Here is a 72,089-nt window from a genome sequence, read left to right on the forward strand (position 1 = left end):
AGTTTAGGTCGGGAGACGATAAGAAGAAAAAAAAAAAGCCAAAAGCGTAGTCACACACGAAATCTACGCACAAAAATTACAACGTATGCCGAATACATACATCAAGGAAACAACCAAAGATAAAGGAGACAACCAAAGATAGCCAAGTATGTGGACGCGACGCATAAATCAGTTGCGTTGTTTAGAAATACGCATAAAGGAAAAGCACAGGAAATAACGCGGAGCCTAATCACGTGCGTAAAAAAACATTTACACTACGAAAAATATAGTCGGACACAAAGTGCGACACTATAAAGTGAAAGAAACAACCACAAATAAATAAAAAGTGATGAGAAAACAAGAAAACACGTGCCGTACAGAAACGACAGATTCTTTGGTTCTTCAAACAGAAAAAAGTTAAGTACATAACAAAGTTACAGGATATGGCAGAAGAGAAAGAATGAATAAATGAAATAAATGTGAAAACAATTAGTGCGAGAAAATGTCCGAATGCATAGTCGCAACTAAGTAGAGTCCCTTGTCTGAACTCAGCAAGAATTGCATCTCGATGTTGGAGTCACACAGACGAACCCGTTGTTTTCGTCAACACTTCGTTGGCAATGCTGAACAGCCGTTCCACGGAAGAACTTGAGGGTACTGCCGGGTTGTACTTGAAGAAAAGTTGGTTCAGTCCCTCGAACTTCCTCGATCTGCGACAGCGGGTAGTCAACTGGTACCAGCAGGTACCGCAACAGCTCATCCTGTGCCTCGGCTGGAAGGGTGTCATGTGTCATGGCACCCCCGGAGAGGGGATGCACCAAAACCCCCACAAAAATGTAAGAAAAGAACAAAGGAACGGAAATTTGAAGTGCGCGCCAGGAGCGCACCAATGAGCCAACGCCAGCGCCGAAACACCGATGCATCATGGGCAAATATGGCAGCGCACTGAACTGGAAAAATCGAGGAGGCGCCTCGTGGAAAATAGTTTGTGCGAACAAGGAGGGAGCGTTGAACCTGCCGCACGTGACAAGGGGTTTGCAGCCCAAAGGAAAAGAAATCCTCGGGCGCGGACGAGGTGGCAAATTCTGCACTGGGTGGCTCGGTCACTGCAGCCAGCTTTGTTTTTATGTCGTTGGTCGCCTTGTTGCGCATAGAATTGGCTGGGATTCATGATAGTTTAAACCATGGGATTAAGAAACTGGCGACAACGAGCTCGCGCTTTCCTTTGAGGGGTCTAAACCTGCAATCCCGAACAGTCCCCGGTGACCCGGTGACCCTGCAATCCCGGTGACCGTTCGAACGACCTCACAGCGAGAGCTACTCCCTCGACAACAACGCACCCACGGCTTGCACGCACTAAAGCGGTAATTACCCCTCACAATATACGGTGGTTTCTACCACCTAATTCTGTGCCCCTCTGTGCGCAAGACCTCACTGTAGAGGTGGTCTTCACGTAAATCTAAGCGCCTAATAAAAAAAAAAAAAAAACCTGTCGACTTAATTTTGGTCACCCTGTGTATTGACCTAAGAGTCGCACGAAGCAAACTTGACACATGCGGGCCGTGCAACTGCGGATGGAGTTTGCCGCAATCCGCATGTGATTTCTTCAGTGGATGAGGCTTTAGACACAATGGGATAGGGTGTGGAGCACGTTCGGGCAATAGGCTAGCATGAAGGAACGCTTGCCCTTGCTAATTGCGGGGTGGTATGAATGGTTTGTTTGGTACGATGCGGTGCAGATAAGGAAATCGCTAAGGACGGGGCTAAAATAAACGTTACAGCGTTTAAAGGCACGCAGTTACTGCGAATAGTTGTATACCATATCAACGAGAGTCATTATTAGTATCATCATAACCACCACCAGTCTATTTATAGGTCCTTTTTCAAGATAGGTTCGCGCTACCCGACATCTCGAACGTCACCAATCACCATTAACCCCTCTCAAGCCGCTATCTGTCGCAAAACGCACAACTGAATCCGAGACCTGGGCAATTGAATTGTAGTAGCATCGCACGCGGCCCAATAACTACCTAGTCCCGACAAATCCACATTGAAATCACCGGCTACGACCACCGAGGTAGTGTCACCGCAACTCGCTGTCTTGATGACGGTCCGAGGTACACAGGCGTTGACGGTTACCTTTCGCTACTGCTGAGTTAAAGAGCGTGCTATGGAACGCCTCCCGCTCTGAAGCGCTTCTCGCTTCAAAGACGTGGGGCTGGAGAAGTTTTTTTCTGAAAATTTTGACACGGGCAAAGAAGTACAAAAAACTAGGCATTATATTCGTGTTTTTTTTTGTGCCACCTGGGACTTTACGCTGCAGGCCGTGTTTACGAGAAAATTTTGTCCTAGTTTTCGGGAAGTCATGATAATTTGGGCAGTAAACCGACCTTTACCTGCTTTATCCAGCTCCCTCCACCATTTGCACTTTAACTTGTCCAGATAAGGCTGACAAATGCGCTGCAAGGCACTTCCCTACTTTTCCCGGCCGCGGCGGCCACTTTTCTGATGGAGGTTAAAAGCAAAAACGCCCGTGTGTACGAGAATTCGGCGCACGTTAAGGATCCTCAGGTGGTCAAGACTCGAAATTAATCCGGAGCCCTCCACTACGGTGCGCCTCATCGCCTGCGTTGCGTCGGTGCGTTAAACCCTACACTCACTCACTCACTCACTCACTCACTCACTCACTCACTCACTCACTCACTCACTCACTCACTCACTCACTCACTCACTCACTCACTCACTCACTCACTCAATCAATCAATCAATCAATCAATCAATCAATCAATCAATCACTCAATCACTCACTCACTCACTCACTCACTCACTCACTCACTCACTCACTCACTCACTCACTCACTCACTCAATCAATCAATCAATCAATCAATCAATCAATCACTCACTCACTCACTCACTCACTCACTCACTCACTCACTCACTCACTCACTCACTCACTCACTCACTCAATCAATCAATCAATCAATCAATCAATCAATCAATCAATCAATCAATCAATCAATCAATCACTTCCCTACTTAACAACTGAACATTTTGACAAGCAGCGTGAAGGGCCCATCAGATCTACCAGGATGGATGCAGGTGCGCGTGCAAATCCAGCTAGACGCCAATGCGTACGCATACCTCATAGACAGCCCAGTGATGCTTGGAGCATTAAATTAAATTAAACACCGAAATAGCCGAGTAATGCATACTGCGTGAAAATTCGATTGATGCAAGAGGTGTGTCAGAAAGTTCTGTCGCTTTCAACTTCGCACCGCAGCGTGGCCTTGTGCCCACTTTAGCTGCACGTTTCTTTGCAAATGGCTGTTGCGCAGGTTCCGGGGGAATCCGTGCGACTACGGTGCCAAGCCGCTGGCGCGGACGGGGACAAGCCCGACTGGTTCAAGGACGAGCAGCCGCTCCTACCCAACAACGATCGCTTCCTGGCCACCAACAACACGCTGGAGATCCGCAAGGCTCGCGAAGACGACGCTGGCGCGTACGGCTGTTCTCGCGGGAGCCAACGTGACGCCAATGCGTCGCTCGCGATCACACACGTCCTGCAGCTCGTCACACCCGTGCGAGTAGAACCCGTGCACGCGACCGTGGATGCTCCTATGGGTGCGCGCATACACCTCGAGTGCCGGGCGTACGCCCGCCCCGAGCCCCGCGTCAGCTGGCTGTTCAACGGCGGCTTGAGCCACGTGCGGAGCCCGCTGCTCAGCATCGAGAACGTGTCGGCCTCGCAAGCCGGCTCGTACACGTGCTCGGCGTCACACCAGCGCTGCGAGCGACTGGCGGCGGAGAGCGACGTGGCGGTGAATGTGTTCGAGTCCACCATTCGCACCAATGAGCGCTTCCCCGGTTCGGGCATCACGCTCACACCTGGCGACGAACAGCTTCGCCTGAAGTGCGACTACCCGGCCGACCGTAGAGCCAAGATTATTTGGCTGAAGGAGAACGTGAGCGTGTCTGGAGGCAAGTACACAATTGACCGGGAGGACCAGTCGCTGGTGATCAACCAGCCCGCGGCTGGTGATGTCGGCAACTACAGCTGCGTCGCGCTCGGGAAGATAATCAACGAGACCGCCGTCATCGTGGTTGGGCTGAAGGTGGCCATCGTCACAAGTCGCTCGAGGGAGTTTAGAGCGGGCAAGGATGGTTTCCTTTCCTGCACGGTTGACGGCTTCCCCAGGCCGAACGTGCGATGGTTCAGGAACGGACACTTGCTCAACGCTTACGGAAGCACCAAATTCAAGTACGGGGGTCCCCACGGCCATGATTACGGCACCATCGTCATTCGCAGGCTGAACAAGCGCGACGACGCCGTGTTCACGTGTGTCGTGGACAACGGACACAGCCAGGGCCGCGCGGTGTTTGAGATCATTGTCGGCGCCGCCCAGTCACCCCTGTGGCCTTTCATCTTAGTCCTCGCCGAGGTCGCATTCGTCACCGGCGTCGCGTACATGTACGAAAAAGACAATCGCGAAGCGTTCATAGCGGCTTTCACGAAACCCCGGCGAGAAAGCAAGCGCGAAGCCTCTTTCACGAAACCTCGGCGAGAAAGCAAGCGCGAAGCCACGCCCGCAGCTCCGGAGAAAAAAGGCTGCAGCGATTCTGACATCTTCCGGTTCGTACACAGCGTAGAGTCCTCGGGAGGCGTTTTCATGGATGATTTGCGCCATCGGCGTCAATCCGCGAATCTGATACCGCGGGCGGACATAGATAGCGATTCCAAGCAAGAGACGCCGCCTCGTGATGAGCAAGCCACGACAGATATGGACAAAGAACCCCGCGTCGATTTCCGTCCTGCGCAGAAGACACGAAGAGGCACAGAATCTCCCGAGAAAAAGACCAAGGAGAAGCTCATGAGCGAGGAGGAACGTCGGCGGCGTTCGTCCGGTGCGGAGTGGGCTTTAAAGGAAGAGAAAAGCGCGCCGGAGCCACTTAAGGATGCCACCACAGTGTTTCCACCGCCCGAAGAGGAGCCCAGGAAGGAAGCGGCTGGGCAGGTGGTGCCGCAGGCTGAAGAGGCGATGGATCAACCGAGATTTCAAGATTCAGAAACGTCGTCGATGGGCGCACCAATCATGGAGCGAACGAAAGTCGTGAAGAAGCGCCGCAGTCTGCTTCGGCCCGGACATGAAACCGTGTACGAGGAGATTCACAGAGATTCGGTATTAATACCGGTTCGACAGCCCACAGAAGACCCTGGAGTCCCGGGAAAAAAGCGCGCCTCTAGAGACGCGCAAGCATTCGGGACGGGGAATTTTCTGTTGGAGGAAGAGCCGTCAGAATGGGGGCCTCCGGACAAGGGCGCTGCACAGCACGGGAAAGATGCTGAAATTGTTGGGATCGGCTACGATCGACTTTCACTGGGAGGGCGCACGGGTGAGGCCGACATGTTTGGGCCACCGCGAGCTGTGGAGTTTATCTACGATACGATGAGACAAGCGCGGTTAGGGCGTGATAAAGGAAAACCCAAAGCGGAAAGCGAGTATTCTCTTCCCATAGTAGACGAGGAGTTCTTAGCAGAATGGCAGACGACCCGCTTGGTTCCGCCAGGCTTGGCTGAACACATGGTAGAGAGAGACAAACCGCTTGGAAAGAAACAATCAGCCGATCGTCTTGAAGTGGATCAATACGAGGGAGCCTTCCGAATTCCTCCCACCCACGAACCAAAACACATTGAAAGCTCAGAAGCAGGAAAGCGTTTGCCTACAGTCACAAGAATTATATGGCGCGAGAGGGGTGCCCAACCGACAACGCCACGTCACACAGCACCACAAGCGAAGAAAAGCTGCACAGAGTCCGACGTTCTCAAGTCTATAAGCGTCGTAGAGTCTTTGGAAGACGTCCTGGCCGATTTGCGCTACCCGCGTAAATCGGCCGATATGACCCTGCAGGCCGATGAAGAGGCCTCTTACCCCAAACTACCCGGCCTTAAGGAGTATGCATTCCAGAAAAGACCCTCGGACGCATTTCCTATGCCATCTGAGTCAGTCAAACCTGTGTCCGCAAGAACGACTGTAGTAGGGGATTACTCTGACAAAACACGCCCGCACGCATTTCTTGTGACTTCTAGACCGGCCAGCGCAGTTCCAGCAGGAGCAACTATAGTTCCGGAGTACGCCGACAAGAAAAGGCCTTCGGAAGCATTTACTGCACCTTATAAGCCGGTGAGTCCTGTGCACGCAGAAACGGCCGAAGTGCAAGAGCATGCTCGTAAGAAAAGACCTTCGGATGCATTTCCTCTGCCCTATAAGCCGGCTAGACGTGAGCATGCCGGAGAGGTGGTTCAGGAGTATGCTGACAAGAAACGGCCTTCGGACGCATTTCCTGTGTCATCTAAACCGGCCAGACCTGTTCCTGCCGAAATGACTGAAGTACAGGAGCACGCTCGTAAGAAAAGACCCTCGGACGCATTTCCCGCGCCTTATAAACTGGCGAAACCTGTGCCCGTCGAAGAGACTGCTCTTCCGGAGTATGCTGACAAGAAAAGACCTTCGGAAGCTCTTTCTGTGCCTTACAAGCCGGCCAGACCTGTGCCTGCAGAAGCGACTACGATTCAGAAGCATGCTGGTAAGAAAAGACCCTCTGACGCATTTCCCGCGCCGGCAAGGCCTGACCCTACCCGAGAGACTGCGTTTCAGGAGTATGCTGACAAGAAAAGACCTTCAGGTAGATTTCTTGTGCCATATACGCCATCCCCTCTTGTTCTCGCAGAGGTGAATGCAGTTCAAGAGTATTCTGACGAAAGAAGACCTTCGGGTCCATTTTCTCCGCCATCTAAGCCGGCCACACCTCCGCCCGCCGGAGAGACTGCAGTTGAGGAGTACGTCGCTAAACCAATTGTCAAAGACCACAGGCGTTCCAAGCCGAGCTTGACTCTGCCAAGCCCTATTATTAGCCCTCCTTCCGGTCTTTCGCCGTTACCTGAAGAGAGAATCCTTCGCCAAGACAGTACTCCGGGCACCGCTGTGAAACGGAGTATCAATGGCAAAGACGTAGAACCAAAGAAGAGAGGGTCCTCTTCACCAAGATGGGAGCCTGAATCGACCCTTACTAATGTGCTACCAAAGACACCTTTTGCAAAACCATCCGACACACCGAGACGCGGAACACCGGGTTCGTTGAAGGAGGAACGCAAAGACCTCGATGAAATTCCTCCGAACAAAGACACAAGAGACACCCGCCCATCAAAAGCGTTCGACCGAGTCGATTCGTCACGGTCTTACGTCGTGCCCAGTGAACCTTTCAGCAGCGAAGGCACTAACCTACCAGTACAACGGCATGGAAGCCTGTCGCCACGAGGCGGCGCAGTATCTACTGCAGGCGCTCCCGAACCACACAGCGAGCCAAAGGAGTCCTCAGAGGAGCCGATGCCCGTGGTCCTGCATGGAGATGAAAGTCTCGCGGAACCATCAGAACAAACTGTAATAAGAGAAGCCACTTACCCGGTATCAACTGTGACAGAGAGCGAAATTTGCGAGAAATCGGTGCCCCAAAGCTCCCTGTCCGGAAGAACTCCCTCCTCGAGCGGGCCGCCGAAGGAAAGACCGCCGAAGCATGCGACACTTCTGGCTCATGCCCCAGAACGCGCGCTAACGGAGTTATCGGAAGAGAGCCTAGTTGAGGAAAGCGCAGGGTCGGAAATCACGCTTAGCCCAACCGAGCCAGAGTCACCGGACGGAACACTAGCACAAACAGCAGCAGACAGCACTGTCCAGGAGAGCAGCACTCGGCCGGGACCATCAGCGACAGAAAGTTCCCTAGTCGAGAGGCGAAGGACGGAAGTGCAGAAAGTTTTGCCGTTGGAGATGATGCCACTCGTACGGGCATTGGAGCACAGCGTTGACAGTTTTGACGAGAAGAGAATCTTGTACGAAGGCCTTGGTATACCCGATTATTCGACACCAGTATCGGTCCCGTCGCAGTCCGAGCCCCCCCTACCGAGCCAGCTGTTCACCAGTTCATTGTCGCCGGGCTCTGATGGTCAAAGTAAGGGGGAATATTACTACCTCTACTTCCCTCCCTTTCAGTTTGCTATACCAGCCAGAGACGTCGACGGGCAGATGGAAAGCTCGCCGCAGCATCAACAGCGACGGGGCAGCAGGTACAAGCTACCCAAGAAGCCCCGGCGCACTAGTCGTCACCCTCATCACCGTATGCGGGACCGGACGACTTCGCCTACATCGCCCCCGCACGATGTGGCCGACGAAGCAGGCACCAGCAGCGTTGACGAGCCCTCAACGAGCCGGGGTGCGACCCAACGAGTCCACCGTGGGAGGGATCGAGACAGAAGAAGACTCGAGGGGAAACACTCGCCGCCAAAAGAGAGGGGACAATGACGAAAAGGACGCCGACAAGGGTCACAAGAAGAAACGGCATTGAGCTGCACCCGCACCGAACATTGCGTGTTGTGTTTTTTGTCAATATAAAGGTCATATACCGCGCCATGTAATTTGCAAACTCGTTTGCTTTCGGCGGTAACATACATAAGTGATCACAGCAGAAGACCCTCGTAAATGGCACATACCGAGTAATGCTGGAAAACACAAGTAATGTTTGCTGCACAGCAGGTCGACAATCGAAATTTAGAAAGACTAGCTTTCGATCACTTTGCCCGCAGCCGGCAATCCGATTGCAAATGAACTTTTTCGAAATTCCCTTTGAGAGACCAAAGCTATGTTCTCGACTTTTTAACAGCGAAGATGTTTAGCAAATCGTAATTTTTCGCGTCCACAGTTAAAAATCGACAAACACCACTTACCATCTAATATTCTCCTGCCCATACTCACCTAACCCCCTCCCCTCACCCTCCCTGGAGCAGTGGGAGACTGAGCTGACCAGCCCGGACCCAGCCCGCCAGCAGGCCCTGGTCTCCCGGGCTCTCCAGTCAGCGCGGTCACGAGGCCTTCTGGACTAAGGAGGCCTCCCACACCCCTTCCCCTTCCCCTGTTGCTCCAATAAACGTTCACCACCACCACAAACTGCCGAGCGCGCGCACGGGAGTCCGGGTCTCGCGGCGACCGCCCGGCCATTAACAATACCAAGAAAACACCTAGCGCTCGTGTGTGCGTGCCTCGCAACGACCGCCCACCCTACCCTGTGCCCGTTTATCAAGCCAAGCATACCAACTTGGGAAGATTTGCCAATATTGAAAAAAAAAAATAACCTCCAGCGCTCACCGTAATCATGGCAACACTTGCTCGGAACGAGAAAGACAAGTAATAGCGCACGCCCCTCCAAGGTGATGTCCAATGATTACCACTTCCAAAAAAATGAAAGGAGCTCACGCTTATAGCGACAAAGATGGAGCAAAAGTCGTTGGGGTCGCAAAGAAGATGCAAATCGGCTGCATTCGTGGGCTTAAACCTTCGTGATGGCCGTGAGGGCTGCGCGCAGCTTCGCTACCTTCGAGTCTTGCGCTTTAGTGTGATCTTCCTTCATTTTTTTGCCCAGCCGCACTGTCGACGTGCTCATCAGGCTGGGAGCACAACACAAAAGCAACAGGGCCTCGCTGCCGTGTACATGTCTAGGAGCCTTCTTGGACGCGATGTGCAGTGACGAGTAAGGATGAGGAGTTCTTGCGGGGGCGCGATAACGGTTCTTGTGGCACTACTGTGGGCAGCCCCATTGTCAATATAGGACAGAGTAATGCTGAGCTGACTTAGCGCGACAGCCGTGACATTACTTTGTCATCCTTCGCGCAAAGTGCACAGTGGGAAGGTAACATCTCAGGAGGTGATCTCTAACGGCCGTCATGGTATGTCAATCATGTGCAGCGATTCAGACGAAGGAAAATGATCTGTAGCGCAGCTGCATAACCCCTATTGCGGAATTTTCGTGTTGCGTGTCGCCGAGTGCGCAAAACTGGAAGAGCTAAGCGGCAAAGAAACCGCGCCTAAAGTAACCATGGAGTACGCGCACGGAAAGTAACCGCACCCTCAGATGCGGCAAAAAACGAAAGTAACCAACAAGGCCTATACCATTATGTGTCACTCGCCTTCCCGGGTACTTTCCATAAAATGGCCCTTGGCTGTTTGCCTGCGTCAACCACAGAAGGTCGTACGAAAGTAGCAGGCATTCATGCCTACCATTGTAGGCATTAGTGCCTACATTCATGCCTACAATCATACCTACATTCATGTCCAATACCACAGTGCGAGTATGTACTACGCTGTGCGCACGTAGGCTCCAGAGTACCCACACAGGTATTGTTGTGCCAGAGCTCCCAGCCCAAATTCGCTTCATCTGGCGGCGCACGACAGCGGGGCTGATCCGCGCCTTTGCCAAACCGCCCGCGGCAGACGTGCGCGAACTTTCAGGCGCCGCGGAGTCGCCTCTCCTTTTCCATTCTCAACGGCTGGGCGGAATCATGCCGCGGACGAACGGCCCGAGGCAGACACGCAGCTATATGCCTGGAGGTAACGCTTTGGCTGACGCAGTCGCTTCGCCTCCATTCGTCGGATTCAAACTTCGGCCAGCGAGAGTCATGATTCGAATCGCTCGAATCATGACTCTCGGCTGCAACGGACCCGCGGACGGTTGCAACGGACGGCTGCAACGGACCCGCGGGGGTATAAAACCAGCCCGGAAGCACACCGAGCGCGGTACTTTTTGGAAGCACCGAGCGGAGACGTGCTGTCTCCCTTGTGCGAGCCATGTAACGCTTTTGTTGCCCTTGTACATACTGTATATAAATGTTGCTTCAACTTATCGTCGGCTCGAGAACTTCATCGCTCTGCTCTGCGCTGCGTCGAGAGCGGACGGAGCAATGCAACGTCGCAGCACAGGTGACTGCGCTCGGATGGCCAGCCGCAACAGTGGTGGCTGCGGTGACAGCGTCCGGATGGCTGATTCATAACAGTGGTGGCTGCGCTGAAACGGCCCAGTCCCAACAGTATATGGTCGCTTTTTTGCTGTGGTCAGCTCTCCCAGTGTTTTCGCTGTAATTGATTCAATCAATCAATTACAGCGAAATCAATTACAGGCCTTGCTGCAGGCCCAGCAAGACCTGCAGCAGCGCGTACTGCAGCAGCGTACGTTCCTGTTCGTAAACCGTACTCCAGTACCCCACCGCGGCATGTGTAACTTTGTGGGTATATTGCTACTATAGCGGCAGCAAGCTGTCCTGTATACGCCGGCATGGCATTCTCCTTCACGCCATGTATCCCAGTACCTACCCCTCCACCTGCAAATTATTCTCCCTGCCCTGCACTGTCTTCTACCACATGGCTTGGGAGTGCCAACACACCCTAACCCTAACCCTTAATCACCACTGTACATACTAGCAGTGGGCGGGTCAGCTGACCCATAGAGTTTCATACTAATAAACACTAGAGGGAAATGTGGCGCCACCGTCTAGGGGAGCCGCACTTCGGCGAGCGTGCCGTCATGTACCGGGCAGGCACGTTCCACTTGTCCTTGGCATGGCTCACGAACAGGCTGAAAAGTTGGCTTGGGCAGCAAAAATGCAACAATATTACTGCAGAAAATTAATCGAATTTGTTCGGTTATCAAAAAATAAAAGCTCCATAAAGACTGATTTGCCAGGGATTACTTAGAAGCTTCGTGAAAGATGAACAGAAAAACAATGTTACCCTTTTTGGCTTCAAGACGAAAAAGAAGCCATGTGGCTAACCAAGCCAAGGAGGTGAGGAACGTCGCTAGCTGCAATGGCGCCACCCACGGCGGCACGCGAATGCAGCGCCAGATTTCCCTCTAGTATATATTAGTATGAAACTCTATGAGCTGACCAGCTCCGACGTTGCACCCCAACGTCACCTGGTGGTGAGGACCGGGATTACCTGTGAGCTCCGGGCTACCTCGACTAGGAGGCTTCTCACCGGGAGGGCGCCCCAACATCAACGCTTGCTTCAAATAAAAAGTTGTACTCTCTCTCTCTCTCTCTCTACGGAGTGCCGGAGATTAGGCGTAACGTTTTGTTGGAAGGTTGTACTCCGTCAACCGGCGCCCGCAGCTTGAAGCAATGTGCGCAATGAGTATTTTAAATGCGGAGCATTTCTTAGGCTCGCGATGTCACTTGTCGATGTTGTCGGCGCCGTCCACACGCTCACTGCGCATGTGCGTCACGTCGAGGCGCAGGTGCGCGTCTCTCCCCCGTACCCTCCTCGCTCTCAACAACAGGTGCGGCGGTGCGGGAGGCGTGTACCCCGTGCGCTCCGTCGCTCTCAACAACAGCTGCGGCGGTGCGGGGGGAGCGCGTCTGTGCGCGCATGCGCGCATGCGCATGCGCGTTATCACGTGTTATCATGCGCGTTATCACGTGTACATGCGCGCATGCGCGCATGTACACGTGATAACGGCGTGGTGGGTGAGTGGAAAGTTCGTGCGCTTGTGTACGGAAGTGTGCGCATGCGCGTCTCTCCCCCGTACTCCTCTCCCTCGAACGCGGGCGGTGTGTATATAAGCGGCGGAGCGCGCGTTCGGAATTCAGTCAAGGGCGTCTTTGCTTGGCTTTCGCTTGACTTGACGCTTTGCTTGACGGCACCTAGCAATAAAGACAGACTAACTTTACACTCCTTGCCTTCGCTTCTCCTTCATTCAATAAATAAGAATAATAAAGACGAAATAACAATTAAGCATTCCCAAACCATACCCAATTACGCAACATTCACGCGACACGCGATACACTCTGCGTCGCATTTACTCGAGTTCCCCCCGTGGGAAGATGCGGGCGGGTTTTTTTCCCAATGGGGACAGGTTGACGAAATTACCCCTCAAAGCATAGCGTTATGACAAAAGGTCCTATGTTTACACGCAACGTTAGGTAACCTTCAAATTGAATATTATAACATACTAAGCGCGGATAGCAGTTGACGACGTTAGACACCAAAGCGTGACGTTACACCTAATCTCTGGCTCTCACACACATGCCCCTCTACTGTGCACTGCGCAGCAACTTTCACGCAAGTGAGTTATAAACTGGAAAATACATGTGCTTTACCAAGAGTGCGATTTCTACGTCCGCAAAATCGGCCGAGGCAGGCCTAGTGCTCCACGATTAAACAACAACAAAAAGATAGTTTGTGTTTCCTTCAGGTTAAAGTGTCCAAGGCATGTCTGGCGCATATTTGGGCGACATCTGTAACCCCCTTTCACCCTCCTTTCCTGGTCATTCCTCGTACAAACTGCACTCGGAATAACTGTCATGCTTACGATAATGTTTTGCTTTTAACGCAAAGCTTTCTACCTCTACCAGCCAACGGTTCTTTCGCGGCGTGCGGGACAATCAACTCCCAAAGCGGCGGAGGCAGCGGCGGGGGGGGGGGGGGGGGGGGGGGTGGCGTAGGGTTTCACTCACAGAGCACACTATTGTAGATGGCGCGGCGAATTTACCCAGCGTTCCCCGCGCGGACGTGCCTGCTCGCCGGCGGGCGCATAGGCGGTACAGCTTTGTCGTCTGTTTTAGCGCGACGGTTGTTTTGGGCCTGTTTTGGCGCAGCCTCGTGTGCATTGCGCGCTTACTTCGCACGGTTTAACTTGTTCGACAGCACCTCCTGAATCACCTGGATCCGACGGGATTAAGTGGTCGTGCGGCAAAGATACGTTAAGGATTGGTTTGAAGGGCGGGGAAACAAAACGTAGAGACCCACGTACAGACATCTGGCTGCTAGAGAAACGCTCCCTTTTGCGCACTGCATGCCACGAATGGAACAGCGTTTTTAGGGGCGAAGCTCCTTAAGGCGTGGGTCTGTCCATCCTCGACGTATGTATGTAGCCACCTCTAGTTTAGTTCTTGGATTGTTTACTAGATGGCGTGGCTACCTCTAGTTTAGTTCTTGGATTGTTTACTAGATGGCGGTACTTGTATATGATGAAAAGATGCGCTTGGATTGTTTACTAGATGGCGTGGCTACCTCTAGTTTAGTTCTTGGATTGTTTACTAGATGGCGGGGAGCGTTGTAATAAAATCCGTTCGCTGTTGGCGCACGCTCGGAGTCGCCCGATGGATAAGGCTGCAGATGTGCGAGCCCGCGAGGCAGAAGCGCTCCGTGAAGCTGCGCGACGCCGCCGCCAAGATCCTGCCGTACGAGAGCGGGAGGCCGAAGCGTGTCGTCTGGCTGCGCGACGCCGCCGCCAAGATCCCAGCGTTCGAGAACGAGAGGCCCAAGCGTCACGGCAACGGCGCGAGGACCCTGCCGTACGCGAAGCGGCACGGCTGCGGCGCGAAGAGGATCTCCAAAACGTCAGAGAACGGGAAGCGGCGAGAAAGCGGGTGGTGGTAAAAACATTTATTATGTATGTTAATGAAAATACATGAGAGGTATGCAGGGACCACTCCTTAAGGGGGCGACCCTTACAAATACTAGGTGGAGGTCTCTAGTACGGAACCCCATTGGCGTCGGCCGCTGCCTGGGCCCGTCCGACCAGGGCCTTTTGGGCCTGAAGGTCAGAGCATGCAAGCTGGGTCGCCTCCCAGTCCTCCCGTGTTGGGTTAGGGATAGGGGGTATGGCAGGATTGGAGGGGCAGGCCCACACCATGTGGTAGGTGTCCGAAGACTTCTCCCCACAGTGCGTGCAACTGCCGGAAAAGGCGGGATCGAAGTGTTTGAGAGCTGCCGGGCACAGCATGGTGTTTGTGTAAAGTCGGAGTAGAAGCCGCTCCTCCGCTTTACTTAAGCCTTTACACGGGCGTGGATAAAGGCTGTGGCCGGATTGATAATACTGAATGATTTCTCGGAAGGAATATACCGGATTGAATTCGAGGTCTCCCTGTTCGGTGGAGTCGAGTGGGAATGCCCGGTAAGAGAGCGCGCGGGCGGCGGCGTCGGCTGCCTCATTCCCTTCTAGTCCCATGTGAGCAGGAGCCCAGACTATACGGCGGGTTGCGGGGTTCCCTTGATAGTCGGTATGTTTCAACAGTCGGTACGCTAGGTACGCCACACAGCCGTTTTCTATGTTCCGACAGGCCCCTCGTGAGTCGGAGATGATAGTTTGCGATGTGGGGTGGCGAGCTGCCAGTGCAATGGCGACTTCCTCCGCGTGTGTTATGTTCCGGGCTCGGAAAGTGAGCCCGTTAACTATTCGGTTCTCGTGGACGACAGCAGCTGTATACCATCCCCCATGGTGTGGGCCGGAGGCGTCCACGTAAAACACGCCGGTTTTCGATCCATATTGGCGGGCCAGGGCTTCCGCCCGCGCCAGGCGCCGGCCATTATGGTCTTCTTTAGTCATGTTGCTTGGAAGAGGGCGCACATGGAGGGCGCATCTCCACTCGAATGGGAGTTGAACGCGATCTTCCGTGATGGTGGTGTGTTGGATGTGTAAGCGGGCTAATAGGCGGCGACCCGCTACCGTATTTGAGAGACGAGTGTACTGATTTGCGAGGTGGGCCTCCCGGAGCTCACGAAACGTGTTCACCATGCCCAGGCCCAGAAGGCGCTGGTTTGAGGTGTTCACGGGGAGGTCGAGGGCCCGCTTTACAATTTTGCGGAGGATGACTTCAAGTGCATCCTTGTCTTGCTTCCGTAGGTGGAGGTATGGAGTAGAATATAAGATTCTACTGGTTACAAATGCATGTGCCAGCCGCAAGGCATCCTTGCACCGTAGCCCTCCGCGTTTGTTTGAGACCCGGCGGACCATTCGGCCTACCTGGTCTCCCACCTTACGGAGTTTGGTAAGTGTAGTGTCTGACCGTCTGTTTTGATTAATAAAAAGCCCCAGTACCCGGACTTCTTTCTGTTCAGGGATTGGTCCTGTCTCCAGCGAGAGTTCGATTTTGGCCGTGCACTTTGGCGAGGGGCGTATGTGCACGAATTCTGATTTGGAGGAAGAGCATTGGAGGCCGCACTGGCGGGCATAGCGTTCGACTATGCGCGCGGCTTGCTGCAGGCTCGCCTCAATGTCTCCTAGTGAGCCCTGCGTGGCCCAGATGGTGATGTCGTCAGCATACAACGCATGTTGTATACCGGGAACATCAGCCAGCCGAGCCGGCAGGTGCATCATGGCCAGGTTGAATAATAGAGGAGACAGCACTGCACCTTGTGGTGTGCCTCTAGTTCCTAACGGGAAAGGGCCGTGTTCCTTATCCTGTATACGGATGTAAGATTGTCTATCGGTTAAGAACTGCCGAATGTATTCGAACGCTCTCAAGCCGCATCCGGTTTGTGATAAGTGTGTTAGAATTGCCTCATGAGTTACATTATCAAATGCCCCCTTTAAGTCCAAGGCGAGTACGACCTTGTCGTTGTGGGGGCATTCGACGGGGTCTAGGATATCCCGATTAAGTTGAAGCAGAATGTCCTGCGCGGATCCATGTGGGCGGAACCCGTGCATTGATTCTGAAAAAATAGATTTGTTCTCCATGAACTCCGACAACCGATCCCGTACCATGGTCTCCATCAGTTTGCCCACACATGATGTGAGAGAAATGGGGCGAAGGCTGTCCGTGCTCACGGCTTTGCCAGCTTTTGGGATAAATGTGACCAGGGCGGTCTTCCATTCTATGGGGAGTGGCGCTTCCCCTGACCAAACTGAGTTGATGTAAGCTAATAGTGATTCATTAGCCGGGTCAGGAAGGTTAGCTAGCATTTTGACAGTAATTTTGTCCCGACCCGGAGCGGTGCCACGTTTCATTTTAGCCAGGGCCTTCCGCAGCTCGAAAAGCTCGAACGGTCGATCCAGCTCAACGTTCTCCGAACCTGCATAGGAGTACGCCGATCCGCGGGTGTCCTGTGTGGAGCACAAGTATTGGTCCCTTAACTTGTGCGCCAGCTGAGTTGTATTGCCCTGGAAGCTATGAATTGCCCTTTGTAGATGTTTTTGAGTTTCGGTGCGGGTCTGCGTTGGGTCTATGAGCGCGCGAAATAGCCGCCAAGTATTTTTGCCGGACATCTGGCGCGCTGCCGTGTTGCATCTATTCACCCAGTTGGCGTCCGCGAGTTGGGCCGCATATTCGGCCGCCGTCTGGGTGAGCTCGTCGATTCGGGCTTTGAGTTTGCGGTTACGCTTTCGTCGGCGCCATCGACGAACAAGGCGATTCCGCGCTTCCCAGATGTGGAGGAGGTGGTTGTCCACGTCCGAGACCGCGTCTGAGAGCTGAATTTTGGTTTCAGTGGAGTGAAGGTTACTAACCAGGTCTTGGGACCACTTGTCGTAGCCTCGCTCGAGTATTGGTGTTGCGTTGTTGTAATTAAGCCTAAATTTCGGCCAATCTGGTAGCCGGGCCTGCGATATTGATTTTGCAAATGGTTTCGTTCGGATTGTTATGTTCAAAATGCAGTGATCGCTACCGAGGTTTTCCTCGGTGTTGATCCACTCTGCATACTGAATGTTGCGGGTAAAGGTCAAATCTGGACACGTATCTCGTGTCACAGAATTTCCTATCCGAGTTGGGTGGACTGGATCGGTGTGAAGAGTGAGGCCCAGCGTCGACGCAAGTTCCGACAGTTTGCGCCCACGCTTCTCTTCACGATGGTATCCCCAAACCCGACTGGGGGCGTTGAAGTCACCCACAATCAGAAGAGGGTCCTTACCAGCAGCTCTAAGCGCGCGGCTAAAGAGGTCCGAGAATGAAATATTACGCAGTTTTGGGGTACAGTACACGTTAAGGATATGTAACGGTGGATCTGATTTGCGGATGGGGAGGAGAGTCACCATTACGTATGAGTACTCAAGTTGTAGGTCGAGGTTGACCATGGTGGCAGTATAGTTCTTATGAACGCACAGACAAGATGAGGGGTCCTGTTGGAACGTCGTATAATTTGTTAACCTGGCACCCTTTCCTGGCTCCTGAAGGGCTACCACGGCGGGCAATTGCTCAAAAGTTGAAATGTACATTCGGAGTTCGGCCCGCTTGGTACGGGACCGGAGCCCCCGACAGTTCCATTGGGTTATTAGGGTGGGGGAGGTCAATTTAGATTTGAGGGATTGCCTATATGGAGGTTGTCCCGCCATTTTCGATTTTGAGAATTACGACTGAGTGGGCTGTAGCTCCGGAGCCAGCTCACTGGCTTGTACCTCCGTCCCAGAAAGGGAGCTACTGTCCTCTTCGTCATCTAGAATGATCAAACGACGAGAAAATTTGCTTGGGCGGCCAGATATATCCTTCAGGTTACCTTTGCGCCCAGCCCGGGCAAGCATGTTGGGAAGGGCCTCCGCTACTTGAGCGTTAATCTGGGCATGAAATTGTTTAGTGATCTTAGACAAGAGTTGACTTCCCAACTCGCTCATCATGTCTGCAAATTTGGTTTCAAGGCGGGTCTCAAGGGCGTTAATGGAAGATTCCAGAGTCGCCGGCGCCGCCGCGTCGCTCTCCATGACTTCTGCATGCGGGGAAGACTGTGGAGGCGGAGTAGATTGATTTTCAATAGCTTCAATTTTGGCTAAAAGCATCTCGTTTTGTGCCTTGAGAGATGCCACTAGGTTGAGGAGCTCAGAGTCAGCCGCTGAGCGGGAGGGGGAGGAGGGAGGAGAGGTGGAGGTGGAGGCACCCGTGCTCGTGCTGCCCTCCTTGCCATGCTTGACTATGTCTGCCCAGGAGTTTTGCCTTTCGGTTTGCTGCTGCTGGGAGCGGCTTGGGTTCCCTTGGCCGCCGTGTGGGGGCGGTGGTGGTGCCGCTGCTCCTAGAGGTGTGCGCCGTGTCGGTTTTGACCGGCGGCGGCGTGGTGGTCGTTTTTTGTCGGCGGCGGCGGCGTCGGCGGCGGGCGCCGGGTATTCATCGGCGGCGGCGCACGGCCAATTTTTGTTGGCGGCGGCGGCGCCGGCGGCGCCGAAACCGGAACCGCAAATTAAAAAAAAGGCCAGCCATTAAAAAAATCGTTCCGCTACATCCAACGCGATTTGGACAACATTCAGCTGTGGTGTCACAAGCGGCACATGTCATTAAACCTGAAAAAAACCTGTACACATGTGTTTTACGAAGAAAAATGCCTCGAAAAATTTTTACGCTATAGACGGGTACTCGTTGCAAACTGTTGGTGAAAACTGACCAACGACTGTACTGCAGCATTCAGTTCCGAGTCCGCGAGCTCCTCCAGGTCGGAGACCCGGTAGTGCACAGTCTTCACAATGTCATGGCAGTTGACCAGCAAATCGTGGAGTCTTGGGACGCTTCCAAATCCGTCCTTGATGACCAAGTTGTGTAGGCCGTGCCCAACACACAGGAACCACAGGAACCATTCGGAAATAATCTTTGACTGTCGCCGCCTTCTTGCAGTCGTCTTGCAGTTTATGGACATCCATCAAGTGTCTCTGCATGTTCGACGTGCTTACGGTGCTCGCGTAGCGTTTCACGTTGCAGCTGCGGAGGAAACAGGCGATTATTTAAACTCTCACAACTAAACGATTAGGCTGCTCACAACAAACGGTTTGGCAGGCGCCTTGGTAGGCGTTATGAAATTCCGCCCCCCCCCCCCCCCCACCCCCGGCCCCCTCACCCGAACCCGAAACTATGCTAATTCCTGCGAGGTGATATGCGCGCATTTCACCGTCAATTTCAACGTATGTGAACTCTGAACTCTAGACGGGCGTCCTGATGTACGGTCGCGAAAACGGCAGCCGGTCTCGCGAGCACAACAGCTGAGGAGCGCACTGCACGGTATTAAGTCTCACAAATTTCACAATTCCTACGAGGCGCCAGCCAACGGTTCAGTTACTTAGAGAAACAAAGGAGCGCTACTTACGATTCGAAAGGCTTTGAGTCTTCCTTCTTTGAGGAGTTGGTCAAGCAGCTCTTGCAGTAGTAGTCCGTTCCAACTGTCTTCTGCTTTCCCCCCGTGATGTATGCTAGGCGTCCAAAATGTTTCCAAACAAAACTAGACTTCCCCTTCGAATGCAAAGGAACAATACGAAAACTTCCAATCGGCATCTTAAACACATCGGGGCCAGGAATTTCTTCCTCGCAACAAGTTGCAGATATGTCGCCGATTCCATCCGCAACCTCAGTACACGCGACCGTCAAGCCGTCATTCCGGCGTTTCGAGGCCGTGGCTACCGTAGCAGAGGCCGCTGCTTCTCGTTGCGCCATTTTGCGCGCGAAAGAGTAGTTAGGCAATCCCACGTTGCTCTGGCTAGAGACGACACGCATGCGCAGATGAGCGGAGAGCAGGGTTGCTTTTGTTTTCTGTTGCTTCATTATTCTCCTACGTGACATTGAAAAATGCCCGAGGCATGAAAAAAAATTTGAACAAAACACGAAATCTCAAACAAAGCTGGATTAATTTTTAAAAGTCATTTTTATTCTATATACGTAAATGCCGCGCCGATCACGCCGAAACAATACGTCGGCGGCGGCGGCGGCGGCGCGCCGATCAGTAGTGTCGGCGGCGGCGGCGCGGCCAGAACAGTCGGCGGCGGCGCGCCGACGTCTCGGCGCACACCTCTAGCTGCTCCTTGCTTTTCGGCACGCCCGCTGGGTGCCGCCCGCGTCGAGTTGACGTCACTGCGCCGTGGTGAGTCACCGCTGCTGCCAGTGACGTGTGCCGGCTGACGTTTCGCCGGCTTCCCCGCTGGGTTCTTGTTTTTGCCTTTCCGGGCGTCCAGTTTGGTGAGCGTGCGGTATTTCGCCGCACAGTCTCTTGAGTTTGTGGCGTGGCCGCCACCACACACCGCACACTTTGCGTTGCACTCATGAGGGGCCCGCATCCCCTCCACAAAAGGCGCGTGTTGGCCACACAGACCACAACGATCTTGGTTTGGGTTGGGGCATGTGTCCGCCCTGTGTCCCACGGTGCCACACAAGCCGCAGGCAGGGATGGTCCGGAGGTAGGGTCGGACAGTGATTATCTCTGAATTGTATAACACAGTCCGTGGCTTCACCTTCCCGGCGAAGGTGAGTCGGGCCCTGTTGGACGTTCCGAATTTTCGAATATCAAGGATAGTACCCTGCCTCCATTGGATACTACCCTTCAGTGTTTCTGAAGTCTCATGATTAGCTATGGAGACGACGCCATAGCTAACCTCTTCGTCGCCTTGTTTGAGGTGGCCACGGAGGGGCACATCTCCTTTCGCAGATTTGATCACGAAGTCCCCAAGAATGCGGTCGGCCACGTAGGCGTTCTGGGTGCTTGCGAGAATAAGGTTTTGCTCTCGGGAGAGCACAAAGCTAAAGTCTGCAGCTAACTGCGCGCCGAGGTAAGTGCGCAGAGAGAGACCAAGCTCACCAGGTTGGAAAATGGCTCCGAGTTCCACAGCGCTTCGTGGCTTTAAGACAACCACAAAGTCGTCCGGGTGAAATTTCGGAAGAGGCTTGGGTTTCCATGCTGGTTTGGCTGGCTCCTTTTCCCTGCGCGAGGCAGGAGCTTGCTGCTTTGATAGCTGCTTGCCGGGAGCATCTTGGGCAGTGGCCGCCGCCATTTTGTCTTTCCGTCGTTGAGAGCGTCTCTCCACAAGTCGGAACAAATTTTCGTTGCGGAGGGGCTCCGCCGCTGCCGAAACGTCTTCCCCGGCGAGCGAGATGGTCGACCATGCCATTTCCTCGGGGTCGTAGCCGCGTTGAGAGGGAGAGACAGCCGTGTTTACAGGAGCGGTGGTTTCTCCGTGGCCAGGCGTCGGCCTAGCCGTGAGGCTATGCGTTGGCGCCATAGGGCGGGGCGGAACCGTCGCTCGAATTCGATGTCAAGTTGGCCCAACTTGACAAAAGGAGATGTCTTCGTGGTCCGGGTAACTTGCTGGGTCCGGAGGACGCAGTATTGAAAGGGTCCGGTCGAATGGTCCTTGGCTCCTGTCAAAAATTGACGGAGCCGATGTGCCATGCGTCCGCTCGCTGCGCGCGCTCGCAGCGCCCCTCGCGCGAGAAAGCGCGCGTATCGGCAGGCAGACCCCGATGCAGTGAGAGCTCGTGAGGCGTCTGCAAAACGCATCAGGCGAGCTCAGCCCCAAGGTGCCGACGCGCGGTTTAAGCGAGACTTTCTAGACGTTACGTTCGGACACAGATGTAGTGGGCGAACTTTCACTGAAGAGTCACGGTTTTACCGATGATTTCCCCTCAGGAGCTTCGCCCACTCATGATCATTCACCCCGTGGATATGCTGTGAATTTTTTTAAATTGATCAATACCAATTTGATTGAGTTTTAAGATGTATTACAAAAGGTGGAAGGAACAACTGGCGCTGATAAATAGCGTTTATAAAAGTTCCTCCAGCTTTCTCGCAATTCTCAAACTTACTAAACTAGTTTAAATCGGTATAAATGGGAATCACTAAGCTCACATGCCGCATTGTTTCGGTGTCTACGCTTGTGTCGCGCGGTGGTGTAGCACCGAGCTTGCACATCCGGAGTTCGGACACAGATGTAGTGGGCGAACTTTCACTGAAGAGTCACGGTTTTACCGATGATTTCCCCTCAGGAGCTTCGCCCACTCATGATCATTCACCCCGTGGATATGCTGTGAATTTTTTTAAATTGATCAATACCAATTTGATTGAGTTTTAAGATGTATTACAAAAGGTGGAAGGAACAACTGGCGCTGATAAATAGCGTTTATAAAAGTTCCTCCAGCTTTCTCGCAATTCTCAAATTTACTAAACTAGTTTAAATCGGTATAAATGGGAATCACTAAGCTCACATGCCGCATTGTTTCGGTGTCTACGCTTGTGTCGCGCGGTGGTGTAGCACCGAGCTTGCACATCCGGATGGCCAGGTTCCGCTGTCTCACCCTTCGTCCGTTTTCTTTTTGACGACCCTTGGCCGGGCTACAGCGGCGGCGTCCGCCGTTCTAGCCCGGCCGTGGTCGATGCTGCTGCTGCGTTCGGGACGATGCCCCCGCGAATTCCAAGTAACGGCAGGCAGAATCTCTGGTTTACCTCTTTGTAGAGCCAGGTGTGTGAATTCAAGTGACGTCGCATGGGAAATTGTTGTGGGTGTCGTTTAAAGTTTTGCTTTCCAACCACCTTCACAGCGTGGATTGGAGTCACTTTTTTTGGTTCTCGTTGAAGTATGCCATGCAACCCGGATCCGGAGGTTGTCAACCACATGCAGCCACATGCAGGGCTTGTGTTAAAACGATGGTGATTTTACGGCGCGTCCCTTTGGCGGCCGTCTCTGGGCTAAGCCGCGTCGCCGTCGTAACCCAGTGAACGATGGCAAGACCGAATAATGGAAGAAAGCAATGGAGGAGAGTGTCGCGAAATTATGAGGGGAGGGCGATTCGCCGTGCCGGCGCAAGCTCTCTCCGATAGTGTGTGGTGGGGGAGGGGGGGGGGGGGGCAGTATGCTGTGCCCGCACGAGACGCTCGTCTGCGCGACACTGGCGAAAACGTGAGGGGGCGTGCTCGTGACGATGGTGTGCGCTGCCTGCCTAAGACGCGGGCCGAGGTTAAGCAGTTTCGCGTGGACCTTGAAGGGCCGTGCTGCGCAAGCGCGAGGAGCATTGGATTGGATTGGATTGGATTAGATCGGAATAAATTAAATTGTATTAGATTGGATTGGAAATCCAGTCCATTTGGAGTACGGGTGTGTAGAGAATTGGGTCTGCACATTCGCCGGTGTGCGCATTCCAGAGGAGTGACGTCATAGGCACGGCAGACGCACTGGCGCCGGCGCGTACCTAGGTGTGCGCCTCTGTTGCGCAGTAGCAGAGTCCTTCAATGCTTTACGGTGCGCCGGAGCCGCTTGATAGCCGTTTCGCGTGGCTTCTGGAGAGCCGTGCTGCGCATGCGCGAGGAGCAGTGACTGGACTGGACTGGATTGGATTGGATTGGAAATCGTTTTAGCTGCAATAAGCATGATAATCAGCTAATCCTAGACAACCAGTTAACCTAAGAATAACCAGCTGAAGCTTAGCTCACGCTACGTATATCCTGACATAGCCGAGATAAGCCATTGCTGATCTTTATTAATTGAAGTAAGGGTTCTGTTTTTTAAGTAATGCTGGCGTGGTTCCTGCCAGACAAACACTGTTGGCTTAACGTTTATTTTGTTTTCCACATGCGTTTTGTCTTTTATTTCCTCCTTTTTAGCGGGTATAATATATGGTCCTCTTAGCAATAAACATTTGCTGAATGGAAGACAAGGCTGCGTGGGTTTTGTCTGCGTTTTAGTTTCGATCGGGTTTAACAAACCAGCTCAAACCTTTGCACTGCAAGTTGTGGGCGATTTCTCTAGTATATAAAAAAGAACACCCTTGTAAACACGTTGCCAGGCCCTCTTTACCTCTCGAAAAACTGTACAAATTCGAATAAGAATGTGGAATGTTCGAGCCTCCCCCAAGGGAATCTTACAGTGCGCTTATTGTCTCTCGGATACATTAGCAAGAATCCTCTGTGTAGGTAATAAGCTACGGCAGTACGCAGAAGCAGATCCAGTAGCTTAAGTCACTAGCATACGTGGTTGGGAAGGGGGGGGGGGGAACGTTATGAAGCCACAAATTATTGTTACCAGTGAATAACGACGACCGATAATCATTTTTCTGTCGTAAGGTACCCAACAACCTTGCGGGGCCTCGATGCGTGCTCTTAACAAGACGATCAGCCATTTTGCTATGACCCTGAAAAAAAAAAAAAAGATGAAAGAACAAAATATCCGGAAAGTCAAGTGGAGCCCGCTCCTGGCGTTCCGCAGTTTCTTACTTTCAATTCTGAAAAGATCCCTTGTTTTAGTTGTTCTTTCGTTGAGGCTGTTTTCGTCCTGTTTATCGTTTGACGCTCTCACTTTCCCTTTGTTGTGGGGTCGGGTACCTCGCCCCTCCGAAACGATAACAGTCCACCGTTGCCGTCCTCCTGACCTACCGCGCTGGGTACGGGGACTACTTACACCGAGAACTCCTGAGCTTCGTACACGGAGCTAAGCTGTTTGTATATCTGTGAACGCGTTGATCTATTACGCCACAGAGCAAACTTTCAAATTAAAAACAAATTGCTCCCTACTTGGCCCGCATCATGCAGTGCTACCGAGCACAACACTGCGTCCGAAACTCGAGACTACGGCGTAGTGTTGATAATTCCGTCAGACAACATACAACCGTAGGACAGCATATTGCGTAAGACAATGTCCGTTAAGATTCGTCGGTAAGACAACAACCGGCGGCTCCACACCGATCTGCGCTCATTCCGCCCAACGAATGGGCAACTTGGCGAGGTCCTTGGACGTGAGCAGGGGCCAGGCGTAGGTTCCCGCGTAGAGCAGCGCGGCGAGCAGGAACGCGAGCGGAAAGAGCGTCTTGCACGCGTCGTCAGTCTCGTAGGGCGAGAGCCGCACGACCCGAGTCAGTGCCACGGCCGCTCCTATCCCGGCCATGGGCGAAGCGGGCCCCGTCGAGGGCCCCGAGGCAACGGCGCCCGCGCCATCCACGTACGGCGGCGATGACGGCGTAGCGGGGGATGCGCTGCTGGCATTGGAGGTGTCAGCCTTTTGAAAAAACAAGGGGGAGGGGCGAAGACAAAGTTTGGTCAGTAGCGTGTCGTCCCCATTTCCGGCGCTCTCGACAATCCGGATAGCCGCTCTGTTGCCGCCGCACACTGCAGCGGAATGTTTGCATATATACAGTAGACTCGCGGTATGATTCAAACTCGGATAATTCAAACTTTTGGTTCATAAAACAAATTTTCAAAACTTTGGTTGGCCCGCTATACTTCCGATGTATTTTAAAGCTGCTTAATTCGAACTTCTACATTGCGTAAATTCTGTTAATTCGTCCTTTTTGCTTGTCCTTACCGGAAAATATCTGTGGAATTTGGCGCTCCTCGCTGCCCATTTGCATACGTATATCACTAAACGTCACAAATAAACCCGATTACCCGCGTACGCGGGTCAAAAGGAAACCGTGCGCGCCAGCAACGGCTTGTGAATTGAGGAAGAAAGAAAGAAAACTTTGTTTTGAACTCTCATGCAAAGATGTTCAAACCGATTTTGAGTTATCGCGAGTTTACTGCAGAACGGTTAACAGGCTAAGGGCTTTTACACGCGAAGCATAAATTAGCGAACCCTTTCAAGCTTTACAAATATACATACATACATACATGCATACATACATACATACATACATACATACATACATACATACATACATACATACATGCATACATACATACATACATACATACATACATGCATACATGCATGCATGCATACATGCATGCATACATACATACATACATACATACATACATACATACATACATACATACATACATACATACATACATACATTTTATTTCATCTTCAAAACAAACAGATACAAGATACATAAATTAGAGCTTAAGGTTACTCTAACAAATCAACGCTGCATGTAGCTCCGCTTCTCTAACTTATTGCCTTTCTTCAAGTTACAACTTCCTTGCCTTCCTTCAAGTTACAACTGCATTACGCTTTTTTTTTTAATAAGAGCCCGTACTTTCTTCCTTTTGAGCGCACTCACCGTGGCCAGGATGAAGACGTACTGGAGGAGCGCGGCGAGTACGAAGCATCGGCAGACGAGGTACCAGACGTCGATGGAGCGCACGTGGTAGTCCTGTGCCCTGGTGGCCATGTGGCTGGCCTGCTGGTGCTCGAGCAGCACGAGGGCCAGCGCCATTACCGCCGCCCGGGGCACGGGACGCTGGGGGTCCAGCCAGAAGCTGAGCCACGACAGGAACACGGGAAGGACGCTCGGCCCCAGCGGGTCCATCAGCACGGCCAGCAACTGCCGCCTAAAGGCCGCGCGGACCACCAGCCGGGTGCGGCGCTTGCCTGTTGTAAAGTCAGGTCAAGTCAAGTCAAGTCAAGTCAAGTCAAAGATTTTAATTTAATCAGAAGGTATCAGAAGGTTCAGTACATTGTGGGATATACAAAAGGAACTTCCGAAGTCACACACCGTAAGGAGACCTTCTATAAAAATAGATATACGAGCATTGGTTATGTGTAGCAATAAAACAGAAGATTTGAGTAAAATGAAACTTTTAACATAAGCCTGTAGAAAACCATTTGTTTGCTAATAAAATTACTGCAGATGATGTTTCATAAAATGGAAATATATATATATATATATATATATATATATATATATATATATATATATATATATAGGGAGTAGTAGAACTTTGAAGATGGTAGAGAACACAAGAGAAGAAAAACTTCGAACAAGGTAAAAGCACGATTGTGGCCTACGTTTCAGCAAAGAGAACTTGCTTTCCTCAGGCCCTGAGGAAAGCAAGTTCTCTTTGCTGAAACGTAGGCCACAATCGTGCTTTTACCTTGTTCGAAGTTTTTCTTCTCTTATATATATATATATATATATATATATATATATATATATATATATATATATATATATATATATATATATATATATATATATATATATATATATTAAAAGCACCAGAGAAGGTGCATGCCCTGGCGCCAATGCCTAAGCCTCCACGGCATCCGTCCATCTGTCATCTACTAATCAAAACGAGGCTTGTTGGGACTACTACTGCGCATTGCTGTTAGTCCATCTTCACATCTCGCAGATTCAACAGCCCTGCACGCCGTTGGTGAGGCGGAGTATAGTACCGCATAGTTGGAGCCATTTCAGTTAGGGTCGAGGGAAAGAAGTGTGACAGCAATAAGGGGGACAATACAGGAAACACTGATAGGGCATACAAAATCCTGGTTGCGTACTGGGCAGTCCGCGATCAATCTAGGATCGATAATCTGTGGAACTTGGTAAGAGAACTTTCTTTGTAACCATTTCCAATTTGGAGTGTACAGGCCGGAGATCGTGTATAACCGCGATCAATCTAGGATGGATAATCTGTGGAACTTGTTAAGAGACATTTCTTTGCAACCATTTCCAATTTGGAGCGTACAGGCCGCATATCGTGTATAATCGCCTATTTTTGTTTTACCTCTGCCAGAGATGTGTGTGCTAGATCGGAGATCTCACTTATAGCACACTAAGCTCTTCCCACGAGCCACCGCGAAGCATGTGGACGATTGCAGCTGTGCTGCTTAATTTAAGAACGCATTTTTTTAACTTCATTATCACCACTATCCAATAGGGAGCGCCATTCAATGGGCATAGTTTGAGAATTAGATCGAAAACCAACACATCGCACGTTGTAGCAGCTGTACACTAGAATAAATCGTTCACGCAACTGGTGCGGCGACACGGTAAGCCCCCCGTTATTTTCATCCCTTTAAAGTCAACTGTAGCGGCATTACATCAAAGGGTATACACGCAGTGGCTAATGTTTTGTGTGGCTAATGTTGTGTGTTTTGTGGCTTAACAATTATGTGTATTATGACAGTTGAGAGACATTGTTATAGTATATCTTACGGTGCTTTCGCGTTTTCGAGATGAAGGTTTTTTCTTTGGCCTATACACCGACGTGAATACGCGTGTCTTGGGAGACATTGTTATAGTATATCTTACGGTGCTTTCGCGTTCTCGAGATGAAGGTTTTTTTCTTTGGCCTATACACCGACGTGAATACGCGCGTCTTGAGAGACATTGTTATAGTATATCTTACGGTGCCTTCGCGTTTTCGAGATGAAGGTTTTTTTTCTTTGGCCTATGCACCGACGTGAATACGCGCGTCATTCGTTTTGGCAAAGGGAAAATCAAAGCCACTTTCTTAAGAGAAAGGTGGTGCCTCCCAAGAAACCTGAATCAAAGTCAAAGTCCAAAATCCAATATGCTTCGACCTTGGCGGAATGGCGAAAGCGGATAGACGTCGGCTTTATAACTCGAGGAGCTCAGTTTCGATTACGACCACGGGAAGCGTGTTTTTTTCTCTTGAGACGTTTGAGGTGCCTTTGAGAAAAACCCATAGTGTAAGTTGGCTTTCCTGCAGCGCGTTTCGCTCGGACATTGACGCTATCAGTAAGGAAAAGGAGGATTCGCTGTAAAAATCAGTCTCACGGTGTTCTTACGCTATTGTAAACGACGATATTCAAACCGCTTTACATCTACTTCTACACTGTAGGGAAATCCTGGAGTTTAGCTTCACCACAATTCGTTTCATTTCACTTTATTTCCCATTTCAACATTATAGTTAGAAAAAACACTGCTTGGATCCATAGCCAAAGGCTAGTATGGGGTCCAATGTTGCGATACAAGTCATTGTAACAGGATACAGAATACAAGATGCGAAAATATTGCGAACATAGAAGAGAAGATTAGGCCATTGTACAAACATTTATATTCCCAGACTCAGGCTTTGGTAGGATAAGAGAAGTATGCAATTTTTATACACAAACAAAAGGCAATGAAGAACAACAACTACGCAGTAAACTTAAGCTGTACGTAGTGATACTCGTAGACAAGGTATTACCGATTTTGTTACTATTTCGGGAGTGTCTGCTAGTCACGGAGATTCATTAACGAGTGCAAGGAAATATTTTTTTAGAGGGGGAAGTTAACAGCCGATTTTTATGTCACGGGGAAAACTATTCCAGATTTTGGTACAGGTGAATTGTAGTCGTCGTTCTTTATGTACGTTATTGATAGGAGGTAGGTTGAAGTTACCACCAACAGGATTTCTGGTAGGGCGGGGTAAGGAGCACAGAAAGGACGAATGAACAGGGCGGTTATAGCTTAAGATATGATTAATGGCAATGGCTGTTTTCGGTTAACGCAAAGAGTCCATAGGCAAAATTTGAATTTTGCGAAACGGGTGCGTTTGGATTATGATTATCCAAGCGCACCTCTGTTCCGCAAATTGCAAATTTTGAGCTGGTTTGAACGCGTTATTATTCTTAATGAGTGCTTGTGTAATTTTCGTAAATGTTCAAGGTATGCATGCAGTGTAAGTCCAACCCCATGAATCTATGCAGTAGGATAAATGGCAGTGAACGAGTGAAAAGTACAAAATTCGAAATATTTCCGAGTCGAAATAATTTCTTGCTTGCAACAATGCATGACAGCCGGAAGATAACCTTGAGAAAACTGAGTTTATAGTTGCTTGCCAATGAAAATGGTTGTCAATAACTACACATAGGTATTTAAATGAGTTGGTGCTTTCGAGGGAATAATTATTTATCCTTATTTCAATACTATCAAGATTTATGGGATTATATCGTGAATGAGTTATCACGCATTTTTTTTTCGCTTTGATGGTGGTTTTATTTGCTATGAACCAATTTGATATTTGATAGTTCGGTACTTATTCTTGTTTCAATTTCTTACATATTTCCACTCTCGACAATTAAAGCTGCATCGCCCGCTACAATAATAGCTCTGCAGCACTGATAACCAGTGGTAAGTAATTTACATATAACATAAAGAACAAAGGACCCAGGACAGATCCCTGCGGCACCCCTGTGCGTATCTGTTTTTGTGAAGTAGTGCCGCCTAGAGTAACAAGCTGACTACGATGAGTCAAGTAACTGGAGAAGAATTCAAAGTTCTCATTTCAAAAGCCATAGTTATTTAATTTGCTCTGAAGGATGCGGTGGTCGATAGTGTCGAACGCCTTTTGAAGGTCAATAAACACGACGGAGACTAGTTCATTGATTGATTGATTGATAGAGGGGTTTAACGCGCCGACGCAACGCAGGCGATGAGGCGCGCCGTAGTGGAGGGCTCCGGATTAATTTTGACCACCTGGGGATCTTTATCGTGCGCCGAAATCTGGTACACACGGGCGTTTTTGCTTTTCGCCTCCATCAGAAAAGCGGCCGCCGCGGCCGGGAATCGAACCCGCGACCTCGTGCTCAGCAGCGCAACGCCTTAGCCACTGAGCCACCGCGGCGGGTAGACTAGTTCATTGCTAGTTAAAGTTGAGTTGACATTTTGTGTCAATGTTTGAACTGCAGTGTAAGTAGAATATTCCTGCCGGTAACCATGCTGTTGCGGACATAATGTTTGATATTTTTCCAGAAATGTGTTGATTTCTGTAAATGCACTCCTTTGGCCAATTTATGCAACCAACAATGAAATTTCGGCAAATGAAGATGCCGAGCACACGATTTGGCTCAGAAGTTTGGTCTGCGCTGTGGCGTTCTGTAATGCAAGCATGACGTTCGAATTTTTTAAAAGCAAAAATTTATTAGTGAGACGGATGGCGTCCTGTCAGAAAACTAATGCATTCACCCATAGGCCGGTTGGTCGACCGAAAGCTCCGATAAGATCTTTGACACACGGCGCGTGCGTGAAACCGAGTTTCCATTGTGTCAGAACGGTTACTTGAAACACTGTTACGAATCGGCCAACGCCGCCGTATTTTCCCGCATCAGCCATCACGTGGGAATCCACCACGTGCGCCCGCGTGTCGGTGAACCGTACTTTCGTGTCTCGCCATGCCGGGTCAGACACCTCGCTTTGCAACGCGCCTCCGGCGGTAGCCAGTGGCACGCCCAGATTCTTCACGGACGTGCGCCCCACTGCCGTCAGGTGCCAGCCCGTCGGTGAGTCACGCCTTGACATGCCGGCTCAGAAGTTTCGCTATCGGCGCGATCAACATTCGATAGCGCGCCCCGGCACGGTTCAAGGACACTCTCTCCCCTCTCTCGGACGCCACGTGCGGCGAGGCCATCAATAACTCACGAACTGTGGAAAGGGCGTTGTGTGTGTCTGTGATGTTCGTGGCGTGTGGCTACTTGTTCGCGTTTGACCATTGTTGCTTTTGGGTATAAATAGAAGCAGCCCAAACGCTGAAATTCATTCCTGTCTGAGCAGCGAATCCATGCGGTCGCTCTGCTCGAGTCCTGTATTGTAACCTCGCCCGTCGGGGCATTGTATGTTTTTTTGGCTTCGGCTCACCTCTCGCTATGAAGTAAACAGTTACGTTATCCTACTGCTTTGGACTTCTTCACGGCTGCAACAGCGGCTGGCTGCTCGCATCATACACGCTACCCCTCGTATGTCGGAGGCCACGGAACTCGGATCGGGTGTCCCCGCCCGGTCGCAACAATACAAAGAAGGAACGGTTCTAAGTCAGACAGTACACGCATCGATAATGAAGAAGGAGCAAAATAGTATACCTTTATCTTATGAACCACGTATCGGTATACATTTATACCAGTCGTAGATGCGTTTACTTAGAGCGCGAAGAATCGTCGTCTGGGTTCCTTCTTCGTTTGCGATTTGGTTCTTTAAAAGTTTGACGATTGATTGGGCGCACTTCCAGCAAATTCGGTTTAGCTTTCGCGCTTCTGTCGTTTTTCTCGAGGAAGGGATTGTAAATTTGCTTGAGCCAAATGGCATGCACGTTGCTGTAATTCGCCGGAGTTTATTTGTTGTTGCCATGAATTCGTCAACAGAATGCAACGCGGTGAAGTCGAACCACGGGATTGCCTTAGAGTGTAGACTTATGTGACGCGACATTGAATGCAAAGTGTTGTTGCGGTGGGGCGACCCTTTCGAAACCGACGCACCGCTTGGCAAGTCGTCCACGACGAAGAGCGGGAGCAGACCGAAGAAGTGAAAGGTGCCCTCGGTGAAGTGTTTCGCGTGGAAGTGGATGCTGTTCTCAGACACTCGGAACGGGCTCTGGTCGTCTCCGATCCACCGAAGGATCGACTGGTGGTCGTCGCTCTCCACTGCGAGAAACCGAAGAAAAGTCACCAAAGGGTAAAAAGAACAATAAGACAGAAGACCATCGTTTAATCGCGTTCCGAGGAAATTAGCGAGAACGAAGAATACGATGACAGCTCCTGAGGCTTGTTTTACATGCAAACGCACTCACTGGATTTCTAGTCTATCATTCCTTTAGTTGCTTGCGAAAATGCATAGAGAGGAAAAAAAAACAACTGGCTGACAAATCGCGTTGCGACATTTCGATGATGGGAAGAAAGGAGAGCTGGATCAGCTTTCTAATGGGCTTGGCGAAAACGTTTTAGCGGCTGTAAAATTCGCGAATTACAAGGTGTCTGTTTACGCCGGTTATGAATTCTGTTTAAGTAGAAAAGTGCTTGCTTATATTGGTAATAAATAATGGTTATGTACAAATAGGGAACTGAGTAATGCGTAACTCGCTCCTTCGTTTTAAGGAGGAGGATACTAAGAACATTTATGTTTTTTGTCTGCGATTCTGCCGGATCATGCCGTTCATTAGTAGAAACCTGAAAGTTGCGGAAAACCACACAAAAACGGAAATTTAATTGTTCCACTGTTATCAAAAACATTTATTTTATCAATAGCGCCAATGATCAACGCGCGAAAGTTGCGTATTTGTACGCAGAAGGAATATGCAGTGAAGTCACCTACGGTATTCTTTCCCCCATTTTTTCTTCTATCACTAACTGCGGGTCAGAGGTTGACCGCCATCGTGCACACATACGTAACTTTTACCAGTTACTCTGATCGTTGGTTCTCTAGAAATAAGGGCCACGCGGTTGCTATTTCACTTTCTATGCGATGGCTAAAGATTTTTGTTCTAATACTTCTGTAAAAAAACCAAAAGAATGAAATTCGCACGATTTTTTTTTGCTAATTTTTACAACGTGTCTTCATTTGTTACCGATTAAATAAACACTTCTCGCAGCGTTTCTGCTGCCCTTCGTGTACTTCCGCAGTAACAATAAACATCCTCGCTCGAGCCAGGTACGAATCTAATGCGAATTTTTACTCTCTGCCTAACTCACATGAAATCACGGACACCCCCGAGCAATCAAGGGAGTCGCGCTGACGCTAGCGCCAGCTCCATGGATCTGTAGTATTTGTGAGAAACTTCTGCCCATACTCATTAGTCACTGTATTTCTTGCATTGCGGTATCTATATACCGCTCCTCACTACGCTGCTGACGTCAGGAGTGTATCGTGCCGTCGATAGAGACGGCGAGCGGGTAAAACATGCCGATGCTCTGACGTAATGTATGCATAAGCGGACAAATGTTCGTACGAGCCAGGTAGTTATCATATTATACGGTAAAGCTAGGAAACCGCACAGCAACGAAGTGCTCCAACGCTCGAAAGGAACGATGGCCTTTCAACAGCTAATTACTTCCGGCAGCCAATGATCATTCAGTGGCATTTACATTTGATTTGGGCGAAGCACAGACACTGCAACTATGTCGGAATGTAGCGCAGGATGGAACTAACACTGTCACCTTAATGGTCCCTGGTCTAACTCGTTCTCTTATCTCTCACTCGCAAAGGTCATACGCTACAGGATGACGTCTTAACGCAGTATGGCAGGAAGGTTGTTCGATAAAAAAATGTCAAAAGTACACAATAGACACCGTTTTCTAAAAACGATTTGTTTCGTTTCTCAACGTACTCTGCAGTGAAGGCCGCACACCTGTTCCACCGAGCTTCTAGTTCTTTAATCCCGTCGCAAAAACGGAAAAACGTTAGGTGCACCAAAGGCATTGACAATGGAGATATCAGGAATCCTCTCTGGACCAAAATTTTCTCCTGTCTCTCACCTTTCCAGGTTTTCAGCTTTGCAAACAGTAATGAAGTCGGACGGGCCCAAATACGGATATAATAGGGAGGAAAAGCCAGCGGAAAGCCCAGTTTTCGCAATTTAGCCGTTGTGACGGTCGATTTGTGGGATAGTGAAATGTCTTGGTGAAGTAGAACCCTCTTGCGCGCCAGTCTGAACCGTTTTTATTTCAGCCCTTCTTTGAAATAGTGCAATAACATCGCGAAATGAATGCCTGTTATTGTTTGGTCATTCTGCAAGTATTTGATGAGGATTATTCCTTGGCTGTCACAACGAGCTAGCAGTGGCCATCTCCTTCTTAGCTTGCTTTCTTTGGAGCTTTTTTACGTGACGATGTGCACTGCATTGATCCACTCTTTCGACACTAAGGCAACTAAGGTGTCGCAGTGATCCTGTTTCGCCCATGGTCGCGTAGATGCAAAGAAATTTTGTGAATTACAATTATGCATCGCCATGAACACTGGATAGAAACGACCTGTCGCTTGGGCTTTTGGACTAGAGCCAACAATCGCGGAACCAATCCCGCACACTACATTGTTTATGTGAAATGTTTCGTGCAAGATTTTGTGCACTTTTTTAGTTGAGCTGCGTACGCTTTAGGCTATCTCGTGCACCATTTTTCACCGGTCCTGCATCACAATAGTGTGTTTTTGTTTCACAATTTCCGGAGTGATGAGATTAACAGGGTGCAGAGCACGGAATTCTTATTGAGTTGTTATCCGGCCACGTTTGATTTCTATATCGCCGAAATAAACAGCTTTCAGCGCTGCTGCACAGTCCCCGCGAACTTCATTAGCTCGGCTTTGATCTGCGCAGCCGTCTACTTGTTTATAAAAGACTTTGCCACTGAATGGAGTATAGCTATTTCCATTTTCTTGACAAAGGCTTAAATGCTCGCCTCAAACGTATTCCTTACAAACATCACCAGCTTATCGATAATATCTCGCCTGAGCGAGATAATTGCCACACATGACATGATAATACATGACGTGGCGCTATTATTAAAATTTATTTAACTTATCTGGCGACACTAGTATTTATCTAACAACACAAACTCATCACATGGCACCACTCCCTACACTCCAAGTGACTTTGAAGCACGAGGCGTTCCAGTGCATACGCTTTAACTCGGCGCTAGCGAAAGGGAACGGGCAGTGGCACAACGCGCAGAAGACAGATCGAAGCCATTCGAAAGTGTGAGGCGGAAGCAGGTCGCGAAGCAAAGAGTGCCAAGCGACATGGGGACAAACCCCTTCGAGTACGCGGGGCGTAAGCAAAGCGCTTCAGGCGTTCAGTTCGACATTGTTGATCCTGCATTCAGGGCCCTTAAGGATGGCTTAGGTGTCATCGGACCGTGGTTTAGTTGCGATGACACTATTTCCGTGGTCGTATCGGAGGTTTCAATGTGGATGTGTCGCGTTTCGTGTTGAAAGCCCATTGCTTGCCATTCTGAACAAATCCGACACAACAAACCACCCAGCAGAGTAAGTCGGGTGATCTGTTCGACATTATCCAAGAATGTGACTGCAGTTGCAACATGCCTGTCCGTGTATACCATAGCGGCAACAAATGAACTGTGATTGTCGCTACTAAGTAGCAAGGAGTTCACAGCTCCGCTGGTCATCCACACTCGTGGGGCGAAGAGGCATCTAAATTTTTATCCAAGCTGGTTTTTGTCCTTATTCATTCACAAACCTGGTATAATTTTATCTGTCGTCAAACTCGGCTTGATTCTGTGTGCTAAAAAAGAAAGAGATTGAAAAGAGAACAGCGAGGCTCAACGTCTTGAACATGCGTCCATAGGAGCCGTTGCACAGTGCCGCAAAACGGCGGCATGAGCACACCATACCCTTTTGAATGTTGAGAGAACACATAGCAAAAAAAAAAAATCCTTTCGTTCGGTTATGCGGGGATGAGAGTAGTAAGCCCGTGACCATTGTTTTTGGTACTTGGCCTTACCATTCACGATGGACATATCGCAAACGTGCACATCGAAGGGGAAGTAGGTGAAATCCACGTTGCAACAGAGAGCGAACTGCACCCTGCAAGTTTTGAAAGAGTAAGGCAACAATTGAGCTGCTAGAAAATATCATCTAGAGTAAATTTGATGCAATTATAGAGCACAGAACGACGATTGTACAGGTTTATTTGAGACCAAGGTGATGGATGAGAAAAAAACAACCTTTAGCACCGCAATTTTCATGTTCCGTGTGAGTGGAGCACGAAGTCGAGGTTCCGACTTTGTGTAGTGACTCCCCATGCGCTAACATTGATATCACTATGCGCGATATCGACAATGTAATTGATACTTTACGTACACTCCACTCTTGGTACTTTACCTTGCAAGTAGCTGTGTTACAGCACGTAGACGACTACTGCTGTGATATTGCCAGAAGGACTACTTTTTGGTATACTCCGCTGTTCGTTCCTGCGTTGCACATAGCTGTGCTTAATTACTCGATTGGAGACCTGTGGATATCCTGCTATCAACGTACCCCGACGAAATTCCGCGAATGCGTGCACATTTTGGGTGCCCACCGACGCTGTCTTCCCCCTCACTAGCCTCCACTGCCGAGCTCCCAGCTTCCTGGTTTCCCGCTTAGTGTGATCCGCTTCAGTCCATACGCCATCTAACGGCTGCCGGCGCACTTATGTCTTCATTTTGTTAGCGCCCACGCATATATATTCGCTGCCACTCCCGGTGTAGAATCCGCCCCTAAAGTACCCTCTCAGGCACGCCGAGTTCTCGATCAGTAGTCGCGCCATGTCAAAAGCAAACAAACCCGGTCCAATCTCGTCGGCGCCAGTTATATTCGCGCGCAAGGCCAACAGCCTCTTCTGGAGGTCGGCGTACGCTTTTACTTTCGAGGAATTTCGCGCCTGCGTCTGTCGAAGGCTTAGGGAAGAAGGCTTTTATTAGCTAGCGCTGCAAAATGGTCGTGGGAGCGATAGTTTAGTTGGAGCTATTGAACTCCAGATATTTGAAACTAATTCGTACCCGTTCACCACTCATGCCTCTAGGCAGTGATTTGTTTTTGTTCAGCATCTTGGTTGATTACCATATTACTATTTTTCTCTGGATCATTTTATTGAATGGTAACACTAATGCGGCCGCGTTAACTTTTGACTTGCAGTAGCGCTTTCATCACGCTCCAGTGACAATTATTTCCATAAATTTTTGAGGAACAACAATTCGTATATCTCTGTTCGCCTTGTCAGTATCGTGTTCACGGGGAACAATGTTCACATAAGCTACAATGAGTTAAAAAAAATTTAACGCATAGAAATAAGCAATAGATGTTGATATTAAAATTACTAAGCTTTTCGCGGCGTTGGGAGGCATATTGGCGTAGCTTGGGGGACAAGAAAAGGAGATAAAGCGCACATTGATGGCCTAGGTTTAAAAGAGCGACAACATGCTTCAGTGAACTGCGTCGTGCACGGAGGTTATAAGCAGCCACCGTAAGGCTTAAACTGCTTAACGGCCCACGCCCAGCCCGTAACTTCAATACACGTTTACTGCCAGAATTACCCTTATCTTGTCCAGAAATGGACGACGGCGTAAAAATGCGCAGGATAACTCTCAAGATCGGTCGAATCAAAGTTTTGTTCTTTTAATATACTTACTAGAATGAGAGAAGTTTGGGCGTCAAATGTCAAGGTATAAAAAAGGCAGCCCTTTTTGTCGCTCACACAGCTAGAAAGCTATACGCCTCGAGCTTCGCGATCGCTGCGCCGCCTGCCGCCGCTTCTCCGCGGCGTTGACGGGATTTGCGCTGTGTGACTGATAGGGGCTCGTGCAGTGTTTTGGTTCTATTTCGCTTCTTTTCGCCTTTCCGCGCCCTAAAAAAACTTGTTATGGTGACGAATTTAGGCAAAGAGTATGTTTAGGTCACTTAAAAAGTAGCTGCGTCTTCGTAGAGTACGCGATCGCCTGCAAGAGCTACCCGGGGACGCGGTTCTGCGCGCTTCGTCGCCGCTCTTCCGGGCGTCGGCGACGGCAGCAACATATCACCCATGTCACCTCCAAAACATCAGGCACAAATGAATTCTACTGACGCCTCGTTTAGACCTGATACTGAGAGGTTGGCTTCATTTTGCAGCGTGGACAACAAATGCGCCTTCGTTTCGCATACATACGCCGCAGAAAAATATGTTTCGGGGATGTGATTACCCAATCCCGGACAATAACTTATGCTTTTTATAGGAATATAAACCATGCGAAAATGTAATGTATATTCCAAGCCTGTGAGTCATTAAATATGTGCCCACACACGCCATATAGCAAGAACCAAGGAAATGAAACCACAGAAAAATAAATGCTGTGCCAATGCGGAATTTAGAAACGTAATAGCTCTAACGGAAATGAAAAAAACAGTGCAGCTTCTGGCATGCTAAAGACGTTCGTCTAAACTTAAGCCAGGTAGGTTTCACTAGACCACATATACGCGAAATGCACTGCTATTTCGCGAGAATTGGGGGGGGGGGGGGGGGGGTGGGGGGGGGGGGGACGCCGTGTACAAATGCGGAGCGGAATCAAGCAATGAACTTTTAGAAATCCCACACATAAATCTCGCGTTCACTTTCCCTTTGTTTTTCTACTTCAACGAAGAGCTGATCGTTCGGCGGACGCATTTTTGGAAGTATACAGGGTAGGCTGTTCAATAAGCGATGAAATGTGTCGTTGGAAGAGTGTGGTATGTGATAAGGCCCTCTGATTTCAGTTTCTGGTTTATTCTGCAGGCTCCCTGTGCCATATGACGATATTTCGAAGAATAGTCGCGGACGCGGATTATATTGTAAGCCCGTCTCCGCGCTGCTCGCAGAGGATATATGTAGCAGATGAAGGTCTGCGGGCGCGCACCTCACGACAAGACGACTCTGTCGTGTGCTGATCGATCCCCGAGTATAATTATGCATTGTCCATCGTACTTGTGTTCAATATTCCCGAAATTAACACAGACTGGCTTGTAAATGGTGGTGATCAATATCTGAGGTATTATATTGGCAAACGTAACTGGTCTGCTGTCAGGTATGGGTGCTCCGCTGATTATATAAGCGCACAAAACCGATTTAAATCGTAGTGTATAGCCGTAGCATGAACATCTGAGGAACCGGTGGTTACGGAGACACGGCTAGTAATTTCAGGTCAGCGTAACTACAATCGGCTCCATCATACGCCGGTTCCGCGACGCTGGCCTGTGACACACACCTGGCGCTTATACAGACCAAAAATACCACACTAAGATCGCGTCGGAAACATTTACACTCTCGTAAACACACCCCATTTGCGAACAGAATGACTGCTCCACACAAACAGGAATTTCAAACGCCCACAAACGGTAAATCTCAGTCGTGAACGTGCCGCAAAAGCAGCGGCGGCACTGGGGAGCAGGGCGCGGACTCCCGCGCCTGCTTTCGAAACGGGCCGCTAGGGGGACTTCAGTGGCGCCCCTACAGGCCTCGCTCGAGGCGTATAAAAGGTCGATACGGCCGCTGTCCCCTTTTTCCATTTTCAGCGTATTTGTGCCAGCTCATACTGGAGAAAACGTTGAGCCGCATCCGTCCCGCAGATTAGGCGGCTGTCGTGTGCTCAGGGGCGCCTTGGCCACAGGGCTCCTTGTTGTCTGTATACACCAATAAATAGTGAATAATTTATGCAGTTTTCTCCGAGTGAGTGGAAACCGAAAAACCCAAATTTAAGCCGACATTGAAAGGGAAAGTAATAGAATGAGCCCCAGCTTTGCTGTGAAATTTTAGGAGATACTCTGGTGGGCTCTTTTTGGCTGCGGCGACCTGTACAGAAAACTGTCATGCTTCAGGGGAAAACTCATTAAATATTCACTGTGCGTGAATATTCCCTTATTTGTTCTGAGCTTTGCTTCTGAAGATACCGGAGAGCGTACGGGGAGGAAAGACAAATGTTGTTAAAAGCGTACCTTGCTGCGCTTGTCATCTCCATGTCAAGCGCAAATGTCGCTTCAGACTTGTGCTTCCTTAGTTGCAAAGAGCGCGCTCACATGGCGGCCGAATCGCTCGCGGTGTGCGGGTACGTTTTCCTTCACAAGTTCAAATAAACGCGGAATAGGCCGCCACAAATGAGAAGAAAACACAAGCACCGGAGACACAGAACAGAACCATAGTCATGACTCGTGACGCATTCTTAGGCGCAGTTATTTCCTTTTGATCTTGTTGCCCTCTCACCATGCACTCTGTTTTGTTCCAAATTTTGAAAATCTCCAGATGCTCTCGAATACTCGTACTTGCGGGCATAAATACGTAACGCTTGGCAGTTGCGATCGTCTACTAAACGCAGGGCGAGCAAGATCAATGCGTGGATGGGATGATTTTGCGCGCATTTCTCTTGTTTCAGCATTTTGTGTGGGGCAGTTAAAAAAGGATCCATGAAAATTAAGGCCCCACACTATCGAAAAAAATGCGGGAAGGTTGTGAGCCTGATAACCGGACTGATGGTTCTATTGCACACATTTTTGACTTCCCCTACAAAAAATCATGAACCCCTTCGTCTAACGACGGTGATGTTTTAACGCGAAGCTTTCTCGTGATGGATTGGTTGGCCGATCCCACACTGCAAGCATGTGCTGCTCTAGAGGTATGTACCGCTTTTCTAGAGTAACTGCAGCAGCTCTCGGGTATGCACTCCGTAAGATTAACGTTTGGGTTTGGGGCTACGGCGAATCGGTACCGGCTGCTTGGCATGACTACTTTTTCGAGTAAGTGCCGGTTGAAGGTGTTAAACCTCAAAATGTGGCGTTAGTCCTAACGTCCTAGGGATAACATGCAGAACAATGCCAGTCTCATCGTACGTCGAGCTGTGGGTTCCGGCTATCGACGCTAACCTCAGAACATGACGTTATACGCAGCGCATTCGCACTCGTGAGTCGCCTCCTCCCTCTGCTGCACAGCAACATTTAGCGGTGGGGCCTAACCAAGTTCTTACCAAGCTTCACAGGGAAGCGTTTTATGTTGTCTGCACTTCACCCAAGATCATCATCGCCGCCAGAGAAAGTTGGTTTTCCTGCGCTTCGTTTTAATAACTGAATAATAACTGAATATGCAGGAAAGTATGTATACGACCCGTATTTAACAGCCATTACTTGAATTCCTGTTTACTCTTCGTAAAGTACGCTCTATACCAAGAAATTGTAGGTAGCTAACAAATGAAGCTAAACAATTCATGAGAACCCAGAACCAGATTTGTGGTTGTATATGTGCGCACCCAAAATTCAGCTGCAAACACCACAGCACATTATTAGACGCATCTGGCTCCCATGCAACCTAAGCCTGTCCTGTGGTTGCGCTTCACAAAAATGCACTCGGCTGACCATTGATTGATTGATTGTAGGGTTTGACGCGCCGACGCAACGCAGGCGATGAGGCGCGCCGTAGTGGAGGGCTCCGGATTAATTTTGACCACCTGGGGATCTTTAACGTGCGCCGAAATCTCGTACACACGGGCGTTTGTGCTTTTCGCCTCCATCAGAAAAGCGGCCGCCGCGGCCGGGAATCGAACCCGCGACCTCGTGCTCAGCAGCGCAACGCCTTAGCCACTGAGCCACCGCGGCGGGTACTCGGCTGACCAGCACATGTCACCGTCCAAACAAATTCGTTCGTTAACCGCATTGTGCGTACCATGTGGCTCAGAAATGGGTTTTGCGCTGTGCCAGTGCGAATTGCAGAACTTCATGCTCACATTACATAATCTCGCTTGGCGGAGCAAACTTCTAAGTCAAATCTTATGCTCGAAATCATCATGCCCAAATTTTATTTTTGGTTGCATGGATTGGTCTGGTCAACCGAATGAATTGCGATGGAACTTTTCAGCTAAACATCAACAAAACATAGCGGGCACTCGTAAAAACCTCGACAAAATATCGACACGAAATTCACTTGAATCTCCACTGGAACTCAACGGGAATTCGATGTAATAAACTCAACTGAAAATCGGTGAACCCACGGCGGCCACTTTTCCTCGAAAACTCAACAAATCCTCAAAAGAATTACAACAGAACTTCTTTGGGTACCCAATAATATTTGTTGAGTCAATTCAATAAAGTTTCGACTGAAACTCAACTAAAATTTTTGTACGGGCACAGACTTTTGTCTTGGAGGATATGGGCGTTTTTCAAGACTAAAGATTTTATTTTGCGCAGTTTGAGTGGATAGGACAGACGAAGAAAGCTGTGAGCGCAGCTTGACGGTTCCCCAGCCCTTCCAACGCAAGGTTGCAGCATGGGAAAGCGACAACAGAGGCATAATTGCTGAAGTGTGAATACAAAGGTGATATGCATGCACCACAAGCATGGATATCGAAACTGTAATTACCGTGTACAGCCAAAACGAAAAAAAAAACAATATCCAGGTACAGCAAAACACAGAAGGCTTTTTTGTGGATGAAAAAAAAAAGAAAATAAAAACAATAGAAAAGCTAGCAACTTGCTATTAGACGGGCACTAGACAGGTAATACATGGGCGGACAATTGAAGATGGTGCACGTACAGTTAAAAAAAAAGTTTTGTTTACTGAAATATATTTCTTCGACGGTATGACGAAATGCTAAAGCAACGTACGCCGTTAACCTGCAAGGTTCAGAAGGCCTCCACATGGGGCCCTGATTTATTTTCCCAACAGTTTTGATGCCAGTAAGAGCTCGCCGGCTGGGGGCCTTTCTGCATATTCGTACGCCCGCTATCCTGCATGCACAAATACGCGGGAAAAGGAACGCGCGTCTTCAGGAATATGCGCAGGACCATCCAGTTATATTAATGCGAAACACGAACAGCGGCACACGGTTGTGGAGAGTTGTTTACGTAACCAGACGAGTGGCCATCTGCTGGAACGGCCTACCGACGACGGGACGACGCTTATACTTGGCGGGTTCAGGAACCCCGGGCACAAACCGCGCCGTCTAAGAGGTCGGACCAGGGTCACCACACAGGTGAGTGACGCCGTTTGCATATCGCCGCTACCAATTTTTTTTTTTTGCTGCCTTACTCTTCTAGCGCCTTGTTTGCACAGGGGCCATTCCCAGTTTCGTTGGTACGGAGCGGAGATGGAGGGTCACTGACCTTCTCTGAAGGAGTGCCTTGCCTGCGAAATATTTCGCGCGTCTTGCAGTGTAAGAACCTTTTCCAGGGGACACGTTGAGATATGACCTATGACCTACGACCTGTTGGTGTGAACTGTTCGCCTATCCTGTGACCTAGGATGTATGAATACATCAACTTTCACTCTAAGGCAACCGCATGGTCCAGCTTCCTCACAATGCACTCTAGTGAACAATTCATGCCGCCACGAAAATTGGCCGAATGAAAGCAATGACGATACCATTTGACTCAAAAATTAAACCTTTTCCACTCAACGTGAAAGCGGTCGGAAGTGCAGAACAGTGATGCGTCACAAGGGAAGTGGCGCCGTTCTCCACTCTTTGCTACCACCTCTCACTCTCTTCCCATCGCTGTCTCCCTCCTCTCTTGGTGAGGTTTGTTCAATGCAATTTAATTTTCCCGCCTTCTCAGTGCTCGCATGCGTTGTCTTGGGACAGATCGCATCCTTTTCTTTATCTTTTGTTTCTTGTTCTGCCTGTAACAGCACGAGCGGGAGTTCTGTTCTTTCTGGGCTTGTTTTCATCTCGAACGTGCCGCCTTTCACCGCCATTTTGAACGCGTCGACTTTTTTTTTTTTCTTCCGCAGTCACTTGTTTTTCCCTTATTATCGTAAACAGACAACCCAACGAGCATTCCTGACTAAACGAACGCGGGGACTGCCGATTAAGTACACATATTTTGCCTCAAATATACCTGCAGTTTTCTTTACCCAAAAAATGGGGACATGTAGCCTAGTGCAAACGTTTCCAGAAGTGTCGAACGGTCCTGCGTATATAAACCTCTTGTTCAATTACCGTCTTAATTTCCTACCGGAAAGCTAAATCGAGTGTCAAGCGGGTATATTTTCGAAGCCTCGTCTGTTTAAATGCGCGACGCCGCAGGGCTCTATTTTGGGTGCGTAACATCGCATGATTGCGGTGGCTAGGTAGCGTGACATCGGACGGGCTAAAACGACAAGCCGGGCACCTAAAGTGCCCTGCACTTAAAAAGGGATTTGCGCCTTTTCACTGCGCAATGCAGAGTATACGCTTGCAATGCGTGATGCCATATCACAGACCGAACCTTTGAGTAGGCTCGACACCTTCGTTCACCGAACTTTGATTTACTTCATAAAATGGTCATTTGAGTGCATTGTGGTGAAGCGGAACCAAAGGATATTTTTAAAGAGTATGACGGCATTAACTGCCTCTATTACCTACGCGGCCAAAGAGTTCAGCATCCAGTGACACGTGCATTTATATGGCTATCGGTCTCTGAATATTTCATTGCAGGCTCCGCTTTTATCATAGACCTATCCGCGTTGTGGCAGCGCAGTGTGAAGCTGAGGTGTTTTGGCGTTATGTGTTCTGTCTTGGGTTTGATTTCACGCCGCGTTAAATAACAAAACAAAAAATACCCAAAAAAACTCGGCCACCGTCGTAATTTAGATGAGACGGCGTAAAGGTCCCGGGTGGTTCGATTCCCGGGATCGTGTTCGATTCCCCCGCACTCCCAACGAGTTAACGCGTCCACACAAGTCCCGATTAATAGAGTCGTTCGCTTCCCACTGGAACCTGCTTGTTTGCGTCTGTCACTAGACAACACTGAAGCGGTGAAAATTTAAATAGGATTGGTGGAGTTTGTCGGTAATAGCATGCCGGACATTGCGCGGCAGTGAATCTGGCCTTCAAGTAGCCGGTACCTGTATGCTCTGCACATGACATTTGCCTTCCCCTACGACCTTTGAGCGAAGCCTGAAGGCAAAGCCTGTACTGGTGAGTGAACTCATGTTCTTCTACAATTTTTGTGACGTTCGTGGGGTTGCTGTGTCTGTATAGTCATCCGCAGCGTAGTTCTTCTGGGCTCTGCTCCTTAGTGCTGTGCTCCTGCTGCCATGTGGTCAAGCAGCGTGTGCGTTCACGATTTGAAAGTGGTGGTACCGTGCATTTTGGTGGGCACGACAGGATCGGTGGCCCTCTCGTGTTCTAGCGGCATGCTTTAAGGTATTTTAGTATGGTGTACGCTCACGTTCCGTCCGCGTGTGGATGGGCAGGTGGACGTGCGTGGCCGTGCGGGTACGAACTGGCCAAATTGCTATGAACTGGCCGAAGGTGAACCAATATGTAGGGGTATTTAATTTTGCATTCTACAAATTAGCTTTTTCTGCAAAAAGTATGATTTTTGGATTGGTATGAACAGTATGAAAGTATTTTTGGATTGGCTGCAAACCTGCCATACCTTTGCTGGAGCGGGTGTTGTTCCCCAGGTTAGTCTTTTTATTTTTTGGAAGGGGGGGTGGGGGCATGGAAACAGAATTTGAAGAATTGGGCGCCTTGCGACTTAGCATGTTTCCCTCCCTTGGCCTAGCATTTACCCCTCTCCACTTCACTGATCATGGTAGGTTTCTCTTCACGATCCGCATGCTTAAACAGCTCCGCTGTTAAAAAAAATGGGGCTGCTTGCACTAATGGTGCAAGGCTAGAGAGAAAGCACAGCTGGCGTACCCTATCTCTTCGTGGGAGACACGGCTGTTCCCCATGACTAGCAGGCCCGGATCGTTTCATCCGCAGGATTTTACATCTCTCCCAGAGTGGACCACGTTAGCCTGCGCTAGAACCCGCGGCAACCGGCTTCGCGAACTCGTCGGCGTCTGTGCTCCCCACTTCAGGCGCGAACGCACGGGAACAGGCGTGGAGAACAGCAAGCTAGAGATCACGCCACAAGCGCTAGGCAGAGTGTTCTCGAAGGTCGAGCTGGCAGACGCCGGGAGCTCCTCACGAGGCGCACGCTCACGTGCGCTCGGTATTTCTACTTGCTATTTTTTTTCTGGTAATGCCCGACGGTGGAACTAAAAGCTTAAACTGTTAAAAAAAGAGCAAAAGCGCTTACTCCTAACAAGAATTGTCAGCACAAGTATACAGTATAACCGTAATGGAAGAATTTAGACCTTTTTAAGCGAAGCATGAAATAACTGACTTGAACGGGCTGTGTGTGTGTGCTAAACGCCATACAGTAAATCTCACCTGGAGCTCTGGTGACGATGATGATGAACTGAATTCCCTTTCGCAGGTCTATGGGTATGCCGCAGGTGATTCGTTCGGCCGAGGAGCAGGCGGTTATGCGGGCACGCGCTCGTGAGCGAAAAAAAAACCCAACTAACAAAATAAAAATAAAAAATGGAAAAGGATATGAGAAAGGTAAAAACAAAATAAACGATTATAAATATTAGAAAAGGTTATATTAAAGAAACGATTACAAAATTGGAAGCAACATTTAATACTTAAATCAAAAGTAACTTAAATTTAAATTTATATGAATTTAAAATAACAAGAACGTATGCTATTTAAATAGAAGCAAAGGGAAACATAGAAGTAGTGAAAAGGTGCTCTAAATCAAGCTCGGCCTTAGTTTTCGTGGTACATTGCGTGTTCATCATCAAGCTTCGCGTGTTTTGCATTTTCGTTTAGGAAAGAGATGTTTGATATTTTTTTGTTGCATGATAAACAAAATATATTGAGGTTATAATGGGTTTAATGTCGCGAATAATTCATATAACGGGTTAGCGGTGATAGGTTTTCTAACGAAGGGTTAACCTTTAGGTTCGTAGTGTGGTCATTCTGAAGTTTTCCAGAGACAATATGCCCAGACCCGCCTCGTAGTTTTCTTAATAGTCGACCTGCATTTTATGTCTTCCCTTAAGACACGACTTTGATTTGTTAATGCCTTTCCATTCAGCCTTACAACAACACAGAATGAAAGTGACTTAATACCCAACGCATGCAAGCGCTGCGGGGTTACGACGGGAGTCCCTGATAATTGTTACCAGGAGCTGAGTTCGTTAACTCTAGCAGCGGAACGCTCGTATTGCAAAGGCTAATATTTTCGGCGCTGGCGCATGCAGGAGGAAGAGGACGGGGGGAAAGAGCGTCCCCCAACCCCCCGAAATGTTTGATCCCGGGAGGAGGCTGGGAAAGACGTAAATAACTCGGTCTGTCAGCAAATAATGAGTATGAATAATTGTTTTTTTGTGTGGATAAGCTACGCACCAACCATATGTGGCTTCGACGCATGTTCTCACCACGCAGGTGTGCAATTTTTCAATTTCAGTGGAACCAAAATAGATAAAATAATCGGAAAGTAATCCGGAGTACGACGTCATCTCGAAGTATTTGTAATTTCAAATTGTGTAAATTGTGTGCTTTGGCTTTTTATTTTGTTTATGCGTTCCGTTTACGTTTTAGGGGAATCCGTACGCCCCCCCCCCCCCCCCCCCCTTCCTTTCTTCGAAGTGATGTCCTGCGTACGTCACTGCCCCTTGAGCTTCCGCATTCCCAGCAAACCCGCGCTGTAAATGACACTACCTCTGGCTGGCGACGATGCGCCTATCGGAGGCGACGCTGAGCCGGAGCCTCGAGTCGGCGTGCGAGTCGAGCGGCCTCAAGCGGGTGACCGGCGAGAAGGCGAGGCGAGGCTTCCACAGGCGCCCGGCTAGCCGCTCGGGTAACTCGGCGGCCTGCTGCAGCCCGGCGCCAGTGGGCAGCAGCCGCGTCAGGTTGAGCCGCGCGTCCAGCCACGAGTACTCCAGCTGGCCCGTGAAGCTCAGCTGCTGCATTGGGTGCGCGAGGAAGCGATCGGGAGCGAACGCTCGGGGAGGGCGCTGAAAATAGTACCCACGCTTCCACTACCACCTCTGCTACAGTGACCTTAGCACGACGACACCGGTGTCGTAAACTAGCACACATTGCGTGTCCTATAGGTGGTATTCATTTAAAAGTTTATCCGTCAATTTCCTCGATTTGCAAAACTGGAAACGGCCACGGACATGGCTGATGCGCCACGGACATGGCGTGGTTAAGTTGGCTACGCCCGCACGCCGAAAAAAAAAAGCACGGCGTGCGTCGTCTGTTCCGTTTCAAACCGATTCTCGGCGGTGGTGGCAACAGAGATGTTAATAATCGCACTAACATTGGACTCGAGGAATTACGTAGCGTTCGGAGGTGTAGAATTCAGAACGTCCAACAGAAAACATGTGGTTAGCACGGACAAGTACCGCCATCCCGCGGAGCCCGACGTAACCAGTGACGGCGCACTCACACAGTTACCTGCATGAGTGCCTCGCCAGTGAATACAAGCCATAGCTAGTCCATGAGTACCAATGCGAACTACTGTTTAAGAAATTGCAGTAGGTCGGCCTCACCGCAACGTTCCGATACGACAAACCAGCGCGGCCAAATGTGCGAATTTGGCGAAAAACGAGGCCCACTCAGCATGCGATTAGAGCAAAAAAAAAAAAAAAAAAACAATACCCACTAAAACAAAAGCGCGAAGGCACACATAGGGCTGTTGTTGCTGCGCAGATTCATTCTTTTTTTTTTTTTTATCCAGTCGCACGCTAGAAATCGTCATTTGCCAAAATCGCACATCTAGTGGCGCTGATTTGTCGTTTCGGAGCGTTGCGGCGAAGCCGACCGGCTGCAATTCCTTACAGTGTACTTTCTTAGAGGTTTAACAGTAAATCATATTTTATTTTGCACAACCCTCAAGTTAATTGAGGATGCAGAGACTGAATGTACCTCGTCTCTTACCCTGGGACCTCCAGTGTAACTCCTGTTCCCGTATTTCTACTTCCATCACTTCGGTGGCTTTCGTCTACTCCAATCAGTTAACACCCGTTAGAGACGCTCGGTGACGATGGCCAGGCGACTTGGCCTTTTGTACCCAGAGATAAAGGACTTACTAAACTTAGTTCATTTGCAAACGAACGAAAACGGGCTGAAGGAAGCGCCTACGATCCCAATTGTGTGCAATGCTATTTCGGATCCTTTCGGTCTTCTTTTTGAAGGTGAGGGTCTTGAATTTACCTAAAAACGTGAGGAGATCGGCTACACTTTCTTTCATGGTAACAGCGTGGCCTGCTTTGCTTTGCTTATTTTTGTGTGTTTTCATGCCAGAACTGCCATTAAGTAAAAGAGTCACATACTTTTATAATTACGCGCACCTATGCTTTTAAATATTTCGTTACGGCACTCCTCCCACTTACAACTTTATGGTCTCACGAAGGCGCCTATCTGACAAATGTTTTAAGAACACCGAAAAAAGAACTACAGGAAAGCAGATAGTAAAGAGGTTGGCCGGTAAAGAAAATTGATTGACAAGTATTATCTGAAAAGGGAGAAATCCGGCTGATGCTAGATTTCTCCGCAAGTGAGAGAAGCAACACCGACGACGTCAGGCCTTAACGAACCGATTATCAGAGCTGGTGTAACGTACCTGGTTTACGGGACACACGTCAAACGTGCTTTCGATGAAGAACTGGAAGTAGATGACAGTTGGGTCTCCTGGGAGGGTGGAGGAGTAGTGTCATAACATTTCTATGCTGTCGTGTAGAATGAATGCGCCAGAAAAGGCCACTGTTATACCGAAACCTTCGCGCTAGCGGCTCTTACAAAATCTTCTACTGTCATGAATCTAGATTACGCCACCGAATTTAAAAATATACCGGGTGCGCGAGGTATTTGAGAACAGAACATTGGCGTCAGGCGCAGCAGAACATCTCTAGCAAAATCAGACATATTTTTACCAACCTTTGTGAAGTTCTTCTATTATGCTTTATTTCCATAAATACTCAATGAATCCGCCACCGGCAGCAATAAGCGATTCGTATATCTTCCTTAGGAAGGTGCCAACCTTTCCTTGAATAAGCCGTCGAGAGCGTTAAATCTGGAAATGAATGTTCTCATCCAGAAAGCGAACAGACCATAAAACTAATAATTAAGCAAACAAGTTGACATTTGCAGTACAGTGCGCGCATTTTCAAAGCGTGTTTATGCGATATTTATGAAATACGCTTGTGCGGACCTGGCGCAGTTTCTTTTTTGTGGCATAAGATGGCTTTGCAGATCCTTTCAGCACTCAATTAGGGAATGATCGATTCACCACCTGAATATACATTATGCCGTAAGGGACAGGGGAAATTTTCTCCTGTGGGCGACAGATGACTGTAAAGATTTATCGACCGGGAAACCGTAGTTTTACCATTGCTACTAGAGTTAGGGCAGATTTAAAAGTCGTGGGAAAATACTTGTTTTGTTTCCTGGACTTAATACCAGCTTTTTATAAAGCACCGCAATCTTATTTTAATTACAAAAAGAGGTGTTACAGCCCAGTGATTATGCGGTTCAACGTGCCGACGCTACACAGGCGATGAGGCGCGCCGTATAGTGGAGGGCTCCGGATTAATTTCCACCACCTGGGGATCTTTAACGGGCGCCGAAATCTCGAACACGCGGGTGTTTTCGCTTTTCGCCTCCATTAGAAAAGCGGTCGCCGTTGACAGGAATCGAACCCGCGTCCTTGGGCGCAGCAGCACAACGCCTTAGCCACTGAGCCACGGCGGCAGGTGCTTCGGAGATTTCACGGTCTGTGTTTGATGCTCAGTACTGTCGAGTTAATCTTCTTCTACGAACCTGTGTCGAAAATTTCCCCGCATGCACACACAAAAAAATGCATGGTCAGCTAGATGGGCAGCGAGCGGGTCTATTAGGGGCGAATCTCCTTAGGGGCTGGGGCTGTTGCCGTCTCCTGTCATCGCCGTCGTAATCGTCGTCTCATGTTGTCACGGTACAAAAACACCCCGGGATACTCATTTACGCCTCGCGCTACAACGTAAGGCGTACTAAAAAAATCACTGGGACAGTCGTGTACGCCTCGCGCTGGAGCGCTTAGTGCTTTAGAGACAAGAGACTTTTACAGCAAAGCTGTACACCTATACTCCCCAACAGTTTCATCTCCGTTAGCAAAAACGCGAAGGCGCCAAGAATACACGTATACACTGTTTGCTCCACCCCTCCCCAGGTTGCACGTTGGTGGAAATGGCCCGGGATATTTTGTAGAGAGAAAGAGAGAAAGAGAGGGGGAGATAGAGAGGCTTTATGAATATTGAAGAAGAGTGTCAAGTACGTAAACGAACGATTCGTCTCCAGCTTCTACGAATTATTCAGTTCGAAATTAAGACTAAAGCCATGTTCAGACTACGGACACAAAAGACGTATGGTGAGCTATGGGCGTTAAAAAACAGCCTGTCACGCAGTCCAGTTGGCTGAGACGGGAACCGACGTCGTTCTTTCAAGCTATTACGACAGTTGCGGCAGCCTTCTGAACCGGGCCTAGCTAAGCAAGGCGAAACGTTTTTGTTCCGTTTCACTCCCCTCAAAAACACCTATTTCCCGTCCCTAATTTATACATCAACGCAGATTGGATTCCGTCTACTGATCGCGTGTGTTTTCTTGGAATTATTGTGGATAGCCATCTCAAATTTCATTACCATGTAAATTCAATTTGTACAAAGGTTTCATACGGAATACGTGCCCTGCTCAGGGCTCGATCCTACTTTGATATAAAAACATTAGTAACTATGTATTATGCGTTTATTCATAGCCATTTGATTTATTGTATATCGTCTTGGGGCAGCGCATATTGTAATCATCCCTGGTCTCTTCAAAAACTCAAAAAAAAAAAAGCTTTAAGAATCATTACTTTTTCTTCCCGTCTATCTACTTCTACTCCTCTGTTCATTGAACTTGCGATTTTGCCCCTCCCCTGTCTTTACCAGTTAAATATTGGCACTTTGTTCTTCAAAGTATTGCGTTGTGGAGTCCTGATATCTATTTTCCCTCCTAGCACTATCTCTAACCCAAACTCCACTCGGTTCTCCTCTCGCAACAACTTTCTACTTCCCAAAGTAAGAACTAACTTCGGTAAACAAACTATTCAGTTCTCTTGCTTGCACTTGTGGAATACCTTAAACCAGGACATTAAATCTTCTCATTCTGTCATAACCTTCAAAAAAAAAAAAAAAAACTGAAACTCTACCTATTGTCTTCATTACAGTGATGTGACGCGCCTTATTGCAGTTTTGTTCCTATTGTCACAGCTGATTTTTTGAATATTTGTTCAGTACTCTTTTCTATTATGTTTACTAGTGTTGTCAGTGTAATTTTATATTCATTTTGGTAATTTGTATAGAAGGTCCCGCTTGTGGTTTTTATAACCGTGGGACCTCCTCCTGAATATACTGTGTACCCATATCATGTTTGTTTAATAAAACTTATTTTCAATTCAATTCAAATTCAATTCAACCTTGCTGAAAAAAACAACAACAACAGAAGGCTTCTTAGAAGGTCGACGTGAGCTTTACAAATCAAGGACAGGTTTTTGATCCTAGCAATAGAAAAATATACAGCAAGTACATGTAATGGAAACATATTTAATTGCACTGAGTGATTTCGAAAAATGTGCTTACCCACAGTGACAGTTATATTGTTTTGAATTCTTTAAAGCAAATGCAGGCAAAAAAAAAAGAAGCCAAAGGCACACAGGCACTCACCTTCAGCATCAGTGTACATGGACGGCGGTCTGTAGCGATTATAGTGCTCGTCGGAGAAGTAATGGGCGTCTGGGTCGCAGGAAGGATCGAGCAAGTAGCAGGTGTCGTTGCCCAGCAAAGGGTGCGCTGCTCGGCACGTTGTTACCGCCCACTGCACCGTCCTAGGGAAATCAAAAAACAATTCTGATCTGTCGCACCGTCAGAAAAAAGAACTTGTTTGTTACGGTTTTATTTGGTTGAATTCCTCTGTTGTTTAGACGAAAAACGGAACCGTTTGGATACCGCTTCAGAGATGCAGCATTTTCTGAACCTGTTCAGCGCTACTGTCCTCGAAGATGTGTTTTTTTTTTGTCATTTGTAATTCAACATCAAAGTCCTCTTAAAAATTGGAAGTTTCCCAACTTCGGGTAGTGAAGTAGCGTGAAAATAAATTGAAATAATTTTACAGCAATGCTGTATATGGCTAGTGTTCCGTGCAGAGAACAGTTGTAGCTTTTAAAATCAATATTTCCCCCAAAATAACTAATGGACAATCGGCCGCCAAGACGAAGACGATTTTAAGGTGACACCAGTTTCATTTACCCGGCATAATTCGTTAGTTGACGCAATAACGAATGTAACTTTACGGATGGTGACCTCTGACCTTTTTGGGTGCTCTGAAATGTGAGCCAACCCGCAGGTTTTACGGACGACGCAACAACATAACGAAAGTATGGGCACTACCGACTTCCCGCGTGTCATTCACGGAGATGATTATGAGTTTTTTTTTTGTTCGGGGGCGCGTTCTTAAAAGCATTGTGTCCTGTCATTACCCGTTGAAAACAAAATTTGAAAACAACAGCTCCCTTCAATCGTAGCAGTCCATGCAGCTGGTTGTTAAGCCAATCGTATCAGCGATTTAGAAATCTGTCGTCTCGATGCGCCTTGTTATCCTCGGATTAAGAACTATAATGCTCCTCCGATTTGGGCGATGACTTTTTGGGCGACGTGTCTTCTTTTTCTTACCGTACGTTAAGTCATTTTAATTCGATCCTTGACGACTTAAGCCCCGATCCAGCTTCGCTAGCCGTACTCTGCTCTTAATGAAGAAGAGCGCACTTACACAATCAGTAGCCAAGGAATCCTCCAGCATGCGAGCATTAAGAACGAGTTGGAGATGAGTGGAGTGAGGTGATTCTGGGAATCTTTTTCTTCTTCTCCCGTGATATACCTGGTCATAGCCGCTCACGGTGTACGCCCCTTCCGACATCAACGAGGTTTTCCTGCAAACGCTTTTGTCTTTTTTGGTACGCTGACACCTGCTAACGCGACGCATTGTCTCAAAAGGCAGAGTCGTACCAAAAGGCACCCTGGACAGCAACATTCAAAGTCAGTGCAGCCCGGGCGTTACCGTTGCAATGCAGAACTTTAATTATACGCGGGGAAGAATGCGTAGACCTGATTTAGGGGAGAATTTTTCTAATAAAAAAAACTGTGGTTGATTCCTCTGTCAGAGGAATGGGTAAAACATGAAAGTGAAATGTGTAGCGAAATCTGCAGCTGAGCATAATTTGTGGGTTGGCGGCTGTCTTGTGGATGCGCTTGGCGAACGACATATTGCTGGCGGGTCTTTTCGGCAAAGGCGAACTGGCGTCATTTCCGTGGCGGATATGACGTCACTGAAATCTTGGTGTATTCCGGCATAAAACACTTTAGTGTTAAAATATAAAACCCGAAAACGACAACCCTAAGTATAACGTACTCTTTAGTACTAAAGGTTGCTTCCCCGCAAGAAAACGCTGTGTGCAGGGGTGCACCCTTCACAGGCCGCTCGCTTCGTTGTACTGGCGTCACTTCCGTGACGGATATGACGTCACCGAAATGTTGGTGTATCCCGAAGAAAACACTTTCGTGTTAAAAAAAGGCTGGGAAGTAAACAAAAAGCATAGTTGCTGGGGCTCGAACCCAGAATGTGAGAGTTCTGATCGGCGACACTACTCGCCAGGCAGAGGCCGAACCATCAGCTCGTTTTAGCGATTGATCAAGAAGATTGCGGCAGTGTTCAAAACAGTGTTCCGGTTACACTGGACCGCAGTTGGAGCAACCGGAAGTGTCCAGAGAGAGAGAAACAACTTTTGCTGAGCCCATTTCAGGTGACGCTCGCAGGCGTCAGACGGGGTGGAACCCTATTCACGAGTCCTATATGAGTCCAATAGCTCCTGGCCCCTGGACGCGAGCTCTTGCTGCGTCGATAGGTCGGGACTGGACATCAAGATCTCCCATCGCTCGGGTAGGGGGGGAAGGGGAAGGGGGAGGGAAGGTAGGGGATTCTTGAGCTGAGTACACTCCGCCAGTATATGTGCGGCAGGGTGCCTTCAGTCTTTTCGCAGACCAGCCTTCACTGACTCAAAGACGGAACGTAGCCATGGGACGCGTATTTTACAGACATGACAGCCTGGACACATCCCACATTCACCTTTTTTTCGCGTCGTACTAGAACAATCGAACAACTAATTAACGTATTGGTTGGGTAAACTGGCCTAAAAGATACCGAATTATCCTCATTTTCGACGAGAATGCGTAGCATTGATTAAGAGAACATGTTGCAGCAAAAAAAGTGACGTCATGCGACGAATGTCAGGAGCAATTTACTCGAACCCAGGCTATTGGCGTGAAAACCCAAAACTCTCCCCTGGGCCACGGAAGCCGAACAGTGATATTTGTTCAGCACATTAAAGGGACACTGAAGTGAATTTGTCAAGCTCCCGTTTTTTCTTGCACTGTGTAGACTGGCTCAAATTAGCACACTTTTCATCGTTTATCCGGTTGACAAGTCGGTAATTATTTTACAAAGCGCGAAAGAAGAAAAACTACCATGCGCGGTTTGCGGAGGCCGCACCAACTAAAGGCTGTGACGACGGGAGGAGACGCACCGTGATTGGACGATGCCCAAGGTTAGCAACCAAACAAGTTTCGGTTTCGGTTCTGTAAAACAACGTGCTTGACATCCGACGGCATCATCGGATGGGCATTCTCAATACCTCCGTAATTGTGGTCCCGCGCTTCTGCCATGTTGTCGGCTGTAAAATGCATAAGATTAGCCTCCCAGGACGGCTTGGAATCGTAGCAATCAATAGCCGAGGAGTACGCAGGGGATGAACGCCCTCCGCGTCCCCGCAGACGCTCAAATGCCATGCGCTTTCCCCCCATATTTGGAGCTTGCCTAACTCATGCCTGTATCGTAAAAAGCGTGTTCGCACCAGGCCAAGGGTCTGTTGATTCTGGCCTGTGCCCACTGCCCGCAAGCAGTCGGTGCTCATGGCAACAGCACGCCAACGAGAACTCGCTAGCGCGCCAGTGTCAGCCTGCGCGCGTTCTGTGAACTAGTTCGTGGAGCAATGAACGTTGCGGCCCAAAAAAAGGTGAACTCAGTATAGAAAATGTCGGCGGAAAACGAAAAAGTTCACTTATTATAAAGTATAAAAGAATGCACCCGCGGGGATTCGAACTCGTGACTCGCGAAACACTTGCAATGACATACCTAGCGCTCCAGACCACTCGGCCACAAGCGAGCGCTGCCGACCTTGATTTCAAGCAGCTTAGGCGACTATTTGTTGTATTGCGCTCGTGCAGTAAGCTTCCCCCAAGTTTCCACAATATCTCACGTCTAGCAATTGCATTTCTTAGACGAAAAAGTGTTCTCAGATGCGTAGTCGTGCTGCTGACCAATGTGCTGTGCTTGCCCAGCGCAAGAACGTGCTTACCGCACCCTAGTTTTACGCTGTACGGTACAAGTATCAGTTGATTTTATTTCCTTAGTACCTATATTGACTTCGCTGACCCTTCTCCCGCCTTCAAGAGGCCTTATATTTTCCTACTAGCGTGCCAGTTAGCGAAGCGTCGCATGTGCGCTTGTGCAGCGCTTGTGTGAAGCGTCCTTGACTTGGAGCTAGATACAGTGTACAAACTAACGAAGTAAAGAAAGGCACATTCTTCCATTCACAAACGTGTCCTGGCTTCGTTTCAACTGAGCGAACGAATTGCGACGACCCGTCGGTGACTTGCGAACGAAACGCTGGGCCGACTGACTCTGTCTCAAGGCCGGGGAGCCGTGCAGTAGCGCAGCCAATTGCCTGCTCATCTCCTCCCGACGTCACACGAAAACGCCACAGAAAATGGGCGAGGGCGCAGAGAGGAGGACATAATTTTCGAATTGATTTTTCTACTAAATGAATTCGCGTAAACGCACTCAGAGTGGTCGAAATAGAGCCTAGGGACTCCGGAGTACAATTTGCGCTCGCAATACCGCAATGTTTACAAATCACTTCAGCGTCTAGAGATAAAATTCGCTGCTGTTTTTCGGAGGAAGCGCATGAATTCCCGGACTGGGGCTCCACTCTCACTTTTGAGCTCATTAAAATGTTTTCTCTCCATCTACAGAAGAGAGCGGTGGTGGGGTCCGCAGAGCCATGGCTTAAGATTGGGGGATCTCACAGGATGCAGGCTTGTGCCACGAAGGTGCCGTGATCTCGCTGCATTGATGGAAGGGCAGGTCCATAATAAGCGATCTGTTTGAGCGTCTTCAGCAGGAGCCCTACAGAAGGGGATGTTGTTGTACCGGCCATGGTATCGTAGTGACCACGACCAGGTTACCGCAGGAGAGGGGGCCACCCCAACTCGGAGTCGACGCAGCGAGACTTGTTTCAAGCGAACCAGCAGATGGCGCTAGGGGGGGCGGGGGCGAGGGGGGGGGGGGGTGAGCGCACAGAAAACACCTACGCAACCCGTGGAGGCGACGAAATGCAACAGATGGTTCGGATCACGAGCAAAGAGTGATGCGTGCGGTACTGCTTCGTTTATTATGCACGAGACGTGTAGCGGAGAGTGAACCTTTTGCCAGAGGCTGTTTGCATTTGACGGCAGACTTCTTTTCTGGGTTCGATAGGAAACAAAATGCCATTTTTAACAGCGGAGCTGTTGTGACTGGCCGTAAGTTCGTCGTTGCGGGAAAAAATGCTAAGAAAATGAAGACCCGCGACCGGACAACGTCTTCGGAACGGAAAGTGGCTTTAGCAAAAAAAAAAAAAAAAAGACTACAGCGCTGTTGTGAAGCCCTATATCGCGCGTGTGAAAAAAAAGGAACTCCAGCGGTAATTGCTTAAAGGGACACTGAAGTGAATGGGTCAAGCTCCCGTTTTTGCTTGCACTGTGTAGACTGGCTCAAATTAACACACTATTCATCGTTTATCCGGTTGACAAATCGGTAATTATTTTACAAAGCGCGAAAGAAGAAAAACTACTATGCGCGGTTTGCGGCGGCCGCACCAACTAAAGGCTGTGACGTCAGGAGGGGGGGGCACCGTGATTGGACGATGCCCAAGGTTAGTAATCAAAAGTTTCGGTTTCGGTTTCGGTTCTGTAAAACAACATGCTTGACATCTGATGGCGTTGTTGGATGGGCATTCTCGATTTCTCAATTATCGCCGTACCGCGCTTCTGCCATGTTGTCGGCTGTCAAATGTCCAAGATAAACCTCCCAGGGCGGCTTGGAATCGTAGAAATCACTAGACGAGGCCTACGCAGTGGATGAACGCCCTCCGCGTCACCGCAGACTCTCAAATGCCATGCGCTTTTCCCGCATATTCGGAGCTTGCCTCACTCATGTCTGCTCGTAAAAAGCTAGTTCGCACCAGGCCAAGGGTGTGCTGATTCAGGCCTGGGCGCACTGCCCGCAAGCAGTCGGCGCTTGTGGCAACAGCACGCCAACGAGAACTCGCTAGCGCGTCATTGTCAGTATGCGCGCGTTCTGCGATCTCGCTCGTGGAGCAGTGAACGTTACGGCCCAAAAACGGTGAACTCAGTTCAGAAAACATCGGCCGCATACGAAAAAATCAACTTACAAAAAAAAAAAAAAAACATGTACTCTCGGGGATTAGAACTTGCGACTTTCAAAACAAATTCCAGCGCCTCAGACCGCTAGGCCACGAGACGGCGCTGGCCGGTCTGGATATATAAGATTTATAATGTATGACCAGTTTACACTTTTATCTATTTTAAGCATTTTAAGTACTTTATGTGACTATTTGTTGTACATCACTCCTGCAGTAAGTGTCCCCCAAACTTCCACAATATCTCACGTCTAGCAATTGCATTTCTTTGACGGAAAAAAGCGTTCGCAGGTGTGCGGTCGTGCTGCTGACCGCTGTGCTTGTTTACCCAGCGCAAAAAGTGCTTCCTGCTCCCTAGTTTTGCGCTGTACGGTAAAAGTTTCAGGTGATTTTATTTTCTTAGTACCTATATTGACTTCGCTGACTCTTCTCCCGCCTTAAATTGGCCTTAGATTTTCCTACTAGCGTAAAGTCAGCGAAGCGTCGCATGTGCACTTGTGCAGCACTTGTGTGGAGCGACCCGGACTCTGAGTTTGACACAGTGTACAAACTAACAAAGTAAGGAAAGGCACATTCTTTCATTCACAAAGGTGTTGTGGCTTAGTTTCAATTGAGCGAGCGAATAGCGACGACCCGTCGGCGGCCGGCGGACGAAACGCTGGGCCGACTGACTCGATCGGTAGGTCGGCTGGTCGGCGAACCGTGCAGTAGCGCAGCCATTTTCCAGCTCATCTCCTGCTGACGTCACACGAAAACGCCACAGAAAATGGGCGAGCGTAAAAAGAGGAGGACAGCATTTTCGAATTGATTTGTCTACTAAATAAATTCGCGTAAACGCGGCCAGAGTGGTCGAAACAATGCCTACGGACTCCGAACTACAATTTGCGCTAGTAATCCCGCAATGTTTACAAATCACTTCAGTGTCCCTTTAAGATGAAAAGACACTCCGAATGGGAGAGGTCACTGCGGCCTCCGCATTCTCTAGAAGTCATTATGGTTCATTGGAGACACGGCTACAAGCACGCCCATCGTTCTCGAAACGACTTGCTGATCCCGCCACCGCTGCCTCGAGTCGATAACGAAGAGCTGGTGGAAGTCTAAAATGCCGAGGATGACTTTGCATCCACCACTCGCCGCGAGCAAGACGACGACCTCTTCAATGCATATGACAACAATTACTAGCACCGCAACTATGTAAATAAGTGATACTTAAGATTTAAGTATGCCTATGCCTACGCTCCCCTTCTACAGCTCCGCCATTCAAGTCTTGCGTGCGAGTACAAGCTTTCCCTGAATTTGTTTATAACCAGACTGCGTTCTTGTCATCGTTGTGGTTGTTTGTTGTGGCGAATGGGTTGGACGTGAAAGCGGAGCGGTTGGTGGCAACCGTATTGATGGAGGTTGTGAGCCACAGCTGCAGTCTTCGCCAGGAGGGCCTGAGCTTCTTTGTCGAAGCTGGCTGCCCCGCAGCGCACGTTCCCAGTGCTCAAAAAGAGGAGGAGGAGGAAGAAGTAGGGTGTGGGGTGTTTTACTGGCATGTCCATTCTATGTGGCCGGATGTATAGAGGGAGGGACAGAATTGGCAGTCGAGGCGATGGGTGGTAGGAGATGTGATGGAGGTGGGCATGACTGTGTAAATGGTGAGAGTTCAGAGTGCCGCCGTTAGCGGACAGTGTTTACAACAATTGTTTACGTGGAGAAATGCACTTAATTGAGAAGGGAATTCAGGACCCGCAGCGTTTACAGAGACATACGGAGACGTGAAAATAACAGTGTTAACTTCTGGGACAAACCCGCCGGGTACGAATTGCAATTTTCTGCAAAACAAAGGAAAAAGTTTATCACTTGCTAAAGAACCCTGAAAAAACGCCTTCAACGAGTTCATGCACATATGAATGACATCGTGTAATTATCACAAAACGTGTATAGTAACAAGCTCGCTTTATTTGGTGGCACAGAACGCGCAAAAAAAGAAATACATGCAACTGCACGTGGCGTAAAGGTGTGCTGGATAATCGAGAAAAAAAGGGCGGTTAACGAATGTAACAATAGTGGGGCGGTTGTGGTTACACAAATCAAAAGGTATCGCAATGTCAGAAAGAATTATGCCCTTCCACAAAGTGTACGTGCACCGAGCATATTCTGCGTGATTTCCTGTACGAGGTACACCGGTGTATAATGGAATCTTCGTTCTTTTCACAGGATGGTTTCCGGGCCGTAGAGATGCGGGATCACCCCATCAGGAAGAGCTTATCGTGATGTTGGCCTAGAAAAGAGATTTTGAGTACGAAATTTGATGCGCCATTTTTGTAACATAATAATAAAGCTGCACCCGCACACGCATGCAAAACAACAAAAACAACAACAGCAACAACAAAACCACAACAACACGAAGATGACAACGAGGAACTAAACAAATATATCGAGCAAATTCAAAATTGTTCATAAACATGAAGTACTCGTGGTCGCATTCCGGAAAATCATTTCATGAATTTTAAGTTTGGCTCTTCTGCAAATCAGGGCGGCGTAAGCAGGTTACAGGGTTAATTCTTACCGATGTCATAGATAAGCCTAACTGTAGAGACTGAAAAGAAATGAATGAGAGATGATGGGCATTTAGCAAAAAAAAAGCTAGTAAACATATCTACTAAAAATATTTAGCCCCAACGCTTACCTTCGGATGCATTTGGCTCTGAAAAAAAAAAGCTGTTTTACTGAGGGAGTGTATGAGTTTTTCCTAACAGCGTCTGAATTTCACAGTCCTAATCCGCGCATGCGTGGCAGTCGTTCTCCACCATCATATAATCTCGCATTCGAGCTCCGGCCGAATGGCGAACGCAACTTCTGCGAGCGGGGCTTAAAACGGGCAGGAGAGGAGATGGTCATGGCAGCAAATTTGAAAGCGCTCCCGTTTAAAATATAGGAGAAGGAAAGTGCAGATCTCCCCGAAGATATCTGTCTCTCACTCATCCTCTAGTGATCCATCGGTATGCATAAAGTTTATCCGTTTCTCATACCTGTCATTTCAGGGCATCGCTCTTTCCCTTAATTTACGTTATTCGGTACTCTCGGCTTCCTACACAGCAAGTTTGTTCCATACCAATGGTCCTCTGCCCTTAAAAATGCGAAAGACGCCGCCTAATTTTATCTACAATTAATGTTTGTACACAGTGCTGTTCCTTTTTTTTTTTTTTTTTTTTGGGGGGGGGGGGGGGGGTGATGTGGCTTGCGTTCAGTTTCTGACGGCTGGATCGAAACTATCGCATGTGACCTGTATGCTGCCTTACGTCCACCACCTCGACCGTCTGCGTTGCCGCCTCTCTCGCTCAAGGCGTTGCAGTTAATGCAGTTCTGAATCCGCATAGCCGGCACATGATTAACCCAGTTAATGAACGTCAGCTTAAACCCGAGTCAGGTTGAGCCATAACATCGAAAAACAGCTTTAGCTTCTTGTTCAAAAACGCACGAAGGCGGACGATCCACTTCGAGGTAGACGGACACTATAATTACTTATCTCTGTGCAATGCCTTGATTCTGGTTCCACAGTGCACAGGCATTAACGCAGTCTGCACCTGTATGTACGCCTTTACAGATACACGCTCCCAAGTAATCTGAAGCACATAACGCAATGCCCTTCACAGTTGTTCGTTTTTGCCGTTGGGCATCCACAATTTATATTACACCAACTCCGAGTGCGCGCAGTGGTATGGTAGTGGTTAAGACGTTATGTTTTTACTTAGAACGTAGTGGGTTTGTCTATTACGAGCAGCACCATCTTTAACGTCTGGCGAGGAAAAATACGTAAGCGCTTGTGAGAACAAGATTTTGGCTAGCTAAGAGGTCACACAGTCCGTATACTTTCGCTACGGTGTGCTCTCCAGAAGGCGCATGCTGCGCGCGCCCACCTACACCCCCCTTTCAACTCTCTAACTTCCCTACCCTATGCGTTTAGATTTCTAGCACTCGTAGAGACTCCTGAGTCACGTGTCCCGCATATTTCAAAGCAAATGTCATGTTAGTGTCTGTGCCTGTCGGAACCATAACACTTCGCCGAAGAGTGCGCGGACCTCGAGGACAATTGCCATATACACTTACCGGCACTTACGGTAGGGGCTGATGTCGTTTCTGCCAAGAAACACAAAACAATAAAAGAATGAATCACAGAACATGAAAAAATTGCCCGAACTGCTTGAGCTGTACACTAATCATTTTAAGGGGGAGAAAACCAGAAATTCATGTATGAGCAGATGAAGCAAAGTTGAATAAGATGTACAAACTAACTTTGCGGTGTGTGTATTAAGTACCTCGTCAAAATTCTAAAACATCGCGGGGAAACGCAACCCTAGGAAATGCTGTCGTTGTTGCCCACAGAACGCCTCATAGAACATGCGCTCTTTTGATGCTTTTCCTTCTTAAGCACTGACTGAGGGTTAAAAAAAAGCTTAGGTAAGTGAACAACTTTACAGTGAGTGTTTCAGTTAAAGTGTCTGTCCTAAAATTCTTCAAATCCCCTGGTGCTGCCTGTAAACGCCATTGAACTGATGTAAACGAATTTCAGTTGAACAAGTTGTACGTGATATATGTTTCAGTTCTATGAGCTCTTCGCCAATGCAACTGCACACACACTATTATATCATGTGCCTGAAATCAAGGGAGTTGGTGTCATGGTTGAAATTCCTTTTTTTCTAACACGCGTAGACCCCTTAGCTCGGGCAGGGATGGTTGTGAAATCTCGCAGTTGGCTTTGACTGCTGTGGAAGCGTCAATACGTCAGCTGTGGAAGATTCATGTTTTTGTTACCACGGAAGGGGCACTAATTATCGCGAAGTGAAACGAATTCATGTTTTCATTCCTCTCAGAAGTCTTCCGTGCGCAGTTATAGAGCTCCGCTGGTGTCCCGCCTTCACAGATTAAAACGGCTGGAATTTTTAAGTGCAGAGCACTTTATGCGCTCGCCTTGTCGTCATAGCTCGCTAACGGTCAATGCGACTGCCGGAATCAGACGGCGCAGCGAGATAATAACGGAACCAAGTAGAGCCTGATGTACTGCCTTCAGGGGGTCACGCTGAGGCTTCGAAAACCACGCGGTTTAAATAGTCCTAACCGTTCGAACCTCGTGAACCGCTCGCACTTGTCATACATCTCCCCGCTTTTTAGCGTAAAGAAAACTGCAGGTACATTTCAGGCAAAATCTGTGTAAAACTGGCAGCCCCCGCGTTAATTAAGTTAGAAACGCTCGTCGGGTTTTTACGTAAGTAAGCGAAAAAAAAAAGCGGCCGCGCAAGAAAGAAGTAGCGCGTTCGAAATTCCGCAAAACAGCTCCAGCATACGAAATTAAAGCAAGCACAAATAGAGCAGAACTCCCGCTGGCGCAGTTTCAGGCAGGGGGCGCGCGAGCACTGAGGAAATTTGAAATGAATTGGGTGGCAGCAGTGAGCGGATAACGGCGCTGCAGCCCATTATGGCGAATCACTGTTCTGCACTTCCGGCAGCTTTCACATTGGGTGGAACGGCTGGAATTTTTTCGAAGAGGATGATACTGTGAAGTCGGTCCCCAGTGAACCTATTGCTTGTTTGGATGATTTTATGTGCGGTCAAGTGTTGAGGCCGAGCGGTAGAAAGGGAGATGGGTTGTAGCAGCCGCAAGTAACTTCACTCTCCAGGCTGCGCACTACGCCGTTGCGCGGGTTGCCGCAGCGCCCAGACATCTAGTATAGCCCGCTGCGAAATCGCTTGTTGCGAAGGAGGTCCCTGCAGATAAGCTTTATAAGGGAGTGAATGAAGCCTTTGTACGACGTTATGCTTGGTGCCTACAACTTCCAATGCTTCGGCACCTAGTGACCCCAGATACCAACCATGAGGGAGTGGTCATTAGAAGAATAAGAATGGGGTGGAGTGCATTCGGTAGGCATTCTCAGATAATGAATGGCAGCCTATCATTCTCCCTGTAGAAGAAAGTGTATGACAGCTGCATCTTACCGGTACTCACCTGCGGAACAGAAACTTGGAGGCTCACTAAGAGGGTTCAACTTAGATTGAGGACGACTCAGCGAGCTTTGGAACAGGAGATGATAGGTGTAACCTTAAAGGGGCCACGCAGACAAAACACAAGTTGGGTTCATTCAAAATATAGCCGCGTTAGAATCCTACTGACCCTACTTTTAACGTAAACTTCGCTCAAATAAGCTGCTTAATTAGAGAAAAAGGGAATGGCCATGCGAACCACTAGCTCATTTCCCGAAGCAGAACCTATCATGTCATACGTTCTACCTCTGCGATTGACAGATGTCAGTAAAAATTTCCCCGCATTTCCCCGAGGGGAAGAATGTGAAAGTGCGAATGCAGGAGTTGAATTTGCGCGGTTCGGTAATGTTCGCGAAAGAGAGATCACACACACACACAACTACAAAGAAAGAAAGATGCATTTATTCACAGACACCTATTTGTGTTGTCGTTGTACTTGATTGCTAGAGCGGATCTCAGCTTTGAAATTTCGTGTCAGTACTCCTTTAAGCGGGTGCATTAGCCCTTCTCACGCCCGATTCCTGGCCAATCCCCCACGCGGGTATGTGCCATGCACAGACACCTATTTGTGTTGTCGTTGTACTTGATTGCTAGAGCGGATCTCAGCTTTGAAATTTCGTGTCAGTACTCCTTTAAGCGGGTGCATTAGCCCTTCTCACGCCCGATTCCTGGCCAATCCCCCACGTGGGTATGTGCCATGTCAGCGGCCAGGCAGCGCGCGCCCATCTCCCCCCCCGTTGCCAAGGAAGACGAGGAGCGCGCGCACCCGCAGCTGTTGCTATGTGGACGGACGGCGGTCAACGGAATTCAGGGTCGCTTATAAAGTGCATTCGCACTTAAAAGCAAACGCAATTAGCAAGGCTTATAAGCTTGCCGAACGAGCTATTTGCTCCTAAATTAAGGGCACATTCTTTTTTAGCAGTAGGAGAGGTGGGGTAAACAGTGGAAGTTACGAACTTGCACGTAAACATAGAAGTAGTGATGCATACTGCTGTTGGTACTGCGCGCACTATGTTGTTTTAGCTGCACAGCACTGCGGCGATTTGGGATTGTCTCAGACGACACTGGTCGATTGGCTTAAGCGACGGTGTCTTATGCGACCGTATTTGTAGAGCGAACACCATGTTTTACGAAACGATTACTTTCTACCTTAACGAAAACAAGCCAGGTACATCTACGGTCAAAAACAAAGGCATAAAATGGCCCGCCACAGTACAGTGGCTCCATCTAGATTGACTAACGGTAAACAGAGCTCCCCAGAACATATGATGTCATTAGAGACGTCACGAAAACACGTTTTGGCGGAAGGATAAAAATTTTAACTTAAATTGATTAATTTGTCAGTGAATAAAGCATCGTTTGCTTCGGGGAAAGCGCTGGTGGCACTACAAAACACGAATTTTTTCGAATACAGTCAAACTCCGCTACAACGAACTCCGCTACAACGAAATTCCCGCTTCAACGCAGGTTTTTCGATTCCCCGCCCGCATCCCATAGGCCCCAATGTATTAAAACTCGGATCCCTCCACAACGAACCACTTTTTTTATTGTTCTCCCGGTTCAACGAAATTTTCCCGGGACACAAGTCACTCGATCTGCAACGAACTGAACCACTCTAACTAATTTTGATAAGTTCTAACAATGTAAATTATTAGTAGCAACATTTTCTCCGAACATCCGGACATCGAGAAGCTGCCGCTTCTCGATGTCCGGATTACCGGCGCCGACGGCACTCAAAAGCGGCGGCGGCGGCGGAGAAGGAAACGGCCGAAGCATGGGCAGCTCTCGAGGAAGCCGGCATTGTTCCTGAGAACGTAGCATTGAGCGACTAGGTAAATGCCGACGCGGACGTGATCGTCTACGAGGAGCTGAGTGATGCCGAGATCCTCAAGAGTGCTCGCGCCGCCTCGGCCGCCGCCGCCACCGATTCATCCGACGACGAAGAAGTCGGGCATGGTGTTCCGACGGTCCCGACGTCAGTGACCGCGTCGCAGGTCATGGACTCCTTGGACGTTTTACGTAGTTTCCTTGGCGGCCATGACGATGATGTCGCCATGCAGCTTCTCGCAGACTGTGAGCAGCGCATTCTCCCGTTGCTCGTGCGAAAGCGCAAACAGTCAAAAATCAGCGATTTTTTCAAGTTTTGGAAATAAAATGCTCCCAGAGTGTCGTGCATATCCTGTGCATATCCGTGACCGCAAATTAAAATATAAACTCCGCGCTGTTTTTCACGACGCCTGCTTTTGCGCGGATCTCCACGAGTACGACGCGCATATTACAACGCTGGTCTAAGCGCCGCGAGACGCGTTGTGACCGCAAATTACGATATAAACCCCGTGCTATAAAAAGGGTGCTATTTTTGGCGGAGCGAGCTCCAAGCAAGTTGGCAACATTGGGGCGAAAAGGTAGGTGGGAGATTTCACGACGCCAGTTAGACGCCTGCCCTGTTTTCTTTATTTACTGATTTTTCCGCGACAACGAAATTCTCGCTACAACGAACTTTTTCGCGATCCCCGTGAATTTCGTTGTAGCGGAGTTTGACTGTAAAACAATCTTGTATTTTGTCTGCATGGCCCCTTAAAGGGACAAGAAGAGGGCGGAGTGGGTCAGGGAATAAACGCGTGTTAAGGACGTATTATAGTAGACATTAAGAAGAAGAAGTGGGCGTGGGTAGGGCATGTAATGCGAAGGCAAGATAACCGTTGGTCATTAAGGGTAATAGAGTGGATCCCTAGAGAAGGTAAGCGTGGCAGGGGGGCGGCAGAAAGTTAGATGGACAGATGACATCAAGAAGTTTGCGGGGATAAATTGGTCGCAGTTAGCACAGGACCGGGAGAATTGGAGATCTATGGGAGAGGCTTTTGCCCTTCAGTAGGGGTAGATAGGATGATGATGATGATGATACTTGGTGCATGAAAAGCTTACTTCATAGCTGTTGGTATAGTTCTGGGTGTTGCAGGAAGATCGGACGGGTTGTTAGATTCGCGGAGCAGCGAGTAATAAGAGAGAGAGAGAGAGAGAGAGAGAGAGAGAGAGAGAGATAGAGAGAGAGAGAGAGAGAGAGAGAGAGAGAGAGAGAGAGAGAGAGAGAGAGAGAGAGAGAGAGAGAGAGAGAGAGAGAGAGAGAGAGAGAGAGAGAGAGAGAGAGAGTACCTTCGGTAGTCAATGCCAGGTAGATGACCGGGCTGATGATGACGACACCGAGGATGACGATAGTGATGACTGTGATGCAGTGCGTGGCCTTCACCCTATAGCGGCGCGAGCGTCTGCGGGGAAAACCTCCGTGTGAACAACGTTTATGGAAGAAGAGTAGAATAGCTAGCTGATGATCCATCAATTCCTGCGCTTATCTTCAGGCGCACCACTAAACACTTCCGATTTCTTCGGAGCACCGAGGATGCTGCAGTGTGCAGACATTTAAGTTCACTATTCTGTCGAGAAATATTGTCCTGGCCAATCGTGAAAACCTTTATGACAGTGACTTACTTCGCTCATAAAGCTGAAGTTGTTGCTTATACTTGGGGCTTCGAGCTGGAGGTTAAAAAACAATCTAAATTTTTGCCAATAAATTTGCAAAAATTAAAGTTTAATAAAACAAGTTATGCATTTGATCCATATCAAGTGGATTAAACTCAGCTAATAAAACCCTTTTGCGTTGAAATATAAAACCCAAAAACAAACAACCCTAAGTATAACGTACTCTTTAGTACTAAAGGTTTCTTCCCCGCAAGAAGACCCTGTGTGCAACGGTGCACACATTTACAGGCCACTTGCTTCGTTGCACTGGCGTCACTTCCGTGACGGATATGACGTCACGGAAATCTTCGAGTATCCAGGAATAAAACATTTTCGTGTTAAAAAAGTAGTAATTGTGCTAGCATACTCCACATACTTACACGCCGAAGGACACATTTTTTCTGCTCGAGCTTGAAGTCAGAGTGCCCGGTGACGTACTCGAGCTGCGTCAAAAATAAGAGAATCAGTAATAAAAAAAGAGAAAGAGGAAGCAAGTCGAAGGACAAGTGTGAGAGGTTACATAGAGTCACGTTCACATGTGAAAATAGACGAAAGCCTACATTAAGACTGCTTAAGTTCGGGTTTGCGAAAGCAGAATATTGCATTTCAAGCGCAGCTGTTAAGATACAGCCTAAACGTAAGAATCCTATTCAAAAGATTATAGTTCATACCGCAAGCTGCATGCAGCACTGTGGAGGTTACATTGTGGTTAAGAGAGCGCCCACTTAGGGCGCCTAACTCACCGCGAAGGAAGGCGAGAATAGGCGCCGGTGCCTTGCGGTTCCACCTGACGAGAGGGGAGACTGAAAAGACTTTTCAAAACCCCCTTCACGGTAATTTAGGCGCTCTTAGTGGGCGCTCTCGTAACCACAATGTAACCTCCACAGTGCTGCATGCAGCTTGCGGTATGAACTATATTTTCTGTGGGAATACTTAACAAAACGGAATGAAGTAGTGGTCGGAGGGGCAAAAGTGCGTTGAAAACATTACACCACAAATCAGTCGCTAAACACCAACGATTTCCGAATTGCGTAACTTTAGAGCGAGGAAAATCTGTGTTACGGCACAAGTTCTATCGAAGCACGAACGTTTTCTCCTCTCAGGCAGAAGAAAGAGCAACACCAAATGCGAACGTCGACTACGCCTAATTAGGAAAAAAAAAATCACGCATCTCCACGAAGTGAATTATGACGAGTGGGCTAAGCACTGGGGGTCATTCTTACCGTACATCACCCGTGGCATAGCCCACTCGCGCATGTGAGTGAGTGACAACGCGTGTGTATAGTATATACAGTTCCAATCCAATCCAATCCAATACAATTTAATTTAATCCAATGCAATTCAATCCAATCCAATTCAATCCAATCCAATGCTCCTCGCGCATGCGCAACACTGTGTACATGGACGCCAAGCCCCGGACAAAGCGAGGACCTAAGGTGCTTCGCCCCTAAAAGTTAACAAAATGACGACGACAACAATAAGAGCGAACGCAGTACACAACCTTTCGGAGCCTGCGCGAAGACTGGACCTGCTGACCGGCGCGACTCCCTCAACGATGATGTGAGCCGGCATTATGTTCTCAGGAAGCGGGTCGCATATGATGCACCCTGCCTGAATGCTCTTGTTGGCCATCTTCAGTACCTTGACGCCTTTCGACCTGCGAGGAGCACCAATCGAAGATGGTAGCAAGTCAGGCACGTGACCACGACGTTTCAGCTATCCAGGCCTCCCAAGGTAACGAGGGCTGTTTACTACCTGCAGGAATAGGTTGCACGCACTCTTTAACGATAGAGAGGCCACGCAGTGTACAGTAACGCCGGCGGGCTTTGCTTCGCACACTGGAGTTGCTGCAATGCCGGAGCGTTACGTATATTGTAGAGTATAGAAGCTGCCGGCGGGCGCCGGACGCGAAAGTTATGATTGGCCGATGGGGTCATGACGATTGAGAGTCACGTGGGAGAGCGGAGTGTTTCCACCCTGGCCCACGGCCGATATGCGGGTAGGCCAGTGTTATCTGGTGTGAGATGAAGCGCAGCGGCACGGCCTGCCAGAAAGCAGCAGCAGTAGCATCTTCCTGAAAACCGCCAGAAGAGCCACAGAGAGCTTCGCTTGAAAAAAATATAGAAAAGAGCAGCCGCTCGCTGTCGTCATGCAAGTCAGTAAAGTCTGCGAGCGTCGTGAAACAGGCGAATTGCGTTTACTATTTCCACGAAATTTTGAGTTTTTTTTGCGCGTCTAAAAGGGGCAGCATTGACAAAAGCAAAACATTCGTCCACTCAAGCTTAACAAAAAAGAACATTGCAACAGCTGGTTCAGGACACCAGGCTGGAGGATCATAAAACTAACAGACCCAATAGGACATCTCAGAAAGGAACAAACAAAAAGAATACACAGGCATAAAGCAGCAACTTCATATGCATAGTATGTGTAAAGAGCACGTACTCAATGCGTATCATGTTAAGATTTTTCCACTTATGTCGACGCGCACGTGAAAGAAAGCGCGTTTGAGCCAGCCGCCATTCGGGATTGCGAGTGATGAAGAAAAAAAAAAAAAAGCACAGGAACGCAAAACACCCTAATCAAAATAAAACAAGTTTTGTGAAGGGAAACAAAAGTTGTCTGTTCCCTCCCGAACAAAGACAAGCAGATGCGCCCCCTGAAATGACCTGGTGCACTGTTCCAAGCGTTTTGGAACACCGGGTGGCATCGTTCGAGCATCGGCGAGGCTCGAGGAAAATCGGGCGGAACGCAAGGGCAGCTCTGGTCGAGTGCTTCCATAAGGACATTTGTCTTCCTTCGGGCGTTTTGAGATAGCGCGAGCAGAAGAGTTTGCCGAGCATGGCTGACGGAGAGAGAGAGACCCAGGGTGTGTTTTTCCTCCCGGGTGCCATTGAATTTCGCCGTGTTTGGGAAGGCGTGTAACTCCGCTTTCCGGGCGCTTCGCACTAACAAACGCACGAGTGCTCGTACACACACACAGGAAGAAGGAGAGAACGTCGCAAGTGGCAGGAAATTGGGAAGCGAAACCAGGATAACGGGTTTGAGAAAGTTTGTTCAAGATATCAGCGCCCTCGGTCTTGAAAAGCTGCGTGCTGCGAGCCCGCGTTTGCCGGGGAGAATCAAGGGGCGCTGTGTCTTCTCCGGCGTGTGAATCGCTCGCATTGACTTTTTTACGGACAAGCCTCTTCGGATGGCGGCAATACGCGAATGGTGGCAGCCGCGCGGGGTTTATTTGATACGCGCGAGATTTGTTCAATTATGGTGTTTTTGAGAGGATAAAGGAATTGCCAGTTGATGTCCGATTTTGGGAATTTCATGATTTGACAAACCTAAAAGGCAAGGCAGACATTTATTAAGTAATGTGTGTCTCAAATTTAACTAAATAAGAAATTCTTATCGTGCGTTTTGGAAAGTTCGGCTCCAGGGCTATTCTATAACAGGGGAATTTGAAGCTAAGCTAGACACTAAGCCCACTCCTTGCAAAAAAAAAAAAAAAAGAAGGCTGTCCGGAATTCGCATAACATTTATTCAAGCATTACCAGTGAACTTCTTTGTCACTTCGAACCCGGAAAAAGTTGCGGTAAACTTCTTGTAGCGGAATTTTCTAACAAAACAATAGACTCCTCGCGGAGGACCTCGAGGAGGCGACGTTCTGGCAGGGTGCAGCGAGAGAAAATTCGTCATCAGTTTTGCCTCCGCTTTGTCTAACGAGCCACTTCGAAAATTTTAATATTGTGATAACGTGATCAGCACGTATACCTCTACAATCGACATATCTGCATTGTTGGCATGTTCCCACACATTTGTCGTGTTGGAACCGAAGGAAGACGAGCATGAAAAGAGGGCGCTTTACTTACGACCCCGAGGGGGCTCCTTCTACGGCAATTTCTTCTGAGTACCTAATGCCGAAGAAAAGTAGAAAAGATAAGCTCGAACAATAAATGCCTTCAGCAA

General features: G+C 48.9%; 1 protein-coding gene across 1 annotated transcript; it reads right to left on the minus strand.

Moving 5' to 3' along the window:
• Positions 1–24,823: 24,823 nt before the first annotated feature.
• On the minus strand, positions 24,824–53,946 carry LOC144175223 (glycine receptor subunit alpha-2-like). The gene is made up of 8 exons (XM_077704330.1): positions 53,939–53,946; positions 52,729–52,889; positions 49,614–49,681; positions 47,705–47,949; positions 36,196–36,278; positions 32,225–32,389; positions 26,304–26,614; positions 24,824–25,294 (listed from the first exon to the last, which is right to left on the minus strand). Exons 1-8 carry the CDS (start codon positions 53,944–53,946, stop codon positions 24,992–24,994), a joined length of 1,344 nt encoding a protein of 447 aa, XP_077560456.1. The 3' UTR covers positions 24,824–24,991.
• Positions 53,947–72,089: the final 18,143 nt, after the last annotated feature.

Source organism: Haemaphysalis longicornis, unplaced genomic scaffold (genome assembly GCF_048455015.1).
Source record: "Haemaphysalis longicornis isolate Haplotype H1 unplaced genomic scaffold, Haemaphysalis longicornis Haplotype H1 scaffold_3, whole genome shotgun sequence".
In the NCBI taxonomy this organism is placed as follows: Eukaryota; Metazoa; Arthropoda; class Arachnida; order Ixodida; family Ixodidae; genus Haemaphysalis; species Haemaphysalis longicornis.

Excerpts from the sequence above, each read along its gene's own strand:
- LOC144175223 (XM_077704330.1), bottom strand. Across the intron at positions 49,682-52,728 it reads CATGTACACTGATGCTGAAG|GAGACCCAACTGTCATCTAC; the intron begins GTGAGTGCCTGT and ends CCACCCTCCCAG. Across the intron at positions 26,615-32,224 it reads CGTGGACGACTTGCCAAGCG|GCAAGCGCCGCACCCGGCTG; the intron begins GTGCGTCGGTTT and ends ACTTTACAACAG.